Source organism: Piliocolobus tephrosceles, chromosome 20 (assembly GCF_002776525.5).
Source record: "Piliocolobus tephrosceles isolate RC106 chromosome 20, ASM277652v3, whole genome shotgun sequence".
NCBI classification, from domain to species: Eukaryota; Metazoa; Chordata; class Mammalia; order Primates; family Cercopithecidae; genus Piliocolobus; species Piliocolobus tephrosceles.
Window position 1 is genome coordinate 19,474,986 of NC_045453.1, and position 71,320 is coordinate 19,546,305.

Consider the following 71,320-nt stretch of genomic DNA (forward strand, 5'->3'; position numbering starts at 1 on the left):
TTAGGAATAAAAAACTCCATCTGCTGGGAACGCTTCCAGTAGTCAATTCTTGGCTATGATCCCATTTGATAATTGCCTCAGCAAACAGTGCCATGTTAGCCAAGGTCATATTTCCTTCCCAGAGTGGCTGATATCCAGTTACTGACTGAAGCAGGAATACAAGTGCCCAGCCTCCTCACCCCAACTTGAGACAACTTTGAGGGCCATCCCCCTTCAGAGCACTCATGCAGTTGGTCAAGGCCTCTGTCTAGGTTGCATTTCAGCTCAACATCTCCCTTCACCCTACAGTGGTCCCTCCCCTCCCCACCCCTCCCCTCCCTTTCCCTTCCCTTCCCTTCCCTTCCCTGGATGTGGATCCCAAAGGCATGCCCTAATAAATTTCCTGCACACTAGTCTCCAAATTCTGGAAAACCCAACCTACAACACAGTTTCTCAACCATTTTAATGTTATAGTATATGTCTGTACTGCTCATTAAAAAAAAAAAAAAAGGTATATAAGACAGAGTTCATATGTAGAACCAAATCACAGTGTGGGTTCTCTAGGAAACGGGGTTAGGAGTGCGTAAGATTTATTGGGAATAACACCTGTGAAAAGGAAAAGGAATAGGGAGAAGTAGGATTGGGCAGAGGGAGCCACCAGGCAGCATTCAGGCACAAAAAAGTCTCTGCCATCACAATGGAGAGCCCCGAGCAAAGCTCACCCACTGGAGGAGTCTTGCACCAGGTGGGTAGATACTTGTACCCTCATCTTGCTCAACCAGCCCCTGAGCTGAGGGCCTCCCTGAGAAGAGCATTACTTCGACTTGAAAACCAAGGCAGTCCCCAAAGGAGCTAATAATGGCTGGGCAGCAAGTCCCAGTTTGAAGGGGAATCCAAGCTGCACATATCTATGACTCCCACTAGCTAGAGGGGCTTTTTCATAGTCATCCAATCTGATATACTCGTCCCACTTAACAGGTCAACAAACAGGGTCACAATGTCTGTTCCAATACCACCCAGAGAGTCAGAGTCTGAATTATGGCCAGTTCCCAGTCCAGGGGTCCTTCCACTAGACTTCAAGCCAACTCATGTGAAGAGAAGGAAAGCATGGCTTTGAACTTCCAGTAGGCAGAGGTCATGCCTGCTCAGAGACAGCTGTCTCTCCACTGCCTGGCACATGGGTGGGAAAGAAATATGAGTTGGGTTGAATTGAATTGATGTGCAAATCCCAACATTTGGTAATCTCTCACCAGAAGGCTGGGCTGTCAGCATTCCTGGTGTTCCTCGTGCTGCACCAACCAGTAGTCATTCATACCCAAGCTCTGCTGAGCCCATGGTAACAGGAGTATGTATTTTGGAATCACCTATTCATTCATTCATTCAGCAAACATTTACTGAAATCAAACCTGTACCAGACACTGTGCTGGACACTGGGGATCTGACATGAAATGAGGCAGGCAGCATCCTTCCTTCATGCAGCTCCCCATCTAGTGGGGTACGCAGTTCAAACACCAGTCCATATGTGGTTATAAAACATAGCCACAAATCCTGTGACACCCTTTCCACTGGGAGACAGTGTCTATGCCCCTTCCTGATGAACCTAGGAGAGCTTCTGACTGCTTTGACCAACAGCATACCATGGAAATGACCCAATATGGCTTCCAGGGCATGAATAAGGCCACACAGCTTCTGCCTGATTTCTAGAACACTTGTCCTTGGAGACCCGGACTACTGCCCTGAGGCTGCCATGCTGGAGAGGTCATGAGTATCTGCTCTGGTTGACAGCTAAGCCCAGACTTCCAGCCAGCCCCATCAAGGCACAAGACACATGAGTGAAGCTGTCTTAGGCCCTCCAGATGAGCTCATCTGATGGCTGAGTGACCCTGAGTGACATTCCTCAATGCCATGGAGAACAGAAGAATCACCCAGCTGAGCCCCACTCTAATTCTTGCCCCACAAAATCATGATATATTACTGCATGATTATTGTTTAAGTTTGGGGGGTAGTTTGTCAAGCAGATGTTTAACACTGAAACTGTGTACCTGGTGGGCTCATATCACCCCTCTGAGCCTCTGAGCCTCGTGGAAAATGTAGATAATGGAAACAACTACATTATAGGTTTATGATAAGGCTCAAAGAACGAAAAGCCAGGCACTGTTAAGTGCTTTACCTGTTTATTCATTTAGCACAGGACCAGGTACCTATCAACCCCTAATTACAGGAAAGTATGATTTCTAATTGGGAAATAACATGCTATGTGAGGTATGAATAAATATATTAACTATGGTCATCAGCCCAGTTATGGAGGCTTGCTGTGTGCCAAGCACAGTACTAGGCATTTACATGAACGATCAGGTCCTGTCTGGTCCTTCAGCCCTCCCTCCCTTCCCTTCCATTGCTGGGGACTGTCCTCTTTGCAGTCTTCTTTCTGCTCCTTGAGCATAGCAAGTTCTCTGCTTTTACAAATGCTCAGTCTGCCTGGATCTCCCTGTGCACCCTTCCCAAGCTCCCGCCACCATCACCATGACTGGTTCCTTCTACTCAGTCCTCAGCTCAAATGTCACCTCCTCAGAGGGTCCCCACCCCTGACCTCTTCATCTAATGAAACGCAGCCATCCTCAAGTCCACGTCACTCACCCTGTACAAAATCCCCGAGTTATTCCTTCATAGCATGATTCGTCGTCTGAAAGTGTTTACCACTATGTTAAACTCCAGGGGAACGAGGGAGTCCCAATCGCCCCCTGCCACTCTCCCAGTGCCTGTAACATGGAGAGAAGCAATAAATATCAAAGGATGAAACACGTTCTACATCATTGGGTTTTATTGTTAGAAATACCAGTAAAAATCATGACTATTGTTCATTCAACAAGGATTAATTGAGCACCTATTGTGTACTAGGCATCATTCTGGGTGCTGTGGATACAACAGTAATCAAATCAGACACCAGGTTTGTTCTCAGAGTTTTCATTTTAGTAGCTCTGTGGTAAGATACATGTGTGAAATACACAGCATGTCACGTGGAATTTAGTGCTATGAAGAAAAATAAGGTAGGCAGTGGGAGAGAGTATGAGGGGAATCTTGGCACCAAATTCCATTCTTCCCTCCACAGAAGGGACTTTCGGTTCCCCTCCCCTCCACCTCCGCACCCTGACCCCCATACCCCGTCAACATCTCTCAGTGTGACATTTTGTTTGAGGTCTCTGCAGCTCCAAGAACAATATTGGCTTTGATGCAGGTCCCAGCAGAGAGCTCTCAGACTGGAGTGGGGTTTAGTTCCCCCTTCGTTCCCCTGGAGGGGAAAGTCAAGCAGTTTGGCCTTGCGGGGCCTTTCCTCACTATGGGGAAGGAGGCAGGCCTGGGCCTTCTTGGCTTGGAACGTTGACTAACCCTGGGTTCTGGGCCATCCCCTGGCCTCCTCCATCCTGGGCAAAGAGTTAAGGTTTACAAACACGGAGAGGCCTTTGATCGGCAGCAGACCCCCAGTGTTCTGTTTTTTGTTCCAAACCTCAGGCCAGGACCATACTCTGTTTTGCCTCCAGCAGGGGAGACAGTGGGTAGGCGGGGAGCGTGCGCGCACGTGTGTGTGTGTGTGTTTGGGGGAGTGGGAGGAATCAGAGGAAGGCTCACATGGATCCTTGATTTTCTTTCCAACAAGCAGCTAGGTTTGGAAGAGAGAATTCAATTCAATTCAAAATACCTAAGGATCACCTACTAAATCCCAGGCACCATGGTAGAAACTAGGGCTAGAACAGTGAACCAAACAGAGCTCCTTGCCCAGAGCCCAGGTTTTAGAGGGGGCCATAGACAGCAAATGAATGAGCAAGTGAATACAGAGGCTATCGGGGGCCACGATGCGCTGGAGAGGAACAAAGCTGGGCAATCGATGGGGGTGGGGTGCGGGTGCTGTGGGGGCTTCCCAGACAAAGTGGCATTTGGTAGAGACCTGAAGGAAATAAGGGAGGCAGCCATGTGGCGATCAGTGGGAAAAGTGTTTCAGGGAAAGGGAATAGCAGCTGTGAGGGCCCTAAGATGTGCGCAACGCTGGCATGTTGAAAGTACAGCAAGGAGCCCAGTGTGGCTGACCCAGGGGAATAGCGGGGAGAGGAACAGCAGAGGAGTCAGAATGGGGAGTGCTGGGGTTAGTGGGGGTGAAGTGGAGTGGTTTTCCTTTTTCTTTCTTTTTTTTTTTTAGGAGACAGAGTCTTGCTCTGTCACCCAGGCTGGAGTGCAGTGGCACAATCTCGTCTTGCTGCAACCTCCGCCTCCCAGGTTCAAGCAATTCTCCTGCCTCAGCCTCCCAAGTAGCTGGGACTACAGGCGCATGTTGCCATGCCCAGCTGATTTTTTTTTTTTTTTAGTAGAGACAAGGTTTCACCGTGTTGCCCAGGCTGGTCTCGAACTCCTGAGCTCAGGCAAAATGCCCACCTCAGCCTCCCAAAGCGTTAGGATTACAGGCATGAGCCACACAGCACCTGGCCCCCCCCGCCCTTTTTTTTTTTAAGTTTGTTTTTAACTAAAACTAAACTGTGTCATCCAGGCTGGAGTACAGTGGTGCAATCACAGTTCACTGCAGCCTTGAACTCCAAGCGATCCTTCCACCTCAGCCTCCCTAGTCGCTGGGACTACAGGCATGTACCACCTTGCCTGGCAGATCTGAACTGAGATTTAATAGAATTCCTGGGCTACGTGGAAACAGTGGGGACGAGGGCAGAAGTGGGGAGAACCACGAAGGGCAGCTGCAGGGATTCAGGCAAAATACAACATGGCCTATGCCAGGGTGGCCAGGAGGGGGAACAGAGAGTAGTTCCAAATTCATTAGCTATTTTTTTTTTTTTTTTTTTTTTTTTTTCCTGAGACAGTCTCACCCTGTCCAGGCTGGAGTGCAGTGGCGATCTTGGCTCACTGCAACCTCCACCTCCTGGGTTCAAGCGATTCTCCTGTCTCAGTCTCCCGAGTAGCTGGGATTACAGGCACCCACCACCATGCCCGGCTAATTTTTGTGTTTTTAGTAGAGACGGGGTTTCGCCATGTTGGCCAGACTGGTCTTGAACTCCTGACCTCAGGTGATCCGTCCACCTCAGCCTTCCAAAGTGCTTGGATTACAGGCATGTGCCACCGCACCTGGCCTCATTAGCTTTTTATTGAAGTACAACATAAATACTGAAAATTACACATATAAACATGCCTGCAGTTTCATGAAGTTTTACAAACTCAATCCACCCACATAACCAGCATCAAGCTCAAGAAATAGAACTTGTCCATCCCCCTAGAAGCCCCCTCCAAATCACTGCCCCTCCCCCAAGGGCAGCCACTCTCCCAACTTTGTAATTGTATTTTGAAAGTAAAGCTGGCAGGATCTGCTGCTGGATTGAACGGGGGCGAGGGGAGCTGGTGAAAGATGGGAGTCAAAAGAGACCGCAGGTTTGGGGTGAAGTTCTGGATTCCTGGGGCTGCCATTTCCTAAGATGGCAAGTTTGTGATGGGGGCAGAGACCATGGGTGAAACCAGGGGTTTGTTTTGGGACCTGTTGAGTTTTGGGATGCCTGTGAGGCCCTGGGGAAGATACACGCCATCTTATCTAAAGATTGCAAACTCAAATGCTCTCAGGGACAAGTAACAAGAGGAGTAAGACATATCTAACTCTCCTCTTACCTCTGTAAGGAGAACAATGGGACCAGTGTGATGATAAACAGTGACTCAGAGCCAAAGATCAATAGAGAGCAGTGGAGACTGGGGCAAATTGGAAAGCACAGCCCCCTCTAAAAGAAGATGTGTTAGAACAGGGGCCCCGCATGGCAAGATCTCCTGATAATGTTTCCAGAGAAGCCAGATGTCTGGATTTTTACAAATGAAACCATCCATATGTGTTTGAAATTGTTTAACACTGGCATATGTAATTGTTTAACATTGGCAACTAAAAAGCAAACATTACGTGAACCCAAGAAAACTGGCTACAGTTACAGCAACCCACTGGATCTAGATCAAATCTTCTACTTTACAGGTAGAGAAACTGAGGCCCAGGGAAGTCTAGAATTTTCCCCAAACTCACAGAGGGAGTTGGTGGCAGACTTTGGCCAGGGCTTGAGTAGGCTGGGTCTCAGTGCGGAGTTCTCATCTCCCAGGCCTTGGTAAGAAGGGGTTGGAGTTTGTCTGTCTCCTTGACTTTGATCTAAACAGAGAGGCCCCAACCTGACGGTGAAAGGCAGTAAGATGCTATGAATAAGTATGGCTTTGGGGACCTGGGGTCTGTATCTGTGTTGGTTAGGAATGCTTTTGTCTTCAAGTGATGGAAAATCTGATTTACAGTAGCTTCAGCTTTGGAGATGTTTGCCTGTGCATATAAGTCCAGAAAGCAAGGTCTGAGGTCACTAAGAACAGACTCACACTCTGCCCATCCCTCCACCTCATCATCCATCTTCCTCTCATTGACTCTTTACCATCAGGGGTGGCCTCATGGTCTCCAGACGGGTGCTGAACCTCTGGTTATTGTCATTGCATTGAAAAACAGAAATTGTTGATGGGGATGTGCTGGTGTCCAAGCAGGGAGAGAATTCTTACATCTCCTCACCTAGAAGCAAAATCTTCCACAGAAGGAATCTTCGCAGATTTGCTCTTGTATCTTTTTTTTTTTTTTTTTTTTTTGAGACTGAGTCTCGCTCTGTCGCCCAGGCTGGAGTGCAGTGGCCGGATCTCAGCTCCCTGCAAGCTCCGCCTCCCGGGTCTACACCATTCTCCTGCCTCAGCCTCCCGAGTAGCTGGGACTACAGGCGCCTGCCACCTCGCCCGGCTAGTTTTTTTGTATTTTTTTAGTAGAGACGGGGTTTCACCGAGTTAGCCAGGCTGGTCTCGATCTCCTGACCTCGTGATCCGCTGTCTCAGCCTCCCAAAGTGCTGGGATTACAGGCTTGAGCCACCGCGCCCGGCCTGCTCTTGTATCTTATTGGCCACTAAAGGGTCACATGCTGATATGGTTTGGAGGTTTGTCCCCTCCAAATCTCAGGTTGAAATGTGATCTCCAGTGTAGGAGGCTAGGCAGGTGGGAGGTACTGGATCATGGGGGCAGATTCCTCGTGAATGGCTTGCTGCCCTCTCTGTGATAATCTCTGAGTGAGCCCTGGCTCTGTTAGTTCACAAGAGAGCCATTTGTTTAAAGGAGACTGCCTCCTCCCCTTTTGTCTTGTTCCTGCTCCCACCATGTGACACTGCCAGCTCCCCCTTTGCCTTCCATGATTGGAAGCTTCCTGAGGCCCTCACCAGAAGTAGATGCTGAAGCCATGCTTGTACAGCCTGCAGAACCATGAGCCAATTAAACCTTTTTTTCCTATAAATTACCCAGCCTCAGGTGTTTCTTTACAGCAATGCAAAAGGCCTAATACACATGCCCATTCCTAATCAGGGACCAATGTGACCTTTCCTGAGGTGAAGTTATCTTGACCTAAAAATATCTATATGAATTGGGGTTCTGTCCAAAAGGAATAAGAAGGGTAGGCTGCGCGCCATGGCTCATGCTTGTAATCCCAGCACTCTGGGAGGCCAAGGCAGGCAGATCACTTGAGGTCAGGAGTTTGAGACCAGCCTGGCCAACATGTCAAAATCCTGTCTCTACTAAAAAATACAAAAATTGAGACGATCCTGGCTAACACAGTGAAACCCCGTCTCTACTAAAAGTACAAAAATTAGCCAGGCGTGGTGGCGGGCGCTTGTAGTCCCAGCTACTTGAAAGGCTAAGGCAGGAGAATGGCGTGAACCTGGGAGGTGAAGTTTGCAGTGAGCCAAGATCGCGCCATTGCACTCCAGCCTGGGCGACAGAATGAGACTCCATCTCAAAAAAAAAAAAAAAAAAACAGGGGATGGGCTCACACCTGTAATTCCACATTTTGGGAGGCAAAGGCAGGTGGATCATTTGAGGTCAGGAGTTCAAGACCAGCTTGGCCAACATGGTGATATCCCCATCTCTACTAAAAATACAAAAGTTAGCCAGGCGTGGTGGTGGGCACCTGCAATCCCAGCTACTGGGGAGGCTGAGGTGGGAGAATCGCTTGAACCTGGGAGGTGGAGGTTACGATGAGCTGAGATTGCACCACTACACTCCAGCCTGAATGACAGAGCAAGACTCTGTCTTTAAAAAAAAAAAAAAAAAAAAGAAGGAGGGTGACTTTTGGTAGGCAATAATGCTATAAAATGCGTATGGCAGATGGTATTTTGCTTCTTGCCCTCTCAGCATCTATTTCCTATTTTTCTGATGACATACTTTGATTTTCCTTCAGGTAGGCGTTCTCAGAACAGCAGCCTCAGCATCACCTAGGAGCTTGTTAGCAATGCAGATTCTCAGGCCAATCTCACACCTTTGATTCAGAAGCTTTGGAATGGCAGCCTGGCAATGTGGGAAAGTGCATCCTGTCTACCCTTAGCTTATAAGGGGAACAAATGGAGCTGTATTATAATCACCTGTTTGCTGCTCTCTAAAATTGTAGCCACCTAAATGACATCATGAGAACAATATTGCTCATTGTCGCCATGTGCCATGCACTGTGGTAGTGCTCCAAGTGCTCCACGCACCTCCTCATATGAATGCTTGTGGTGGACATGGATGTGCAATCCAGATCCCTTAAGGAAGGACTGATTGCCTCAGAGGCAGGGCGAGTGGTCAGCAGTCAGCTTCTGTGGTCAGCTCCTCCAGGGATCGCCTCACAGTAGGCAGAGTGGCCTTGTCTGAGTTCATGTCCCTTCCAGGGGTGACCCCCCAGTGACTAATGTGAGACTGCAAAGTCCTGGCCATCTCAGGCCATCTTGTGACATCTCTGAGGAGCCATTTCAGCTGCAGAGCTCCCACAGGGTTGACCAAAGCTACTGCTGGGTCTCAGCTCCAGTTCTCCCTCTGCCCTCTCCTGTGTCCTCCGTGCTGTGGATGTTGATCCCAAGGGCAGCTCAACCGCGTCTCAGTGTCTGCTTCCTAGGGATCTTGACCAGTGACAATACTCACAGCAACTCCACCATGCAGCACCATTGTGAGTCCATTTTGCAGATGAGGACACTGAGGCTCAGAGAGGTACAAGGAAGGGATCCCAGGCCATGCACCTGGTAAACAAGGAGACATGGGCTGGGAAGCCAGCATATTTGTGAATAGAGAAGTGGCATGTTCTGGCTTTAAAAGGGTCCCCTGGGCTGCTGAGTGAGGAAGAACAGAAGGGGCCAGGACAGAGGCAAGGGTGCCCCAGGCTGCGGCTGGACCTTGTCATCCCTGCAGCTTCTTCAGAAGAGCCAGACACAGCCCATGTGCTCACTAAATACCCAGTGAAGAAGTGAGTGAAGAGAGAATGGATGAAAATGTTAAGACCGGAAGGAACCAGACATCCTCACGTCTGTCTCACTCATTACATGGTGCATAATTAGCACAGTGCCTGCCACACATAGGTGCTCAGCTAAGGTGGTGCTGAGTGAATAAATGAACATGTTCAAGGAAGGGAGAGAGGGGAGGAAAGGAGGCAGGGACTTGGGAAGAAAAGATGGAAGTAGACGAAGGAAAAGGGGAGAAAAGAAGGGGAGGAAGAAAGAGGGGAAGGAGGGAGGAGGAAGAGAAGAGAGAAAGTGAAGGGAGGTTTCTTTACCTGTTCGCACCGAGAATGACAGTAACTTACGACCCCTGGTGGCAGAAAAGTGCAGTCCATTGAAATTGCGGTGCCTAGAATTAAAGAAAAGGGAAGACTCCTAGTTCCCCAACAGGTTTGGGCTGCATTTGTTTGTTTTCTACTGCTTTTAACAGAATACTTGAAACTGGGTAATTTATAAAGAAAAGGAGTTTACTCCTTACTGTTATGGAGGAATACAAGGTCAAGGGGGCACATCTGGTGGTTGCAAAGCCTTCTTGAAGGTGGGGACTCTACAGAGACCTTAGGCGGCACATGGCATCATATGATGAGGGTGCTGGGCATATTAGCTCAGGTCTCTATTCCTCTTATAAAGCCACCAGTGCCACTCTCATAATAACCCATTAATGTATTAATCCACACGTGGATTAATCCATTCATGAGGGCAGAGGCCTCAGGATCCAATCACCTCTTAAAAGCCCCATCTTTCAATACTGCTAAGTAGGGCAGTTTCCAGCACATGAGATTTGGGGAAGACATTCAAACCATAGCAGGTGCAGGCCCTTTTAAGAACATGGACTCCTCCATCAGGGTTCTGGCAGTCAGTGACAGCTGGGTTAGAACTAGGGTGAAGCAAGCGAGGTACAAATTTAAGGGGGCACCCAAAAACTCAATAATCAAGACAAATATCTTAATGGGATGGTTTTAAAAATCAAATTGGCAAACTATGGCCCATAGGCTGACTGTCTGATTTGTAAATAAAGTTTTATTGGACCCAGGGTCAGGAACATGGTGAACTCTTGTAGTTAAATCAGAGATTATGCCCTGCATGTCTTCACTAATGTAGGTGTTCCCAACCCCTCAGGTAGCACGTGGTGTGGGCATGGTCAGTTCAGCTCATCCAACAATAAGAACACAGCTTGTTTGGAGCACTCCCCTAGCTTTAAAGCAACTCTACTCTGGAACTACCTCTCTTGGCCCCATGGACTGGCCACAAAAGCACTTTTCAATGTTCCAGGAATGTGGGCCTGTGTCAAGTGTTGGTCGCATCTCAGTGTCCTATCACATTTCCCTGGCTCTGCCATCCGTTGAGTGGCCTGGGGCAGGACTAATTTCTCTGTCTCATTTGCTTTTTCTGTAAAATTGGGTTAATGCATGCAAAGAACGTAACTCTATAATAAAGTCAGCTGCTGCTGTTAAAAGCGTGGGTTTGAATCCCAGCTGTCACTTATTGTGACCCTAGGACATGATATTTCCTATTGCTGTTTCCTCTACCATAAAATGGAGATCATAATCCTCATCTGGTTGGGCTTAGGTGGGGATTCACACAAAACTGCTAGTGCTTTTGGCTCAGCACTGCAAAGCACCTGCAGCTCCCCCATGGACGTCAAGGGATCTGAAAGTGCAGAGGGTTCCTTAGCCCTTTGTGACACGGAACTAAGGAAGGAATCCACTGTTCACCTAGGAACGTTTGTTAACCCTTTATTTCCCACTGTGGGCCACGGGCTAAGCATGCAGATGGGCGATTCTCCCCCTGGGGGCATTTGTGACGTTTCTCCAGTCTCCAATATCTGCCACTCTCCCTCCGGATACTGGAAAAGATCATTACTGCTTCCTGACAGCTGTGGCTACCCCAACTACCACTGGCCACTGATACTGGAGGTAGAAAGAAATTATTTAGGCAGATATTGAGGGCAAAAGAGTCATCAGCTGAATTTCCCTTCTAACAAAAAAGCAGCCCCAGAAATCATTTCTTTTCTAACAAAGAGCAGCCTGAAAAATCCAGCTGCAAACATAGATAAGGAAGCTGGAAGCTTGCACAGGGGAATGCTGGTAGCTGTGCCAATAGAAAAGGGCTACTTGGGGGCCAGGCATGTCCAACACAGAGGCTCCACCTTCCCTTTTCTTTTAGCACGTGTACAGTAATAAAGAAATGGGCAACATGGCACAGCTCAGGCAGAGAACTCGCCTGCATAATAAAAGATGGGGGTAGGGGTGCCCAGAGATTCATACCCTATGCCAGTGGCACACCTGGGTCCAACCAGTTTTTCACACCCTGTGTAGATCAGACAGTACCTCCTCACCGGCTCATCTATATACCCCCCGGCAGATCTGCTGGATCACCGTAGATCCAGCAACCCATTTTTCCAGGACCCCTCTTGTAACAGAGAGCTATTCTCTTTCTTTCAACTACTAAATTTCTGCTCTTCAACTCACTCTTTGTGGGTCCATGTCCTTGATCTCCATGACCATGCGACAACGAACCTCGGGTGTTCCCCCAGACAAGGCTGCTTCTCCACTGCGTTCCCTGCCTCGGTGGCTGCCAGGTCCTGTGCCAAGCAGTTGGAGCATGCTCGCCACGGCTTCCACCCTGGCTGCCGTTTTCACTGGCCCAGCTGGTTTTGGTCGCCTTCTCACTTCCAGGTTTCTTGCTTCCACTCTTGCCCTCTATGGTTTTCTGCCAGCAACCAATGCAACTCTTTCAAAACAATCAGGTGTCACCCTGTTAAAAACCCTGAGTCCCATTAAGAACAAAACCCAACCTTGTAACAGGGCCCTGCAGGATCTGGCCCTGTCTCTCCCATCGCATGTTCTGCTCCTCCTCCTTGCTCACTGATGCCAGCCACACTGGCCTTGCTGTCGGGGATGTTCCTTCCTCACCAACGTCGCACACCACAGCCTGCCTGGGATATACTCCCTTCATCTCCCGTGTTTCTGGTTTTCCTTCACATCTTCACTCATCACGGTCTGAAACTGCCTTATTTTACGTTCCCCAGGAAAGTAAGCTTCATGTTCCCCTCTATTCTCCAGTGCCTGGCACATAGTGAGTACTAGTGTATTACTCACGCTACTAATAAAGACATACCCGAGACCGGGTAATTTATAAAGCAGAAGTTTAATTACTCACAGTTGAGCATGGCTGGGGATGCCTCGGGAAACTTACAATCATGGCGGATGGGGAAACAAACACATCATTCTTCACATGGCAGCAGGAAGTGCCAAACAAGCGGGAAAAGCCCCTTATAAAACCATCCGATCTCATGAGAACTCACTCACTATCACGAGAACTGCATGGAGGTAGCCGCCCCCAGGATTAAATTACCTCCCACTGGGTCTCTCCTGTGTCACGTGGGGATTACAGGAACAATTCAAGATAAGATTTGGGTGGGGACACAGTCAAACCATATCAACTAGGGCTTTGCTGATTTAATGCACATAAGCCAACCATACCCCACAAAGTAGGTACTAGCCTTATAATACATGTGAGGAAACTGAGGAATGAGGCATCTCATTCATGTTGGGAATATTAATTGAAAAACTTGTCAGCTCCTGTGGTCCTTGGAGTTCCTTGAAAATAATGTTATATGCCAATACTTATTATAGTACTGTGAAGATGCACCATATCCCATATCTCTTTTGTCAGTGGAAAGAACACAGATTTGGAGCCAAGTAAAAGTACCTTTTGCCACCTGTGACATCTAGGACAAGTTCCCACCTTTTGGGGCCAGTTTCTCCATCTATAAAATGAGGACAACGCCTAACTTAAGAGTTATTTTAGATCCAATATAAAAATTCCCAGCCCAATGCCTGACATGCAGTAAGCAGGCAATGATATTATTTTTCCTCTCTATTAGTCACAACTACCCAGGAAGGGAAGTTTTCACCATTCCTGGCCATCCACCCCACGCTGGACACTTGGGGAGTGCTGACTGTGAAGAATGAAACAAACAGGGTACTGGTCCTACTATTACAGAATGTTTGCTTCATAAGAACAGGCACTGACTGTATCATCTCTCAACACAACGGAATGAAGCTAGGAATGAGTAACAAAAACAAAACTGGAACATTCACAAATGTGTGGAAATTAACAGATTTCTAAACAATCAAGTGGTCAAAAAAGAAATCACAAGGGAAATTAGAAAATACTTTGAGATGAATGAAAACAAAAACACAAAATACCAAAACTGAGAGTGTGTGATGAAAAGTGTGCAGAGAGAAATTCACAGCTGTAAATGGCTATATTAAGAAACAAGATAGGCCAGGCGCGGTGGCTAAAGCCTGTAATCCCAGCACTTTGGGAGGCCGAGACGGGCGGATCACGAGGTCATGAGATCAAGACCATCCTGGCTAATACATTGAAACCCCGTCTCTACTAAAAAATACAAAACACTAGCCGGGCGAGGTGGCGGGTGCCTGTAGTCCCAGCTACTCGGGAGGCTGAGGCAGGAGAATGGCGTAAACCCGGGAGGCAGAGCTTCCAGTGAGCTGAGATCCAGTGAGCTGAGAGCGAGACTCCGTCTCAAAAAAAAAAAAAAAAAGAAAAAAGAAACAAGACAGTAACTATGTGAGGTGATGGGTGTTAATTAGCTCAGCTGTAGTCATCATTTCATAATGTATATCAAAACATCACACTACTTTATACTTTTTGATAAAAATAAATTTTCTTACAAAAGAACAGGCGCTATGTCTGTCTGGCTCACCATTGTACCCAATACCCAACAGGGTGCCAAGGAACATAAAAGGTACTCAAAATATGTTTGTTGATTGGAGTTTACAAGGAAGAAAGGTATTTTATTATACCTCCCTTCCCTTCCCACCCACACATAGCTTCTTCTAAGAAAAGAAATTGAGGCTGGGCAAGGTTAAAAGCTAGCTCCTGGTACCTTTGCATCCACACTCAGCTTACCTGTACCTTAAACCAGACTTCATCAAACTTCAGTCTTCACAAGTCACTTCACCATTTTTGCTCTACCTACTTATACCTGTGACAGAAATCAACTCAGCTTGCTTACGTGTATAAACTTAAAAGGAACTTCATATCAATCACTTGTCTTAGAAGGTAACCACAAAAATACAAGACAATAAAAACAAAAACAATGTTAACATGAATTTCAATTGCCTGAAAGCTGTAAGTCTGCTTTTTTAAGAGACATTGGAGTTAAGCAGATTTTTCATTTTTTGATCATGACCCTGAAAGAGAAATATATTTGACATCAAAACTCAGTACATATCCTTGTCTACATATACATGTGAAAGTTTCATAAAACAATACACTGATATTTTCTACGCTGCAATTCTATTTCATTTTTAAAAATGCTGGTTGTATCCCATTAAACTGGTTTCAAAATAAACATATCATGTACACAACAAAGAAAACACTGGGTCAGAGGGCCAGTAAGCTCAGTGAGTATCACTGAGACTTCATCCTTGTCTCACAAGGACTAAAAAGAGAGTAACATTCTCATTATGTGGTTCAACGCCACACCCATATATCTGAGACATACATGTCACAGTCTGGGAGAAGCCTGTCCTAGATTTACTTTAAATACCCAATTCTGCCTAGAACATGACTTAGACACATAGTAAGCTCTTGAGTAGAGTGAAGTGCAGATGATAATGACACCACAGGCACGATCACACACCACTTAAAAATATCTTAACACCTTTACTTAGATCTCATCTCATACTTTTAGCATGTCTTCAATTTACTTTGAAAAAAGAGCTTCACTGTGTGTGGCTGTCATACACATTTTTCTACCCAACCATGGACCTCTTTCTTCCTCTCAGGCGCACTTCATCTAATTTTTTTAGCACTGGCCTGGCCTTTTTGGAAGAGGTGGAGTAGCTCTTCAGAAAGGCTTCAAACACAGTTTCAGTGTTGGGATGGGTACTGAGGAAGGCCTTCTCCAGGACATAGAGGTCTACTCCCTTATCCTCTGGAAGTGCCGAAATGAAACTCAGCCCAAAGTCTATGAGGACAATGTTCAGCTGTTCCAGGGGGGGTTTCAGGAGCATGTTGGAGGTGGTGAGATCACCATGAATGAGGTCTTCATCGTGCATTCGAGCCAAAACCTGCCCAATTGTCTTGGCTAAGTTGGAGAGACTTTGGGGAGTTTTTTCAGTCTCCATAGTAGACTGAATATAATCTCGAACAGTCACTGAGCCTTCAATTTCTTCCATATATAAGCAGTTGGAAGCATAGTCCACAAAAAAGACAACTGGGGCAGATATTCCTGAAATCAAGACATAAGTGGTTATTGGGTTGGATTTTTTTTTTTAATGGATAAACTTAATTTTCAAAGATTAAGCCAGTTTTTCCATCTATATCTACTTATTTCAGGACAATTTAGGAATGCTACAGGAAATGGTATAACTGAATGGAATATTCCCCTGCTCATGCCCCCTGCAGGACTATACATGGGACCACCCCACAGCTAAACTGAGGAGGCCATAGCTTCCTCCTCCCTTCCAAACCACCCTTTCTCACTGAACTTCATTTGTCACACTCACTCTCTAAAAAACAAAACAAAGGCCAGGTGTGGTGGCTCATGCCTGTAATCCCAGCATTTTGGGAGGCTGAGGCGGGCGGATCACTTGAGGTCAGAAGTTCAAGACCAGCCTGGCCAACAGGGTGAAACCCCATCTCTACTAAAAATACAAAAATTAGCAGAGCGTGGTGGTATGCACCCATAGTCCCAGCTACTCGGGAGGCTGAGGCAGGAGAATAGCTCGAACTCAGGGGGTGGAGGTTGCAGTAAGCTGAGATTGCGCCACTGCAGCACTCCAGCATGGGTGACAAAGTGAGACATTGTCTCAAAATACAAAAACAAACAGTAAGGCACAGCCCAGTCAGAGCAGTTTCTACTGATGAGGACACAAACAGGAGGCCAAGCAGTGTGCTGGCTTCGAAGTTCATCTTCATAGTCAGAGAGGACAGGGTTCAAATCCCAGCTCCTTTTCTTATTAGTTGTCCAATCTAATCTTAAAATCACATTAACTTCTCTGCAGAGGCAGGTGGATCACGAGGTCAGGAGATGGAGACCATCCTGGCTAACATAGTGAAACCCCGTCTCTACCAAAAATACAAAATATTAGCCGGGCGTGGTGGCGGGCGCCTGTAGTCCCAGCTACTCTGGAGGCTGAGGCAGGCGAATGGCATGAACCCGGAAGGCGGAGCTTGCAGTGAGCCAAGATTGGCCACTGCACTCCAGCCTGGGCGACAGAGCGAGACTCCGTCTCAAAAAAAAAAAAAAAAAAAAAAAATTACATTAACTTCTCTAAGCCTCAGTTTCTGCTACTATACAAGGAACAACAGCTCCAATAAACTCAAATGAATTTTTAATGAAAGTCAACCAGGCTCAGTATACTTTTGTAGAAACTGAGAGATGTATCAGTGGGGATACAGTAATAAACAAGCCAGCTTATAATATAATCTCTGCTTAACGAAACATATCATAAGAGGCTGAAAACAGAAATATGAACACACAAATAACTTCATGAAATCTTCAGTCTCTGAAAGGGCAGCAATGTGTCTGCTTGTTGGCTACTGAATGTCCCCCCTGCTAGATCTCCCAGCACTTAACAATGTCCTGGCAGCCACAAGTACCTAAAAAATACTAATAAAAGAAAGAAAGGCAAGAAGCGTAAAAGTAAAAAGCCAGTACTTCTGAGTCAGAGGCATACGGAGCTGAGGGCCTGGACCGGCCACTTAGTAGCCGTGTAACCTCGGGCAAGTTACTTCTCTCTGACTGTCACTTTCTCATCTGAGGACAAGGTTTATGGCGCTGGCGCACAATAATGAAAAAATAAATAGGCAATTTAATGAAATCCGACACTTACTGAGCACTAGGTGCCAGGCACACATTCGAACATAATACACTGCACACATGCCTCCTCTAATGGTCACAACATCCCTATAACATGGATATTGCTACTATGTCTCTCATTTTACAGGTGAAAAAACCGAAGTCGAGAGGCTAAATAACTTGTTGAAAGGCTACATAAGAGGCAGCAGAGTTATTATTTCAACCCAGACAGCCTGGCTCCAGTGAGGCAAGTACTTGTAATTACATGTTTCTTAAAACTAATAAATGAAAAGATAATGATCGAAAATTGAAACGAGTCAAATGGGGAAATCAAGGCTCAGGGAAGTTAAACATGTTCAACGTTGAGTAATAATGACAGCGTCCAAATTTGAACCTGGCAGAACGGCCCCAGGACAAACGCTTGACGCTGCAAGGCCACGTAAGACTTAACGAATGAAGAAAGGGATGAAAGAAGAACACTTTCGAAAGGCCGGCCACGGCAGAAGGCACAGAAGGAGAAACTGAGGCAAATCGAGGCTCGGAGCGCAGGAGAGTCCCTCACCCGCCCAGGCCCCAGAGCCTCGGGGCCGCCCACGCCAGGATCCGGGCCCACCTTACCCGCGCGGCGGCAGCGGAGGAGAGCCCGCGCTTCCTGCACCGTCCGCCGCCGGCCAAGCCGCGCCTCCAGCGCCGGGTGCCGGTAGCCCTTGGGGAAGCGGTGCTTGATCACCGCCGCGCGGCCCTGGAAGCGGCCGCGGAACACGCGCGCCTCGGCGCCCTGCTTCACCAGCTCCAGGCCGCTCAAGAAGCGGCTGCTTCGCTCCCGGGCCGCGGCCAGAGCCTCAGCCTCCGGCGCGGGCTCCTCGCCATCGTCCGGGGCAGCAGCTCCGGCCGCCGCCATGACTGTGCTCGGCGCTACAGCTCCGACCGACCAGCTCTCTCAGAAAACTATCGCGATGCTTCGGCTCGCTTCGGAAATCCTGGTACTTCTTCGGTTACCCGAACGCTTCCGACCCGGACACTTCCGGCCTGTGAGTGGTCACGCTTCCCAACCTTTCGGCTCTCTGAAGCCTTGGGTTCCCTGCAGGAAGGGCTCTTGTGGCCCCGCCTTCCACCTCTTCGGCCATCTCCGTACACGTTCGGCAACTCTCGGTAAGTGGCTCTTCCCGACTCCTTGGCTCTCCGGAAATCTTCGGTGACTCCCGCAACCGGCTTTGGGAGACCACCTCCCAGTTGGTCGTCTCTTTCCGGAAAACTTCGGCTCCTCTCGAGAAAAACGTCGGACGCTCTTTGCTCACTTAAGGAGTCTCCTCCTGGTCAGGTGCACCCTCTAGTAGCGTCTTTTTGGAACACCTCTTCCCCTGACTCCTAAATTCCCCCCAAAATGTACTCATACTAGTCAGTGTCGGAAGGGTCAGACAATGAACCGTGTTTCCGACATCCTCGTAAGTGCTAGGATAACTACCATTTAGTGCATTCAGAAGAAATAAGATTAAATGATGAAAATCCTTACAAAAGAGAAAATTGAGACTCAGAGAGGGCAGTGGGGGCGGTGGGATGGGGCGGGGAGTGGGGGCTGGGGAATCCAGGAAAGTTTTCCGGAGACAGAACCTAAACTGAATTGGGAGGAATTAAACTTTTTCAGTTTCTACCTGTTTCATTACAAAGCTAATAACAAAGGCTGTAGCAAATTCTTACAATACGGAACTTTGCGCACGCACACACATATAAATAAACTGCCTATCCTCCTTGTGACACCGCTGGCCGTTAGTTTCTTTCCAGAATTTTCTTTTATTCAGTGCGCACACTCACACATCATTGTGGCCTTTTTTCCAACATAAATGACATCATACTGTGGGTTCTTTTGCAACTTGCTTTTCATTTTCCTAAACAATTTATCTCGGACTATATTCCATATCAGTACATACAGAACTACCACATCCTTCTACTTGGTCAGGCAGTTTCTTGTTGCTAAGCAGTGGTTTCCAGTTTGTTGTTTTTCAGAAAAACACTTTACTTACTATTGCCAATTTATTATAAAAGATAGTATAAAAGATAAAAATGAACAGCCAGATGAAGAGGTACATAAGGAAAATTAAAAATTGTACGTATTTATCATGAGCAACATGTTTTGAAATATGTATACATTGTGGAGTGGCTAAATCCAGCTAGTTAATGTTACCTAACATACTCATCATTTTGGGGGTGAGGACACTTAAAATCTATTATCTTAGCACATTTTTCAAGAATACAACACATTGTTATTATCTGTAGTCACCATGTTGTGCAATAGATTTCATGAATGTTTCCTCCTAACTGAAATTTTGTGTCCTTTGACCAACATCTCAAAATCCTCCCAATCTCCCTCCCCGTGTCCCAGCGCCTGGTAACCACCATTCTACTCTGCTTGCATGAGTTCAACTTTTCTTACCTTCCTCATATAAATGAGATCATGGGATATTTGTTTTTCCGTGCCTGGCTTATTTCATTTAACACAATGTCCTCCAGTTCCATCCATATTGCTGTAAATGACAGCATTCCATTCTTTTTAAAGGCTGAGTAGTAGTATTCCATTGTGTATATAAATGTACCATATTTGTATCCATTCATTTATTGATGGACACTTAGATTGAGAATTGCGAATGATGCTGCAATTAACATGGGAATGCAGACATCTCTTCAATATACTGATTTTGTTTCCTTTGGATGTGTACCCAGTAGTAGGGTTGCTGGATCATAGGGTAGTTCTATTTTTAATTTTTTGAAGAACCTCCATACTGTTTTCCATAATGTCTGTACTAATTTACATTCCTATTAATGGGGTGCAAGGGTTCCCTTTTCTTCACGTCCTTGCCAACGCTTTTTATCTTTCTTATGTTTTATAATAGCCATTCTAACAGGTCAGAGGTGATATCTCATTGTGGGGTTTAATTTGCATTTCTCTGATGATTAGTGATGTTGAGCATTTTTTAAATATACCCGTCATCCATTTTTATGCCTTCTTTTGAGAAATATTTCTTTTGATCTTTTGCCCACCTTTAATTCAGGTTTTGTCCTTTCTTACTATTGGATTGGATTCCTTATATATTTGGATATTAACCCCTTATCAGATGTGTGGTTTGCAAACATTTTCTCCCTTTCAGTAGTTTGTCTTTTCACTCTTTTTTCTTTTTTCTTGACTGGTCAGAAGCATTTTAGTTTGATGCAATTCCATTTGTCTATTTTCACTTTTGCTGCCTGTGTTTTGAGGGTCATACACAAAAAATCATTGCTCAGACCAATGCCATGGCATTTTGTCCCTGTTTTCTTATAAGAGTTTTATAGTTTTGGCTCTTACATTAGACTAAAGTCTAATCCATTTTGAGTTGAATTTTGCATATGATGTAAGATAAGGGTCTGATTTCCTTCACATGAATATCCAGTTGTCCCAACACCATTTATAGAAAAGATTGTCCTTTCTCCATTACGTGTTCTTGGCATGTTTGATGAAAATCAATTGACTATAAGTGTATGGATTTATTTCTGGGCTCTGTATTCTGTTCCATTGGTCTATGTGCCTGTTTTTATGCTGGTGGCATGCTGTTTTGATTACTATAACTTTGTAGTATATTTTGAAGTCAGGTAATGTGATGCCTCCAGCTTTGTTCTTTTTGCTCAAGATTGCTTTGACTATATGGAATCTATTATGATTCTATATAAATTCTAGAATTTTTTACTTCTACAAAAAATGTCATTGGAATGTTGATAGGAATTACATGGAATCTGTAGGACATTTTAACAACGTTACTCCTCCAGTTTTGTTTCTTTTTTTTTTTTTTTTTTTTTTTTGTCTCATAAACAGTGCTGCAGGAGCAGGCTTATCCAGCCATCTTTGCACACATGAATGAGTGTTTCTGAGGACATATTTCTACAAGTGATATCGCTGGGTTGTAGGTGACAAGTGCTTTGAAACTCGACTCCTCAGCCAAACTACCCTCCCAAAGTTTTGTGCCTATTTATGCTTCAGTCAAACTGATGTCTCATTTTCTCATATCTTCATCTTCATTGAGTTTTTCAGGTGCTGGAAAGCTCAGTCAGGGGGTGGAGTGGGAGGGTGCTCAGGTTCTAGGCAGCGAGAACAGACACAGGGTAGGGTTGGGTTGGACAAGAACCAGCAGCTCCACATGGCTGGAGCAAGTTGGCACTGGGGACAGGCGGGGAGCTGAAAGAACAAGGACAGTGGCCTGGTCCCAGAGGATTTTTCTTGCTGGAAAAGAGGTGCTGTGAGCCTGGGGTGACTGCACCAAGCATGGCCCTTTGAGGCCTTGACCTCTGGCTGCCAAATATGTAGCTGAGCTCTGGGTAGAATAGCCAAGCAGTAAAGGGGAGGGAGGCTTCTACTTTTTAGCCCTTTCTGAGCCTGAAAGAGAATCTATGGCCTCTTCCTCACTTCCCACCCATCAGCACTAGATGCCCATTCATTCATTTATTCACTAATTCATTTAGTAAATATTTATTGAGTAACTACTATAGGCCAGGCACTGTGCTAGGCCCTGAGGACAGAGCTGTAAAGAAAATAGAGAATCATTATTACAGCCTTCAAGGAATTTATATTCTAGTGGGTGGAAACCGACAATAAACAAATAAGGAAAATGTGTCGTTGACAGGGGCTAGCAGGAGATAAATCAAGCAGGGAAGGGGGATGGGAAAGATGACGTGCATCCGAGCTTGCCAGGGACAGCCCCAGTTTTTGCCTGTTACCCTGGAATAACTATCATTAGTGCCCCTGCCTTTTTTTTGAGATGGAGTCTCACTCTGTTTTCCAGGCTGGAGTGCAGTGGCATGATCTTGGCTCACTGCAACCTCAACCTCCCGGGTTCAAGTGATTCTCGGGCCTCAGCCTCCCAAGTAGCTGGGACTACAGGTGTGTGCCACCATGCCCAACTAATTTGTTTGTATTTTTAGTAGAGATGGGGTTTCACCGTGTTGGATAGACTGGTCTTGAACTCCTGACCTCAGGTGATCCGTCTGCCTCAGCCTCCCAAAATGCTAGGATTATAGGCATGAGCCACCACACCCAGCCTAGTGTCCCCTCTTTACTCTCAAAAGCATCCAATTTTGGATGATACAATATATGGTTACCCTGTGGGTAGTAGAGTGGGGTGGGAGGGAATGATTCAGTTTTATTTTATTTTTTATTTTCATTTTAATTGAGACAGGATCTTGCTCTGTTGCCCAGGCTGCAGTGCAGTGGTGCAACCTCCTGGGGCTCAAGCAGTCAATCCTCCTACCTCAGCCTCCTAAGTAGCTGGGACCATAGGAATGTGCCACCACTTGCAGCCAATTGTTATCATTTTTTGTAGACAGGGTCTCCCTATGTAGTGCAGGCTGGTTACGAACTCCTGGCCTGAAGTGATCCTCTAGCCTTGGCCTCCCTCCCAAACTTCTGGGATTACACATGTGAGCTACCATGCCCGGCCTAATTTTAAATAAAGTGGTTGAGAGGGTGTCCACGAAAAAGTGACATTTGAGCCCCGTGAATGGATTCCTGGGGGAAGATCTTTCCAGATAGGAGGGGCCCCAGAGAGGAAGTGTGCTCGACATGTTTGAGGAAGAGTGAATTATTTAACCTCTCTGTGTTTTAGTTTCCTCATCTGTAAAAGAAGATTGTAGATAATATTCACCTTGTAGGGTTTATGTTATGATTGAGTGAATAACGAGGTAAAACACATAGAACTGTGCTGGACACATGATACGCACTTCGAAATGGAAGCTATGATTATTATGGAGTATTTCGTATGATGACAATTGAAAATGGACCCCCAGGATCCAACCACTGCTCCTTGGCGGGGAAGGGGCTTCCCATTGTGTGGTGTCTTGGGGAACACAGAAACCACCTCCCACTGTAGAAGCCTCTCCTTTGCCCCATCCGTGTGTGGCTTGCAACAAGAACCCTGACTTGTACCACCACTAAGTGGAGGTGTGTTGCGGTTACTGTATTAATTAGCTAGGAAACAAAATAAACTGCTGTAACAAAGTAACCTACAAATAGTGGCTTAAATATGAGAGATTAATTCTTGCTTATGAAACAGTCCCGATCTGTTATTCTCAACTTGTTGCTTCCTCCTTTGAGTCTACTCCACTTGTTGCCCTCTCCACTCAGCAAAAAGGGTGATGACAACCAGGAAAAAGAGATCAACCAGCTAAGAACTCGGCCCAAAGTTGCACATGTCACTTCCACTCTCATCCTATTGGCCAGAACTTAGTCACATGGAAGATGCAAAGGAAGCTGGGAAGTGTATTCTTTAGCAGGGCAGCCACGAACTCAGCTAAAACCCTGCGCTATTATTACTAAAAGGAAGTAGGGGAGGAATGATACTGGGGGACCATTAATAGAGTGCAACGGTTTTGATATTTTAAACTGCAAGTAACATCAGTCAACTAATTAGCTTAATTGGCATAAACAATAAGTTCATTTATTATCTCCCAAAATTTCAAGAGGTGTGACTGGGTGTGGTGGCTCATGCTTGTAATCCCAGCACTTTGGGAGGCTGAGGCAAGTGGATCACCTGAGGTCAGGGGTTCGAGACCAGCCTGGCCAACATAGTGAAACCCCGTCTCGACTAAAAATACAAAAAAATTTGCAGAGCATGGCGGCCTGTGCCTGTAGTCTCAGCTACTAGGGAGGCTGAGGCAGGAGAATCACTTGAACCCGGGAGGCAGAGGTTGCAGTGAGCCGAGATCATACCATTGCACTCCAGCCTGGGCAACAAGAGCAAAACTCCGTCTCAAAAAAATAAATAAATAATTTCAAGAGGTGGAAGGTCCCAGCTGTCATTAGATACCAAGGACACGGGGTCTTTTCATTCTTTCCACCAGCCTCAGCCTGTTGTTTTGGTCCTTATCCTTGTCACCTTTTGATCTCAAGATGGCTACCAAAGTTCCACACATTATCCAAAGACACAAGAAGAGGGGCAGTACCTCCTGTATAGTTCTCTTGATTTGGGAGAAAAAATCCTTTGCTAAAGCCTCTCCTCTCCCCATCACACTTCCCGCAAAGGGCATTGGTCACAGTTGGCTCATGTGTCTTTGGCTTAGCTACAGAGGAAGCTGGAAAAGTGAGGATCTGGCATCTTCAGCCTTTGAAGATGGAGATGTGTTCTACAAGCAACGAGCAAGGGAGCTGGGCATAGCTATTGGAAAGGCAGCCACAAGTGGCTGGCATGCTGTGACACCACCAACATCATTTTTCTGAATTTCAGTTTAATCATCTTCAGAATGGGGATAATTAGTTCTACTTTGGCAAGTGCTTATAAAAATTAAATGAGATGTTCAACATAAGGGTGCCTGGTGGATAGCAGACACTCTTCATGTGTTCATTTTCCTTCCTTCCACCCCCCAGTCATTGGGGCGCTGTTTGAAATACCAAAGAAAAGCCCCTTTGGTCTGAGGGTTGCTATGATACCAATGCCTTGAGCTCTGCAGTCCTTAGGTTTCATTCAGACACGAGGCAGGTCGCTTTTTCAAACATAAGACCCTTTCTGTTGGCATAATGTGGTTTCTAGCACCTTTCATCAGCCCAGACTACTCAAAACCTACCCAGAACCAATTATATTTATAACTCCCAGTTTCCCAAGTTTGTGGCTTCATTATCAGAATTGTTAGTGTCCACATAGTTGTCTCTATGGTTACCAAATTCATCTGAGCCCTTGCCTTAGCAATCTTCATGAAAACATACTTACAAGACCCAGGCTTGCTATGGTCAGACTAGTTCTGGCTTCTGTGGCAGCAAACTCAATTTAAAGCCTTTCAGTGGCTCCCCCACTGCACTTAGGATAAAGCTCCGATCCTTATTCAGCCCAGGAGGTCCTGCATGATATCCCCGCATCCTCTTCCAAACTCATCTCCCATGAAACTCCCCCTTCTCCTTGGTCTCTGCTTTTTTTTCTTTTTTAAGAAACAGGGTCTCACTCTGTCACCCAGGCTGGAGTGCAGTGGCATGATCTCAGCTCACTGCAGCCTCAAACCCCCTGGTCTCAAGCGATTCTCTGGCCTCAGCCTCCTGAGTAGCTAAGACTTCAGGCATGAGCCACCACACCTAGCTAATTTTTGTATTTTTTTTTATAGAGATGGGGATCTTACTGTGTTGCCCAGGCTGGTCTCCAACTCCTAGACAACTGTAATCTCAAGAAACACCAGGAGAGGAGTGAGGTAAGGACAGGAAGGCAGCCAGTGAAAGGTGAGCCCATTTTCACTCTGGGCAACTAGAGCTGAATCCCACTGGGGAACAGAAGCCAGTGTAGATGACGCAGGCCTCAGACCCAAGGGGCAAGGGAGCTGGGTACTCAGACAGCAGTCGTTGATTGAGGGTTGTTCCCAAGAGATGTTACTTTCTCTGTGCTCCTGGCCTGCCACAGAGCAGCAGAGCAGGGGCAGAGAGAACCCAGATGCAGATGCCAGCTTGACTGTCAGCCATGTGCTCTGAAGGGCAAGGCATTCAGGGGACTGAGCACAGCACTGCCAGTGACTGCCTAATGGGGATACATTTTGCATTATTCATCGCCATGGTGGCTGCAAATGACAGAAACAAGCTTAAACACAAAAGGAAATTTATTTTAGATGCAGCTGGACCCAGGGGCTCACACGATGTGTCTGGCTGCCTCTCAACATCGCTTCCCTCTTCGATGGCTTTATCTCCAGCAGTGCTCCCAGCAGTGCTCCCCTTCTCATGATGAGCTCCACATCAACCAGCCCAGCAACCCCAGCAGAAAGGACAGACCCTTCTGTACTGGTTTCTCGTTGCTGCTGTAACAAATTCTCACACACTTAGTAGCTTAAATGTCTTTTTTTTTTTTTTTTTTTTTTTTTTTGAGACAGGGTCTCACTCTGTCACCCAGGCTGGAGTGCAGTGGCACGATCAGGGCTCACTGCAGCCTCAACTACCACCCCCCGCCCAGGCTTAAGCAATCCTCCAGCTGCAATCCACTGAGTAGCTGGGACTATAGGACTACAGGTGTGAGCCACGATGCCCTGCTAATTTTGTGTATTTTTAGTAGAGATTGGGTTTTGTCCTGTTGGCCAGGTCTCAAATTCCTGGACTCAAGCAATCTGCCCGCCTTGTCCTCCCAAAGTGTTGAGATTACAAGCATGAGCCACCATGCTCAGCCTTAAATGACATTTATTATCTTACAGTTCTAGAGATCAGATGTCTGAATTGAGTCTCATTGGGGTGAAATTGAGGTGTCAACAGGGCTGTGTTCCTTTCTGGGGGCTTTAGGGAGAGAATCTGTTTACCTGCTTTTCTAGTTTCTAAAAGCTGCCCACATTCCTTGTCTGATGGCCCCCTTTCTCTGTCTTGAAGGCCAGCAACATCTGGTCAAGTCCTTCTGTGTGAGGACATTCTGTGTTGCTATAAAGGAATACCTGAGGCTGGGTGATTATAGAGAAAAGAGGTTTATTTTGGCTCATGGTTCTGTAGGCTGTAGAAGAAGCACGACACTGCATCTGCTTCTGGTGAGGCCTCAGGAAGCTTGCAATCATGCAGAAGGTGAAAGGGGAGCATATGTGCCACATGGTGAGAGAGGGAGCAAGAGAGAAGGGAGGAGGTGCCAGGTTCTTTGAACAACCAGATCTCACATGGACTAATAGAGCAAGCACTCACTCTTGAACATGCAGAGGGCACCAAACCATTCATGAGAGATCTGCCCCCATGACCCAAATACTTCCTCTTAGGCCCCTCCTGCAACATTAGGGGTCATATTTCAACATGAGATTTGGAGGGAACACACATCCAAACCATATCACCTTCTCAGGCTGCCATCTCCCCAGCTCTCTCTCCTGCCTCCTTCTTCCACTTTTAAGGATCCTTGTGATTACATTAGGCCCACCCAGCTAATCCAGGATAATCTCTCCAAAATCTGCTGACTAGTAACTTTATTTTTTTGAGATGAAGTCTTAACTTACTCTGCTACCCAGGCCAGAGTGCACTCTGTTCACTGCAACCTCCGCCTCCCAGATTCAAGCAATTCTCCTGCCCCAACCTCCTGAGTAGCTGAGATTACAGATGTGTGCCACCATGCCTGGCTAATTTTTGTATTTTTAGTAGAGACGGGGTTTCGCCATGTTGGCCAGGGTGGTCTTGAACCCCTAACCTCAAGTGATCCACCCGCCTCAGCCTCCCGAAGTGCTGGGATTATAGGCTTGAGCCACCGCGCCCAGCCTGACTAACAACTTTAATTCTATCTGCAACCTGAATTCCCCTTTGCCATGTGGCCTGATATATTCACAGTTTCCAGAGATGAGAATAGGAACGTCTTTGTGAATTTTTATTTTGCCCGCTACACTTTTTCCCCCCGACAGTTCTAGCAAAAATCCCAGGATCAATTTTCATTGGTCTGCCTTGGGTTACATGTTTCTGAACACACCACTGTAGACAAAGCAATAGAAAAGACTGGCCAGATCTGGTCATGTGGAAAGGGGAGGTGGGGCCAGCCCCATTGGAATTCACATGGAGAGTGGAGGAAGCGTGACTCCCCAAGGGAAAATCTGAGTGGTCTTACCAGGAGAAGGGATAACGAATATCAGGCAGGCAAAAGTCCGAGATGCTCACTACAGGTCAGCAGGCCAGAATTTCCTGTTGTGGAAAGAAGCTGATACATGCTTAGAATTGTAATGTTGAATTTTAAATTAAAAGAAAATGTCAGCACTGTTCTAGGTGGTAATAAGCCTGCATCACTGCAAACCTCCAATAAATATAACCACATACATCGCCTTGTGCACGACTCCAAAGTTGTAAGAAAAATGGGTCAAGTATTACAGGAATTAAGGCTTGAGCAGGGGTAGGGAATTAGGCAAGAGTACAGGGAAAAAAAGCAAGAAGTGATGAGGAGAAATGTCAGCCTCCTCCATACACCATACTCATAGAATCCAGCTCCAGAACATTAGATTTCCCTTTATTTGAGTGTAGTGGGATAATATATTTTTAATGATGATTTTTTAAAACTACATCTTTATCCCACTACTGTTAAAACATACTAGAAATGACTTGGTCCATTTGTAGATAACAGAAAGACTCACAATCACAGTGACTCAAACAATCTTGCAGTTTATCTTTGAAGTACAGAGACAGTGGGGCCAGGCCTGAAATGGTACATCACGGAGTTAGGAACCCAGATTTCTGCTGTGGTGTTGAGATCACATGAGCCCAGGAGTTTGAGACCAGACTTGACAATGTGGCAAAGCCCCATTTCTTTTTTTTTTTTTTTTTTTTTTTTTGAGACGGAGTCTCGCTCTGTCGCCCAGGCCGGAGTGCAGTGGCCAAATCTCAGCTCACTGCAAGCTCCGCCCCCCGAGTTCACGCCATTCTCCTGCCTCAGCCTCCTGAGTAGCTGGGACTACAGGCGCCCATCACCTTGCCTGGCTAGTTTTTGGTATTTTTTTTTTTTTTAGTAGAGACAGGGTTTCACCGTGTTAGCCAGGATGGTCTCGATCTCCTGACCTTGTGATCCGCCCGTCTTGGCCTCCCAAAGTGCTGGGATTACAGGCTTGAGCCACCGCACCCGGCCGCAAAGCCCCATTTCTACAGAAAATACAAAAAAATTAGCCCGATGTGGTGGCACACGCCTATAGTCCCAGCTACATGGGAGGCTGAGGTGAGAGGATCACTTGGGCCTGGGGAGGTCAAGCCTGCAGTGAGCTGTGATTGCTCTACTGTACTCCAGCTTGGGCGACAGAGCGAGATCTTGTCTCAACAAAAAAAAAAAAGAGAAAGAAAAAAAATCCCACTCATAGCGCTTCATTTTAAGGGAGAAGACAGAGTAAACAAATGAGAGATACAATGTGTTAAGGATAATAGTTATGTTCCTTATCTTAATTGTGATGATGGTTTCACGTAATGGTGGTTTCACAGGTGTAAATGTGTGAAAATTTGTCAAACTGTACACTTTAAGTATGTGCCACTTATTGTATGTCAACTGTGCTCCTGTTAAATAAAATTTAGCCTAAAGCTGCCTCCTCACCTATTTCTAGTTCAGCCTAAAAGTTTCTCTGTACATAATGAACTATGACCTAACTAGATGTGTAAACAGACTGCAACTTACCCTTGTACCAGTCACCAAGTTTTGGCCAATCAGTGGTGGCCAACTGTTCAAACTGTGTTCAAATAAGACAAATGCCAAGGTGTAACCAATCCAATTGTTTCTGTACCTCACTTCCGTTTTCTCTATATCACTTTCCTTTTTCTGTCCATAAATCCTCTCCAACCACGTGGTAACACCTATTCTGGTTCGGGGGGCTTCCCAATTCACAAATTATCCTCTGCTGAATTAAACTCTGTTAAATTTAATTTGTCCAAAGTTTTTCTTTCAACACTTCAATAAAGCATATATATATATATATATATGAAAAAATGAAGACAAAAACCACGCTTATCCAGAAAGATACCAAAATGTAACTAGGTTTTTGTTTCTTCGAGTCTTGTTCCAAATACGTATTATTTTTAACATATGATGTTCTTTAATGTGTCATATGTTGCTATTTTAATAAACAGCTCCATTTTTGTTTTTGTCTTTAAAAAAAGATACACAGTGTATCAGATGGTGATAAGTGCAACAGAGAGAAATATGCAAAGAAGAGATATAGAGAGGGTTGGGAGGGTGTTATAAATGGTAAATGAGAAAACAGAGAAAAACAGTAGTTAAGATCTCACAGTGGCTGGGTGTGGTGGTTCACACCTGTAATCCCAGCACTTTGGGAGGCTGAGGTGGGCAGATCACTTGAGGCCAGGAATCCGAGACCAGCCTGCAACATGGCAAAACCTAGTCTCTACTAAAAATACAAAAATTGCCGGGTACAGTGGCAGGCACCTGTAATCCCAGCTACTTGGGAGGTTGAGGCATGAAAATCTCTTGAACCTGGGAGGCAGAGGCTGCAGTGAACTGAGATCGCGCCACTACACTGCACCCTAGGTGACAGAGCGAGACTTTGTCTCCAAAAAAAAAAAAAAAAAAAAAAAAAAGAAAGAAAAGGAAAGAAAAGAAAAAAGATCTCAAAGTAAGCTGGGTGTGGTTGTGACTGTAACAGATCCGTTGCTTGAAGCAGGGCAAGTCAATACACCAATACAGAGGGTTGCAGCAGAGAAAGAGTTAAAAAATCTTAGGGCAGCTGAATGAGGAGACAGAAGGAAACCTCAAATCCATCTCCTGGAGGAGTTTGAGCCTTGGGATTTTAAGGGTTTTGGAGTGGGCTGAGGTGTAGGTTGAAGAATGCAGGGTGAAGTCACAGGACAGGGAGATAAAGAAACTTCGTTCTTAGGCTGATTCAGTTCTCTGTGGAGGTCTTCAAACTGGTTGACGTCTGCTGGTCCACTGGAACTCAGGATCTGAAGAATATCTTAAGCAATTCCTAAACAAAAAGCTTTACGATGCTAAGGTCAGAAATCCTATCTATAGGAACAATGGGGATGCAAATGGCAGTATCTAGTGTCACCTGACCTTCAGTTACAAGGAAGTGGGCCAAAGGGCAGCCAAATTAATGCTTAATTATAACTATATTTCTGCCCGGAACCCAGCATGTAATTCTTGTTAACCCTATGAGGACAGTTTCATGCTGGCACATGCCTGTAGTCGTAGCTACTCAAAAGACTGAGGCAGGAGGATCACTTGAGCCAGGAGTTAGAGGCTGTAGGGCCCTATCATCATGCCTTTGAGTAGCCACTGCACTCCAGCCTGGGCAACATAGTGAGACTCCATCACAAAAAATGCAAACTAAAATCTCAAAGCAGAATCCACCTACAATACAAACTCTAAACATGCAAATTATAACTCCCTTTCTCAGCCCTAATCCAACCCTCCATCGTGCCCTCCCCTCCTCATTCCTGCTAAACTTCAGGGTTGCCGCCAGCTGAGTTTAAGCTCCATGCCCTGCTACGTGATTCACAGCTGAAGCCTCCTTTTGGGTCTTGCTGTCTTCATCCTGCCTCTTCTGATCCATCCCGACAGCACCAGGGAAGTGCAGTTGTTCCTGGTCTGTTCCTCGTTAGCTGTGTAAAAAGACAAAATCACAAGTTTAAAGATCTCAGCTGGCTTTATTTGCAATTCTAAAATCAGGCAACACTTCATTTCATCAAAGAGAATAAATGTTCCAATAAGCTGAGAAGCAGAGGTTGGCTTTATAAAGACAGAGAATGACTGAAGAAAGCAGAAACAAAGAACAAAAAGTATATTAGTTAATTTAGAGCAATAGAAAAATAACTGGTTAACAACAGATTACTTTGGGCTACCTTTTTTTGTGTAAGGATGAAAGCAGAGGGAACTTCATCATCATGCTGATTGAAGATTTAAGCTGGCTGTTTGGGAAGTGGGCTGTTAACAAACACTCCTTCGGGAAAGGTCAGATAACAACTTAGTTTAGGTTCAATGACCTGGAACTCTAGCATGGGTGACTCCATTTTGATTTTCAGTCTGTTCTGTTGGGGATGAGTACAGGAGCTTAGTCCAAAACAATGGCTGGTAAGGTTGCCAGATTTAGCAAAAACAACAAGTAGTATGCCCAGTTAAACGTGAATTTCAGATATACATCAAGTAATTTTGTACTAAAAGTATGTTCCATGTTTATCTGAAATTCACATTTAACTGGGCATCCTGTATTTTATCCTGTATTTTATCTAAATTCTGTGTCACTCCCCAAGAAATCAACTTGGGTTCTGAGGCCATCTATAAAAGGAAGTTTAGTAAAGTGGCTTTTTAAGGGAATTTTTTTTTTTTAAATCAGAGAAACTCCTTTTTCCATGATGGACCCCAAGCTAATGAACAGGCTTTTTAAATTGAGGTTCACAACACTTAGAGACAGACATTGGTGAGAAGGGCTTTTCAGCAAAGTCCTATAATCACCAAATGGGTTCTTCCCGCTCGCTGCATAGACAAAACCAGTTCACTGAGACTGCAGTATTGCAGCAGAGAAAGACTTTCATTAATGCAGAGCTAGCCAATGGGCTAGGTGGAATTATTACTCAAATAAGTCTCTGAAAACTTCAGAAGCCAGGGTTTTTTGTTTTTTTTTTGAGATGGAGTCTCGCTCTGTCGCCCAGGCTGGAGTGCAGTGGCCGGATCTCAGCTCACTGCAAGCTCCGCCTCCCGGGTTCATGCCATTCTCCTGCCTCAGCCTCCCGAGTAGCTGGGACTACAGGCGCCCACCACCTCGCCCAGCTAGTTTTTTGTATTTTTTTAGTAGAGATGGGGTTTCACCGTGTTAGCCAGGATGGTCTCAATCTCCTGACCTTGTGATCCGCCCATCTCGGCCTCCCAAAATGCTGGGATTACAGGCTTGAGCCACCACGCCCGGCCCAGAAGCCAGGGTTTTTATAAATACTTTGATGGGCAGGGGGCTAGGGATTGGGTGCTGCTGATTGGTTGGGGGGTGAAATCATCGAGATGCGGAAAATGGCCCCATGCACTGAGTCTGCCTCTAGATGGGGGCCACAGGACCAGTTGGGTCATGAATCTTTGGTCCAGGTGGGGTCAGTTGGTTGCCAGGATGTGAAAATATGAAAAATATCTCAAAAGATGAATCTTAGGTTCTACAATAGTGCTGATATCTACACGAGTAATTGGGAAAATTACAAATCTTGTGACCGCTGGCCACCTGACTCCTGAACAGTAAGGAATTATCAAAACCAAATCTGCATTTTAGCATAATTCAGGCCCATCCTATAATCCTAACCTCATGGACTTTCATTAATTTTACAAAGGTGGCTTCAGTCCCTGAGCAAGGAGGGGGTTAGTTTTAGGGAGCGATTATTATCATCCTTACTTTGAAGTTAAAATATAAACTAAACTCCTCTCATGATTGGCTTGGCCTATGCCCAGAAATAAGTGAAGACAGGTAGCCTGTGAGGTTAGAGGCAAGATGGAGTCAACCATGCTAGATTTCTCTCACTCTCTAATCTTTGCAGAGGCATTTTCAGTCCCTTAAGATCACACTGAATTAAAGTTAGATACTATCCTCACCGATTTCTCAGCTTCTGATGGTTTGGAGGAGAGATTCAAGGCTGAGGGTGATAAGCCTCCCAGTGTCCATGTAGATATAACCTAATCCCTACTTTCTCCTGGAGATGATCCATCTCCTTTTTCTAATCAAGATAACAATAATGAAACGTGTATTAGTTATTTATCACTGTGTAACAAATTACCCCTGAAATTTAGCGGCTTAAAGAAACAAACATTTATTATCTCATGTCTTCTAGGATAAAAAATTTAGTATAGCTTAGCTCTGAGCAAGAGCTTAGAATCTTGCAAGATTGAAATCAAGGTGTCAGCCAGGACTAGAGTCACCTCGAGGCTAGGCTGAGGGAAGAATCATGTCCAAGCTGACCACAAGCTTGTTGGCCAGATTTAGCTCCTTAGGGGCTGTTGATCTAAGGGCTTTAGTCCCTCACTGGCTATTGCCTGAAGGCATTAGCTATGTGATTCAATAGCTTAACACCATGTGGGCCTCTCCATTGGGAAGCTCAAAACATGGCAGCTCAAAGGCTTCATCAGAGCAAATGAGTGAGAGATCTCGAAACTGAACAACACAGAAATCACCATCATTTATAACCTAATCCAAAAATTACATCTACCACATTTGCTGTCTTCTATTCATTAGAAGTAAGTTGCTAAGTGATACTTCTAGTGACATCTAGAAGAGAAGAGGATGCCACTAGGCCACGAATTCCAGGAGGGTCTCCGTGTAATCGGACTTCTGACATGAAGGCTCAGGGATCCAGGCACCAGTGTTCCAGTGACCCAGTCTCAGAAGTTACACAGTGTCACTCTACAGGCTACTGATCAAACCAGCCACAAGCCCACTTTGATTTCAAGGGAAGGAACAACGAAATCTGGAGCCATGTTTTCAAACTGCCCCAGCTATGACTATTTTTGAAACTGTGCAAGGATCCCCTGGTCAGAGGTCTTGTGGATGCTGTTATCTTTGCTGAGATACCTGCTTGTGCCTGTAGCATGGAAGAACGCCTGTGTATCCACCTGTGCGATAGGGGTCGCTGTGACTTTGGCTGGTGAGGGTACAGCTACTGGTGCACATGTGCGAAGGTGCCTATCTGTGAACACGTATTGAGAGGCTGGATGAGGCTGCGCCCATGTGAGTGCTGGGCTTGTACATGCATTTTTGCCCGAGTGAGCATTAATGGTGGTGTTCCCAGCCTACCCCTTTCCAGAATCCCAGGCTCATAGCCAACTGCCCACCTATTTCCACATGGATGCCTGCTGAGCACCTCAAATGTCACACAGCCAAGACAGAACTCTGGATCTCCTTTCCCAGTCCCAAGCTGCCCCTCTTCAGTCTGTAAGTTCTTACTGAGTCTATATGTGATCTGCCTACTTTTGTCCAACCTCACCACTGTCACATGAGCCCAAACCAACTTCTCACCTTGCAACAGCCTCCCAGGTGGGAAGGCTGAGTATTCCGGCCCTTAACCAGTTAGAACTCCCCAGTTATCTCTCCTGCTGATGGGGGTGAAATCTACATTCCTGACCCTGGCCCACCAAAGCCCCTCCCTTAGCCCCCATCTCCCTCCTCTCTCCCTGTCTTCTCTTCTGCTCCAGACACTCTGTCTTCATTTCTGCGTTCTTTATACCCCATAAGCTCCTTCCCACCCCGGGGCCTTTGCCTTTGCTGTTCCCTCTGCGGGAAATGCCGGGTCTCTGCTCAGATATCCTCTCCTAAGATGGGCGAGCTAAAGCAACCACCTGTGCCTGCCTAACCCACCACCCTAGTTTAACTCTCTGCTTAGTCTTTATCACTAGCTGATATTTCTCAGGATCCTTTAGTTATTTCTTTTTCGTCTTCCCCTCCTAGAATGTAAACTCTTCCCCTCCCAGAAAGTAAACAGAAGACCTGTCTGTTTTGTTCTTCGGCCCATCCCAAGCGGAGCATAGTGCCTGGCATGTGGTGGTGTCCAAACCCAAGCGTGGAGTGAATGAGGGAGGAATCCATGAGAGAGTGAGCGGCTCCAGTGGGTATGCGAGAATGTCTCACTCGGTGTAGATGTGTGTGTTGTGTGTGTTGTGTGTGTGCGCACGCTGCGGAAGCCAGACAAGTGTGGACCAGTGATTGGGACACCTCTTCCCTGCAAAAAGACCAGGGGAAGACAGTGCGTGTGGGGTCTTCTACTAGGGAGGATGGCTGGCCAGTGTGTCCCCTCCAGGGGAGGGCTACCAATGAAGGGGACCCGGGAGACGGCGGGTGGGAGCCCCCGGGAGGACAGTGGGCGAGGGAGGGGATCCTTGCCAGGCCTGGGGCGGCCGGGGGCGGTCCCGGGCTTCCCTCTGTCCCGCCTCCAGGCCCCGGGGCCTGGCTGGCCGACGTGGCGTTGGCGGCGCCGCGCGCGGGCTAGCAGGGCAGGAGGGACAGAGGCGGGGGGCGGGCCGGAAAGTTTGTCCGGCAGCGGCGGCGCTGGGGACTCCGGCCCGGGGGATGCGCACCCGGCCCCCCAGCGCCCCCAGCACGCCTCAGAGTCCCGCTAACCATGGGTAAGTCCCGATCAGGCGCTGCCGGCTGGAAGTCCGATCCCTTACCGGGGTGTAGACACCGCCCCCGCGCGCCCCCAAGAGTGCGCGCCTCCTGGCTCCCCCTGCGCCGCCCCGGCCGGATGCCGCCTCTCGGATGGCCGGCCCGGGACTGCAGGCCTGCGCCGGGGGCTGGGACGGGGCTCGGTCGCGCTTCCTTCCATCGTCCTTTCTGCCCCGGAAAAAGTGGCCCCTCACTTGCTGCGGCGCCCACTCGGGCCCAGGCACTCTCCCGAGCGCCTTCATCCGATAGCCCCAGCCAAGTGCTGTTGTTCCTCGTCTGCGGATGAACAAATGGAGGCCCCGAAAGGAGCAAAGCAGTTCATGGATTCGCTGAGCGCAGTTGTGCGCCAGGCGCTGTTGTGGGCCTGGGGACGCTGTCGCGAACGAACCCTTGAACAAAACGGACGAACCCTCTCCTCTGGACGTGATTCTGCAGAGAGGGGACAGAGAAGGAGATTCTAATACAGCATTGGGGTGGGACGAGTTGGGAATGGCTTTGTTACCACTCGGGACTACGGCTGTATTTTTCTCTCTGCATTCAGAAGCCTCCAAGGGTCAGTCATTGATTCTTGAGTGAGCACTTACTATGTGCCAGACATTGGTGTAGGGGTTGGAGATTCAGCAATGAACGAAATAGACAATTATCCTCTCTCTCATGGAGCTGGTATTCTGGTTGAGCAGCTGGGTAAACACGTTTATGAATAACTTCAGAGAGAGATAAGGTGCTGTGGAACCCACAAAATGGGGTGGCGTGAAGGCCAAGGGCGTGGGTTCCTTAGGTGGGTGGTCAAGGTGGGTTTTCTGGAGTAGGACGTTTTGGAGCTGAGACCTTCCTCAGAAGCGGGTCTTGCTGAGATCTGGAGAAAGAGCTTCCAGGTGGCAGCAGCGGTGCAAAGGCCCTCGGGCAGGAATGAGCTTGAGTGGCCCAGGCCAGTATGGCCAGAACACAGCGGGCAGGGCACTGAGGTCAGAGGGATGGCAGAGAGGTGTGCAGGGCTTTGTAGGCCATGGTGAAAAGTTCAGATTTTATTGCAAATGCCACGGGAAGTTGGAAAAGGGTTTTAAGCTGGAGCGGGGGCATAACCTGAATTGCCTTCTTTTTTTCTTCTTCTTCTTTTTTTTGAGATGATTGCTCTGTCACCAGGCTGGAGTACAGTGGCATGATCCCAGCTCACTGCAACCTCCAGCTCCCTGATTCAAGCAATTCTCCTGCCTCAGCCTCCCGAGTAGCTGGGATTACAGGCACACACCACCACACCCAGCTAATTTTTGTATTTTTAGTAGAGAAGGGGTTTCACTATATTGGCCAGGATGGTCTCGATCTGCTGACCTCGTGATCCAGCTGCCTTGGCCTCCCAAAGTGCTGGGATTACAGGCGTGAGCCACCGCACCCAGCCCTGAATTATCTTTTCAAACCTTGCTCTGAGTCGTTCTGTGGGATAACACTGGCTATGATGTAGGTAAGCCTAGGAGGTGGGCATTATTATCCCATTTGTAGATGGGGAAGCCCAGAGATGTGAGGTGAGTTCCCCAAGGTCACACAGCTATGGAGAGGAGAAGCTGGGAAGGAACCCCAGCATTCTGGCTCCAGTCTGCATTCCTAACCACTGTGCCACGTGGTCTGTCATGGTGGATTGATGGCAAAACTGGTGACCAGTTCTGGCTCTGACTGGAGAGTCCATCCTCTTAACCCCCACATCACAGTGCCCCAGAGCCTGAGAAAAAACTGAGGCCCAGGGAGGTCAAAGTCTTCTTAAGGACACTCAGCTTAGCCCTAGCCCCTTGCTCCTGCACCTCCTGTTCCTGCTAAGTCAACCCAACAGCCATATACTGAGTGTCTTCTATGGGCAGAGCGAGGGCTGGGTGTTGGTGCTGGGAGAGGCACAAGTCACAGCTGCTGGTCTCTGTCCTCCCCAGAATTCTTACACTGCCCACTTCACAACAGGGACCAGAGATTGGATTCTCTTTATAGCCTTTGGGGGCAGAACTGTGTTCTAGCCCCAATTCCTCTCACTTTGTTCCACCGTTCCACTTTGACCTGGAAGAGTCTGCCAACTTCTCTGGTCACGCTCAAATACCCTTATCACAGGGCAGCCGTGAGAATGATGTGAAAAAATGAACTTACAGTGCTCAGCTCATCACCTATATCTGGTAAATGGTGAGTGAATGTGAGTTTTTATTTTATATTGCACCCAATGTTGGGATTCTGGAGTCAGACTGCCCAAGTTCAAGTTCCTGCTATGTCACTTACAAACTGTGTCACCTTGGGCAAATGTCTTCACCTCTCAGTGTGGTTGTTATTTCTGTAAAATGGGAATGACAATAGTGGTTGTTATAGGATTGACTAGAGATTAAGCCAGCTGGTACAGACACAGCCCCTTAGGAGAGTGACTGGCTATAGTGGGTGCTCCAAGTATCAGCTGGGACATTTGGAAGCCAGCCTTCTGCAAGAGGATATTCATACAGTTCAATTTCACTTCTGGCTTCTCCCTGGAGCTTCAGGGAAAGCCACAGCAGGTCTCTGGTGCAGGGGGACACAGTGCTCTGTGACTTCTGGTTGAGACAGTGCTGTAGTGTCACCAACAGGAGGCCTGGGACTTGCGGCTGGAGATACTTGCATCCCAAACCTGGGTTCTTCCCCCTCCCACTGCCCCCGACTCTCTCTCTGGGAAGCTCTGCCCTCCACAGTGAGGGGCTTAGAGGATTAAGGGATTTCCTCCAGTGTGGGACATCTTCACATACAGCCTATGTTTAGACACATAATTAATAGAAAGGATGCACACTTGCTAAACTTAGGTCAAGCCATCTTAATTTGTTCTCCTTAATTTTTTTCTTTTCTTTTCTTTTCTTTCTTTCTTTTCTTTCTTTCCTTCCTTCCCTTCCCCTCCCTTCCTTTCTCCTTCCTTCCTTCCTTCCTTCCCTCCCTTCCCTTCCTTTCTCCTTCCTTCCTTCCTTCCTTCCCTCCCTTCCCTTCCTTTCTCCTTCCTTCCTTCCTTCCCTTCCCTTCCTTTCCTTTCTCCTTCCTTCCTTCCTTCCTTCCTTCCTTCCTTCCTTCCTTCCTTCTTTCCTTCCTTCCTTCCATCCTTTTTGACAAAGTCTGGCTCTATCATCCAGGCTAGAGTGCAGTCTTGCAGTCTGGGCTTACTGCAACCTCCACCTCCCAGGCTCAAGCTATCCTCCTACCTCAGCCTCCTGAGGAGCTGGAATTACAGGCCCCCGCCACTACACCTGGCTAATTTTTGTATTTTTTGGTAGACATGCAGTTTCACCATATTACCCAGGCTGGTCTTGAACTCATGAACTCAAGCGATCCTCTTGCCTTAGCCTCCCAAAGTATTGGGATTATAGGCATGAGCCACCATGCTCAGCCTAAGCCATCTTAATTTGAGGACCAGGCTTTACTCTGCTTCCTGTCCATGGCCACTTCCAGGCCCTGGACCTTTCAGATGTTCATGAGCCAAGATCCTTTCTCTCTGGATTTCCTATGTCCTCACAGTTCATTTGTTTTTTCATTCATTCAATCATTCATTTGTTTAACAAATGTTGATTGAGTGCTGAGTAACTGTCCTTGGCATCAGGGAGACAGTTGAGAAGAAACAAACCACTCCTGTTCCCTTGAGGCTGACTTTCAGATGAGGGAGACCAAAAAATATGTAAACTATATAGTTATTTTGGATGATGAGAAGTGTCACGCAGAAAAAACAAGTGGAGAAGGGGATACAAAGTGATAGATGCTACGGGGAGGTTGAATTTTACGTAGAAGGCCAGGGACAGCCTCACCAAGAAAGGGATGTTTCAGCAAAGGTCAGAAGGGAGGAGGGAAGGAACCGTTGTCGTGTAGGGAAAGAACTTCCCAGGCAGAGAGGTTGGCGGGTACCAAGCTTTGAGTTGGGACGTGCTTGGAGTGAGAGTAACAGCAAGAAACCAGTGTGGCTGGAGCCCAGTGAGAGAGGGCGGATCCTGCAGAGCCTTGAAGGCCACAGTGAGGACATTGGCTTTTCTTAGAGTGAAATAGGAGCCTTGGAGGGCTCTGAGTGGAAGAGTGATGAGGCCTGACTTAGGTTTTCCCAGGATCCTTCTGGCTGCTGTGTAGATTTAGTTTAGGTTCAGAAGTATCTGACACAGCCCCAGAAATGCCATGAGGTGAAATAGCCCTGGTCCCCTATCCAGTCATTTGTTCATTCAGCAGAAACTTCATTGAGTTCCTCTTGGGTGTCAGGGCAGGGCTGGGGCCCCGGAGGCTCAGGACGAGTCAGTCTTAGTTGAATATGGAAGACTCATAAAGGAACTTGCAGTGTGACCAAGCAAAGGGAGTGCAGTGGAGAGTTGAGGAAGATGCATGGGAATTGTTCAGGGACTCCCTCAAACTTTTCCAATGAAAGGCGCTAAGCAGACATTACTGTCTGCTGATATGAAGGGTACTTGGGTACTGAGATTAAAAAAAAAATGACAGGACAACCTTCAGAAAATCGAGAAATTGGTGATGAGTATTTATGGGTCACTGAAGTCTGTGGCTTCAGGTACAGTTGGATCTAGGGGCTCATACCGTATTGTCAGGAATCCTTCATGGGGAAGATGGCCCCCAGTGGCTCCAGGCAGGTAAACCACCAGCTTGGCACCCCCGGTGAGCAAACACACTCCGGCCGACTCTCACTGGGCCAGGTTCCCCCACGTGGTAGTCACCTCTGCCTAGGGCCCAGGAATCTGCTGATTGGTTGGATCTGGATCATGGACACCACCCTGGGGCTGGGCACTGAGGGTGGAGGTGGGGGCGGTCATCTCCACCCAAACCAGGAGACTGTGAGACAAGGAAAAGGGGTGGCTCCCTGCAACGGAAGATGAGGAGTGGATGCCAAATAACAGATGTGTATACCAGGAGGCTCCTTGGGGAGGTGGCACAGGACCTGGGACTGAAGAGGGAGAGTAGAGGAACAAACGGACCCTTTCCTTGGGGAACAAGGACAGTGCATGTAGGAGGCCCAGCACGTGTGGAGGTGGAGCAACATGAAAGCGTACAGTATGTGCCAGCAGCAAACGTGTCGGCAAGGTGTGTGTGGGGGGCTGTAGTGACAGGGTCTGGGAGGAGGTGAAGTGACCGAGGAGTTAGTTAGGCCAGCCCATGAAGGGCCTTTGCTGTCATGCTAAGGTGGTGGGACTGACTCAGGTGATGGGAACCATGGAAAGGGAATGTTCTTCCTTGTCTTCCTGATGGCCCCGACTATATCTACAGTCGCATGCCACAGTATCATTTCACCATGCTTTATCCCTTGGGGTTTTCCTGAGCGCTCTTTCCCCTCTACCTCTGCCCCCTGCACCCCAGTTGCCTCCCACCCCACCTATCTCTGATTGACTCTTCTTGCTGGAAGGTCAGCGCAGCAGAGCTCTTAAGGACATGGGTTTGGGAGGCAGGCAGGTCAGCATTTCCATCCTGATCCTGTTGCTTCCTAGCTGTGAGAACACTGTGAGCCTTAACCTCCACGTCTGTGGATGGAATAATTGCAGCAGTCTCACCTAGGGTTGTTATGAGGATGAATTGAGGGAAGGAACATAAAGTCTTTGCACAGAGGAGGTCTCCAAACATGATACCTGTTATTATTACTATTTTATTTCACATTTGTTTGTTTGTTTTTATTGTCCATTAGTTTTATTGTCCATTGCAACTGAACCTGCACTGATGTGTTTTCCATTGGAACCTGTGGGTGGAAGCTGTGAACCCTTTGGCTGGGTTCCCTTTTGCTGCAAGAGGAACCCAGGAAATGGCAAACAAATGGCAAACAAATCCTGGGCTTTCACCTCAATTGCTTCACATGGCCTGGAAAGACCTTCCTTTCTGAGAGAAAACCTCAGGAATGAGGGAGGAGGGGCAAAGGGGGTGAAGACAGAGCAGGATCTGAGCAACATCTTCCAGGATGTTTACTAGTGGTGAGGAACAGGAAGGACAGGCCAGCCAGGGAATGGCAAGGGCTTGTTTCCTTGGAGGGTGGGAGTGGCAGGGGAGAGGGATGAGCAGAAGTGGAGGTGGGGAATGATTCCTTCACCCATGGAACTCCTCCCTCTGCACAAAAATTGCCCAACAAAGCTAAGAAGGGACCGAACCAAGAGAACAGAGTGAAATCACATTGCACCAAGGTTTTATAATGGAGCAGTCAAGAATAGGGACTGTGGACCCAGACAGCCTGGCTTTCATTCTAGCCACAGCCGCTTACAGCATTTTTCGTTTTTTTATTTTAGAGTCAGGGTCTCCGTCTGTCACCCAGGTTGGAGTGCAGTGTCATGATCATAGCTCACTGTAACCTCAAACTCCTGGGCTCAAGCGATCGTCACACCTCAACCGCTAGAGTAACTGGGACTACAGGCACCCACCACCATGCCTGGCTAATTTTTAAATTTTTTGTAGAGATAGGATCTTGCTATGTTGTCCGGGTTGGACTTACTACTTTTGACCTTAGGTGAGTTGCTTCACCCCTCTGATGATCGCTTTATTCGTTTGTAAATAATACAAGAGCCTACCTCATAATGTTGGGGTGATAACTTTTTTTTTTTTTTGAGACAGGGTCTTGCTCTGTTGTCCAGGCTGGAGTGTAGTGGCATGATCTCGGCTCACTGCAACCTCCACCTTCCCGGATTCAAGTGATTCTCCCTCCTCAGGCTCCCGAGTAGCTGGGATTATGGGTGCGGTGCGTGCCATACGCCCGGCTAATTTTTGTATTTTTAGTTGAGATGGGGTCTCACCGTGTTGGCCAGGCTGGTCTTGAACTCCTGGCCTCACGTGATCCGCCCGCCTCAGCCTCCCAAAGTGTTGGGATTACAGGCGTGAGCCACTGCACCTGGCCATAAATGTGTTTTTAAACTCAAAGCAATGTCTGGTCCAGAGAAACTCTCCATACATCTGGCTATAATATTGCAGATGTTCTTGTCAGTTCCAGGGTGGGAGTGCATAACACAGATACTGCTGGATTATTCTAGATGCTTCCAGAAATATATAAATTTAAGTGTGTGAATTAAAAATTAAGAGTAATCTGTACAGTTGTGCTGCCAATAGGGTAGCCACCATCCATATGTGGTTATTTTTATATGTACATTAATTGAAATAAAATAAAAAATTCAGGCTGGGCATGGTGGCTCATACCTGTAAGTAATCTCAGCATTTTGGGAGGCTGAGGCAGGCAGATCACCTGAGGTCAGGAGTTCGAGACCAGCCTGGCCAACATGGTGAAACCCTGTCTCTACTAAAAATGTAAAAATTAGCTGGGGATAGTGGTACATGCCTGTAGTCCCAGCTACTCGGGAGACTGAGGCAGGAGAATTGCTTGAACCCAGGAGACAGAGGTTGCAGTGAGCCAAGATTACACCACTGTGCTCCAGCCTGGGCAACAGAGTAAGACTGTCTTAAAAAAAAAAAAAAAAGAAAAAGAAAAGAAATTAGTTTCTGCATCCCATTAGCCACATTTCAAGGGCTCATTTTCCACATGTGGTTGGTTAGTGACTACCATATTGCACAGCATAGGTATAGAAATTTCTGTCATTGCAGAAAATGCTGTCAGGTAGTGCTGCTCTAAGAAGAAAGGAAAGCATAGAAAGTGTAACACTCAAATCAGTGGGGGAAAAAATGGAAAAAAAAAAAAAAAACCCACCCCATAAATGATCCATCAAAAGCAGAACTGGAGGTAAAAAGAAATATCCTGATAGCCCAGTAATTAGAAGACAAAAAAGTAAATGGCAGAAGCAATTTCATTTGTATCAGTCATTGCAATAAATGTGAATCAGTTCACCTTTTATTTATTTATTTATTTGTCTATCTTTATTTATTGAGATGGAGTCTTGCTCTGTCGCCCAGGCTGGAGTGCAGTGGTGCAATCTCAGTTCACTACAACCTCCGCCTCCTGGGTTCAATTGATTCTCCCACCTCAGCCTCCTTGGTAGCTGGGATTAGAGGCACCCGCCACCACGCCTGGCTAATTTTTGTATTTTTAGTAGAGATGGGTTTTGCCATGTTGGCCAGGCTGTTCTCGAACTCCTGACCACAGGTGATCCACCTGCCTTGGCCTTCCAAAGTGCTGGGATTATAGGCGTGAGCCACCACACGCGGCCGAGTTCACCTTTTAAAAGAAAAAACTCAGATTGCACCTGAAATCATCCAGCTCTATACTGCTTTCACAAAGGACACACGATAAATGGTTACAGATCTAACCTGTTGGGTTAAAGTGGGGACACAACCAAACCATATCAGAAGGGGAGCAGGAGATGATACCAAGTTTGTGTTTTCTTAATCAAGTCTGGCATTGCGCAGGACTGTTACAGGTGGTAACAGCAATCATGGTACTTCTCCTCGAACACACTTCCTGGGCCTCCTTTCTCTACTGAAGGCTTCCAAGAGCCAGTTCTTACAGGTGAGGAAACGAGTTCAAAGAGAAGAAGCAGCTTGCTCGGGGTGTCACAGAGCAAGTGGCAGTGCTGAGACTGGAACTCAGGCCTTTTCAGTCCTAGTCCTCATTGCTTTCCACTGTGCTAAGTTGTCAACACAGCAGATCATATAACAACTTAGAGGAACAGCATCCATTGTTTCATTTTATCTTCCCACCAGCTCGGAAAGCAAACAAGGTGGATATTATTGTCCCCATTATACACATGAGCAAACTGAGACTGAGAGATTAGAAGTACCTCGGCTCAAGTGCAGCTGAGAGGGGCACAGAGTGAGGTGAGGTATGTTCAGACACACAAGAGAGAAGCTTCAGAATGTCTTTAATAACCAGAACTCTCGGATAACTGGAATCATGAGGAGTAGAAGGGGAAAAGAAGCAAATGGCAAGAAAACAAATCTACCAAAAACAAAACAAAAGAAGACAAAAAGCCTCTCACATTCTCACATTCAGCCAAGGGTTTTCTACCTTCTTCATTAGTTTGTTCATTCATAAAATAGGAACACTGAAGCACTCATTTCTTTGGATTTAGGAAGAATTTTTCAGAATTATTATTTATGAGCTCCTCCTTTATTACCCTTTTCATTTTTCATCTTTAGCCAATGGTCCATTTGGATATAAATTAAACTAATCTAGGACTAAAAACCTCACATTGTAAGATATGGAAGTCAGAATTATTGTGCAGTTTGGTGTTTCCTAAGTAATGAAGTAGTTGGGGCATGGCGTGCTTTCCTGATTCTCACAAACTGACCCTTGAGCTCACTCATCATGTACTCAGGAATCTTTATTCCATCTTAAAGGAGAAAAATGTTTGGATGCTTTATTTATTGGTATTTTTAACACATAGATGTTGCAACATCTTTCATTAATTTTTCAGAAGCCCTTTGGAAGAGACTGATCTAGTAACATTTTATAGATGGGCAAAGAAAGACTCATTCGAGTTATCTATTGCTGTTTAACAAACACTCCAAGACTTAGTATCTTCTAATAAAAATCATTTTATTATATCTACTAGTTATCTGGGTTGAATGGGTTCAGCTGGGTGGTTCTTCTGCAGCTGTGGTTGGAATCATCTGGAGGCCCCTGTCTGTTGCCTAAGGGTCTCTCCACATGGTTTCTCCATGTGACAGTGTAGCCAGATTTCTTACATAGTGGCTTGGGGCTCCCCCAAAAACATAAAACATGGAAATTGTTCAAGATTTAGACCCAGGACTGAACAGTGTCACTGTAGCTGTATTCTGGTGGTTAAAACTAGTCACAGAGCTACTCAAATTCAGTGTGAGAGGGAACCACATAAGGGCATAATGCCAGGAGGTGTGACTCATCGGGAGCCATCTTTAGAGACCAGCTCCCACAGCCCAGAAAGGGTAAGTGACTGGCCTAGTGTCACACAGCAAGTTAGTTGCCAAAATAGAAAAGAACCTTGTTTTGCAAATATCTAAAGTATTGTCCTGTCCTCACTACTATATATATGTAAAAATGACTTTGGAGCCCTACAAATCCCTCAATTAGAAAAAAGAGAGAGAGAGAGAGAGATTGCACGTTTTTCCATGAGTCTGGAAATTCTGTTGCTCAGTATACTAATTGGGAGCTTTTAAGTTATAATTTGTAGAAACCAGACTAAAAGAACAAAGAATGTTTGTTGGCTCATGTAACAAGAGCCCAACGGATTGAGTAAGCTTCAGGCACTGCTAGATCCATGGGTTCATGCAATAATATTGGAATCTATTTCTTGCTATCTTTTGGCTCTGTTCTCATCTGTGTTGGTTTCATTTTCATAAAGGCCTTCTGCATATCATGACCAATGACTATTTTGTTTCTGTAGCTTGGAATTCTCAAAAAATTTAGTTCTTTTTTCCTGTCTATGCATAGCAATTCCCTGAGACCCACTTGCTCATCCCTATGTGTGGGTGGAGAGTACTTGTGACTGGTAAACCCATCAGTGGGGGAAGGGGCTCCTTCTCAAAGGAAAAGATTCCAGGCAGACAGAAGAAGTAACAAATGTTTACTATACCCAGAGCCTTATATTCCTTGAAGATTTGTTTCCATATGGAAGCAGTTGAAAACTGGTACCTGTGGGTTAAACTCTGAGATGTGTTTTGTCTGACTCAAAGAATATTTTAATATGTTCTTGAAACAGCATTTAAAAATCAGAAAATAGTTTATAAAAATCTGGATTTATAGTTTCTCTTTAAAAAAAAAAAAAAAAAAACAAATCTGGCAGTTCTTGACCTTCCTGTTTTCTAATTTCCTTACCTGTTACATGGAGATATTAATAATACCTAACTCGTGAGGTTGCTGTTCCATGGTGAACAGGTCTATGCAAATCTATCTCTGAAGGCTGAGGAAGCTGAGAGGCCAAAAAAGGAGGCCGACAAATCCAGTCTTGCAGAAGGAAATTTCACAGGGACATACAAACAGGAGCCGTATCTCAGGTAGCCACAAGACCGTGGATTCCCATACCTGCCCTCCAGAAAGTATTCTTAATATATCAAGCTTTTAGCATAAAACATGTGCAGCTGATCATGTCTTCACACTTTCTTGCCAAGACTTGTGACCACTGGAGAGGCTGGATAAGCATCTTTATGAAGGGTTATCTTCATAAAGATACTACAGGTATTTTAAAAGATCTTACTGTAGAACAGCTTGGTATGTGGGGCCCAAATATCCATCATCATGGTGGTTTCGCTTCAAGATGCCCTCACTCTGGCCATGCAACAGGGTGTTTTCCTACAGCTGTGAGGATTACATGAAATGATGCGTTTAAAGTGTCTTACATTATGCCTGGCACGAGGGGATCAGTCATGAAACGGCAGTTACCCTTCTCATAATTTGCTAGAGATTATACAATCTGGTGTGTTAACAATACCTGGAGCTGTGTTGTGACTTTAGATGAGGCATGAACTCTCCAGTTTGCTGCAATTCCCACCATTCTTTGTTGTCTTGCATGCAGCCCGTGTTCCTCATTGATTTTAACTGGCAGCTCCCTGCTATATAGCATTTCTTCTTAGTTTTCATTAGCACTCTCACCTGGACCCTTGTACTACCCTTCCAACCTGGGGTTACTCTTGCTCTCTGGTTTCACTGCTAGGAATAGAAACTGGAAGTAGCATAGTTTCACTAAGTCAGAAATTGTTGGGATTTTCGTCTTAGCACATAAAAATATATGGAGATTGACAATCCATTGTTGATATGGTAGGCTTACTGTCACCAAGGACCCATTCTTCTTCTATATTTCTGTCCTACTATGTCGGTGTGTAGCTTGCATCCTCATGGTTACCACCAACCATGTTCCAAGATGGCTGCTGAAGCTCCAGTCATCACACTTGCATTCCAGGCAAGAGGTAAGGGAGCTAGAAAAAAGGGCAAAAAAGACTCTAGCCAGCTGTCTCCCTCCTCACCCTCTTCTTGGAGAGCTTTTCTCAATGTCCCACCAAAAAAACTCCCTCTTCCGTCTTAGTAGCCACCCATAGCTGTGAGAAAGGTGGGAAATGTAGTCTTTTAGCTGGATAGAGTCCTGATACCAAAGAAAAAGGGGTGAATGGACATTGATTGGGCCACACTCACCTCATTTAGCATCTCCATACAACAGCAAGAGCAATATTTTAAAAATTAAAAATAGATGACCTATTTGTTTCCTGTTGGGACTCATAAAAAATGTAAAATAAAAGTAGATCACCTCATTCCTGGCTGAAGCCATGAAAGGCACTGAGAATGACATTCCTCATTGTCCTCTTGACCTGCAAAGTCCCACATGGTCTGGCCCCCGCCTACTTCTCCTGCCTCATCATTTCCCATCACTCTCACTCACTGGACTTCAGCCTTTGGCCTCCTGGCTGATTACCTCAGTGATTAAGGGTCCTCACTTTAGCCACATCATCTCTATAACTTACTTGTTATGTGACCATGAGAAAGTTTCTTAACTTCTCTGCACTTTGGAGGATGATAGTAATGATATGTTATAGGGTTGCTGTAACAATTAAATGAGAAAATACATATAAAGCTCTTAAAACAGATTCTGGCATTTAGTAAGGACCATATAGGTACTAACCATTAATATCCATAGTTGTTCAAACACCAAGAACTGTCCTACCTCAGGGCCTCTGTACTTTTTGTTCACTCTGTCTAGAATGTTCTTCTCCCAGATTTTCCTAGGACTTTCACTCTCACGTCACTCAGATCTCTCCTCAAATTTTTGCTCTTCAGAGAGGCCTTAAAATAGTACTACTCCATCAATCTTTTTATTTTTTTTATTTTTTATTTTTTTGAGATGGAGTCCGCTCTGTTGCCCAGGCTGGAGTGCAGTGGCGGGATCTCAGCTCACTGCAAGCTCCGCCTCCCGAGTTTACGCCATTCTCCTGCCTCAGCCTCCCAAGTAGCTGGGACTACAGGTGCCCACCACCATGCCCGGCTAGTTTTTTGTATTTTTTAGTAGGGACGGGGTTTCACCGTGTTAGCCAGGATGCTCTCGATCTCCTGACCTCGTGATCCGCCCGTCTCAGCCTCCCAAAGTGCTGGGATTACAGGCTTGAGCCACTGCACCTGGCCTACTCCATCAATCTTAATTCTCTTTCCCTGCTTCATTTTTTATGACATCTTCACCACCCGAAATTATATACTTATTTATTATCTTCCTATTTCTTCTAGAACATTAGATCCTGGACAACACAGCTATATTCCAGTCCTAAGAGCACTTCCTGGCATGTTGTAGATGCCAGATAAACAAATTTGGATGGATGGATGGATGGATGTGTGGATGAGTATATAAAAGGATGAAATACAGAGATGGGTGGATAAATGGATAGATAGATAGATCAATAAATTGATGGATAGTTGAGTGAATTAAGGGATAGATAAATGGACATACAGATGGATGAATATTTGGATGGATGAAGTAGATGGATGGATGGAGGATGCATAGATGGATGGATGGGTGGTTGAATAGATGGAGTGGATGGAAGAATGGATGGATGGTTGAATGGATGTTGAACAGATGGTATAGGATGGTGGTTGGATGAATGGATGGATGGATGGATGGATGGATGGATGGATGGATGAATGGATGGTTATATAGATGGAGTGGATGGATGGATGGTTGAATAGATGGAGTGGATGGATGGTTGAATAGATGGAGTGGATGGAAGGATGGTTGAATAGATGGAGTGGATGGATGGATGAATGGATGGTTGGATGGATGGATGGATGGATGGATGGATGGATGGATGAATAGATGGAGTGGATGGATGGAGTGGATGGATGGATGGATGGATCAGTGGATGGTTGAATGGGTGGTTGAACAGATGGAGTAAATGGATGGATGGAGGAGGAATGGATGGATGGTTGAATTGATGGAGTGGATGGATGGACGGATGGATGGATGGATGGATGAATGGATGGATGGATGGTTTGAATGGATGGTTGAATAGATGGAGTAGATGGATGGATAGATGGAGGTGTTGATAGATGGAGGGAAGGTTGAATGGACTGATGGTATGACAAGGAACCATTCTAACTCTGTCCCTGTCACTTTTATTTTTTAGGCCGCCCCCCACCTCTACTGCCCTTGTGTGCTTCTGTGTCTTTGCTGGGTGGCCTGACCTTTGGTTATGAACTGGCAGTCATATCAGGTGCCCTGCTGCCACTGCAGCTTGACTTTGGGCTAAGCTGCTTGGAGCAGGAGTTCCTGGTGGGCAGCCTGCTTCTGGGAGCTCTCCTTGCCTCCCTGGTTGGTGGCTTCCTCATTGACTGCTATGGCAGGAAGCAAGCCATCCTCGGGAGCAACTTGGTGCTGCTGGCAGGCAGCCTGACCCTGGGCCTGGCTGGTTCCCTGACCTGGCTGGTCCTGGGCCGCTCTGTGGTTGGCTTCGCCATTTCCCTCTCCTCCATGGCCTGCTGTATCTATGTGTCAGAGCTTGTGGGGCCACGGCAGCGGGGAGTGCTGGTGTCCCTCTATGAGGCAGGAATCACCGTGGGCATCCTGCTCTCCTATGCCCTCAACTATGCACTGGCTGATACCCCCTGGGGATGGAGGCACATGTTCGGCTGGGCCACCGCACCTGCTCTCCTGCAGTCCCTCAGCCTCCTCTTCCTCCCTGCTGGTGCAGATGAGACTACAGCACACAAGGACCTCATCCCACTCCAGGGAGGTGAGGCCCCCAAGCTGGGCCTGGGGAGGCCACGGTACTCCTTTCTGGACCTCTTCAGGGCACGAGATAACATGCGAGGCCGGACCACAGTGGGCCTGGGGCTGGTGCTCTTCCAGCAACTAACAGGGCAGCCCAACGTGCTGTGCTATGCCTCCACCATCTTCGGCTCCGTCGGCTTCCATGGGGGATCCTCAGCCGTGCTGGCCTCTGTGGGGCTTGGCGCAGTGAAGGTGGCAGCTACCCTGACCGCCATGGGGCTGGTGGACCGTGCAGGCCGCAGGGCTCTGTTGCTAGCTGGCTGTGCCTTCATGGCCCTGTCCGTCAGTGGCATAGGCCTCGTCAGCTTTGCCGTGCCCATGGACTCAGGCCCAAGCTGCCTGGCTGTGCCCAATGCCACTGGGCAGACGGGCCTCCCTGGAGACTCTGGCCTGCTGCGGGACTCCTCTCTACCTCCCATGCCAAGGAACAATGAGGACCAAAGGGAGCCAATCTTGTCCACTGTTAAGAAAACCAAGCCCCATCCCAGATCTGGAGACCCCTCAGCGCCTCCTCAGCCGGCCCTGAGCTCTGCCCTCCCTGGGCCCCCTCTGCCCACCCAGGGACATGCACTGCTGCGCTGGACCGCGCTACTCTGCCTGATGGTCTTTGTCAGCGCCTTTTCCTTTGGGTTTGGGCCAGGTAAGTGGAGTTTTCTTGCAGGTGACTCTGGAGCCTCCTAGCCCTCCTAGGGGGAAGTTTGGGGACTTCCCACCCTGACTACCTGGCAGGGTGTCAGCGGGGCACTAGAAGTGGGTTGACCATGAAGCTTCAGGGCCCCTCACTTACTAGCAGTTGCTCCTCCCAGGGCCAGTGCCTAATTTTATGTTTGTAATTTGTATTCCTTAAAAGGCTCCCCAAGTCATTTGAGCTTCAGGTCCCTTAAAGCCTGGATAGCTCACAACTGGAAGGAATTTAATGAATAGGGTAAAAAACCAATCATCCCAGTTCGTCCAAGGCTGTTCCCATCTCAGCATTGAAAGTCTCATGTCTCAGAAAACCTCTCAGTCTTCAGCAAACTGAGACCCTACTGGGATTCTTACAGAGGTATGGGGGTGGGAGTTTGGTATCAGGAGCCTGACACTGCAAAATCCCATTGTTGAGAGGCTGCGTGTTTGACCTGATGGCACCAGGCCCCAGGTCCCACCACAGCCCAGGAGCCCTCCTGCTCTCCCACCCTAGTGACCTGGCTTGTTCTCAGCGAGATCTACCCTGTGGAGATACGAGGAAGAGCCTTCGCCTTCTGCAACAGCTTCAACTGGGCAGCCAATCTCTTCATCAGCCTCTCCTTCCTTGATCTCATTGGTGAGTCCTTCCCAGAAAAGTCCATTTTTTTTCTGTGGCCCAAGCTCCCTACTCTAAAGCAGACATTTTTGGATTTTCCTATGTATTAGCTGCAGAACCATTATTCTGTGCAGAAACATCACCAAGTGTCCAAAACGACAACCAGGACCCTCATACACGCTGTAAAACTCCCCCAGCCAGCTAACGGGTGATAGTCTACACCCAGTACTGCAGAGACGTCATCTGAGGTCAACCAGCAGGTGTAAGAGTAGCAATGTTTATTTGCTCCAAACTGGCTTAAACTGGTTCATGACACCTGTTTTTCTTGGCTTTTCTTTTCTTTGGAAGTTTTTCTTGGCTTTTATTTTCTTTTTAATTTTTTTTGAGACAGAGTCTTGTCTCAGCCAAGCTGGAGTGCAGTAGTGCAACCTCAGCTCACTGCAACCTCCACCTCCCAGGTTCAAACTATTCTCCTGCCTCAGCCTCCCGAGTAGCTGGGACTACAGGCACCCGCCACCATGCCCGGCTCATTTTTGTATTTTTCATACAGACAGTGTTCTACCAGGTTGGCCAGGCTGGTCTCGAACTCCTGACCTCAAGTGATCCACCCGCCTTGGCCTCCCAAAGTGCTGGAATTATAGGCATGAGTCACCGTGTCTGGCCTGGAAGTTTTTCTCAAATCAAGTTTGGGTGACATCATCTCTTCCTCCCTAGCACTGAAACCCAGTCTGCGGTGTGGTGGGATGGGGTGGAAATTATGTGGGCCCAGAACACCAGGGAATGACTCTGAAATGCTGAGATGCTCATGGCTCCAGACCCTGGTCTTCAGTGGGTATTGCTCATCTGGGCCAGAGTATACAGGCTCCTTCACTGTGGGCCCCAAGGCACAGTTCTTAGGGTTCAGTTATTTTCCTATTCCCTATGGCCAAGAGTTTCCTTCTCAAAGGTGCAGCCAACTTGGGAGGCTGGGGGGCAGTGCTGTGGGAAACCCCAGTGGAAGAACCCCCGCATCATGGCTGTCTTCCACCTCCAGTCTTAGGGAATCCAGGCTTCTCTCTGCAGCCTCAGTCTTCAAGCATTTTCCTTTGTGTGGAGTAAATGAGTAAGAGAGGAGAAAGAAGGAGAGAAACAAGGAAGGGAGGAAGGAAGGGAAGGAGGGAGAAAGGAAGGAAGGAATTTACTGGAATTGTATCATATATCGTCCCCATTGCACATATGGGAAAATACATCCTTACCCCATCCAGCCAGGGAGTCAAAAGACTACAGTCGGCCCCACTGACTTCCAGGCTATTGCTCGCCCTGCTGGCAATAGGTCCAGCTGGTCATGGGAGGCTGTCTAAAGGAGATATGGATATGGCTGTCAGAGGTGAGAATGGCTTCCAAAACATAATTTTTCTTCTGCCTTGACAAAGACCCTTCCTCCATAGCCTCTTCTCTGTCTTGGGCTGGATGACATCAAAGGACTCAGGGTCATTCCCATCTTGGCTGCTGGCTCTGAGACCCACCAGAGGCTCTAGGAAGGAGGCCGACTCCGGGACTGAACTGTGACTTTTGTCCTCTCTCCCAAACCAGTCACAGGCCAAACTGGCTAAAAGTCAATTCTCTGAATGAGTGATTCACTGAATGACCAATTCATGGAATTTCTGGGTGTTATTTTTTGTTGTTGTTTGTTTTTTTTTTTTTTTGTCTTTTCTTATTTTTGAGACAGGGTCTCACTCTGTCGCCCTGAGTGCAGGGCAGAGTGCAGTGGCATGATCTCGGCTCACTGTAGCCTTAACCTCCGGGGCTCAGCCTCCCGAGTAGTTGGGGCTACAGGTGTGTGCTGTCACGCCCAGCTAATTTTTTTATTTTATATTTTTAGTAGAGACAGGGTTTCACCATGTTGCCCAGGCTGGTCTTGAACTCTTGAGCTCAAGTGATCCTCCCACTTCAGCCTCCCAAAGTGCTGATATTACAGGCGTGAGCCACTGTGCAGAGCCCAATTCATGGAATTTCTAAGGATTTTTTTTTTTTTTAAACTGAGATTTGCCAAGCTGTGTCTATGCAGCTGTTTGGCAACTCAGCTGGATCCACGATCCTTCAGGCCAGGCTTTTGGAGCCCAGGCACACTCCACGGGATAGTGCTCTGATGTGGGTGAGGGGTCTTTCCCACAAACACAAGTTGCCTTGTCTCTGTGCTTGTGGACTTGCATCCTGGCTCATCCCCGCCTTTGAGACAATCAGTGAGATTTCCGCTTTAACGTACTTCACTGACAGCTTATTGGTCATTCTGCAAATTGACCATTGGGAACATCTGCTTTGAGTGAACTGACTTTCCATGCCTGACCTAGAACCCGCCAGTTGGCCCAGGCTGCGGGGCCAGAGTGCCTGGCCCCAGGCCTACACACCCGCCCTTTTTCCAGGCACCATCGGCTTGTCCTGGACCTTCCTGCTGTACGGACTGACCGCTGTCCTCGGCCTGGGCTTCATCTATTTATTTGTTCCTGAAACAAAAGGCCAGTCATTGGCAGAGATAGACCAGCAGTTCCAGAAGAGACGGTAGGAAGCTGACAGGGTGGGTTTGGGGGAAGAGCTGTATCACACCCCAAGCACATGGCTTCAGGATTTTCATCTTTGTGCTTTCCCTTTGCAAGCGGGCATTCCTCCTGTCTTCCTGGGCACTAGGAGTTTTGTCCAGTCACACAAAGCTGTTTTCCTTGAGTTGTTCTGTGTCTCCCTACAGTGCCTTTTCATTTGACTTTAAGACCCAGCTCACAGGGATTTAAAAATCATTTGATTATGGAATACGGGAGGCTAGAAGAGTAGAATCTTAAAACCATAAACTATCTTAGAGTCACAGGACCTTGGAGAAGCAAAATATTATAACTATGGCCTTTAAATATTGCATGCAAAACATTTGTGGGCTTCATGCCTTCATTCTGCGGCTATTTATTAAGTCGTTACTATGTGCCAGACAGTGTTCAGAGCCTTAGGAAACTTGCAGAGATTAAGGAAGACAAAGTTCCTGTCCTCAAGGAGCTTCCATTTGATGGGGGAGGGAAGACAACACATGCATAAACAAGAGCATTTTAGTTGGTGATGGGTGATTAGGAGAAAATGAAACAGAGCAAAATATGTTGAGAGGGCCAGGTTGACACAGGGGGAACAAAGAAGAAAGGGGTTGTGGCTGAAGTAGAGTGGGTGGTCAGGGAGGGAAGTCCTCTCAGAGGAGGTGGAATTTAAGTCAGTGAGAAGGAGGCACCCATGTAACGATGAGGGGAGGAGCATTAGGCAGAAGGAACAGCAAGTGCAAAGGCCCTGAGGTGGGCATGTATCTGGCATGTGCGAGGAAAAACAAGGAAGCCAGCGTGCCTGGAACAGAGGGAGGGAAGAGCGTGCAGGGTCAAACAGGCTAGATGGGTAGGAGCTAGATCACATCAGGTCTTCAGGTCATTAAGGGGAGTTCAGAATCTTGGCATCATGAGACTGTTCAAATAAAAGAAGAGTGGAATGGGAGCTTCGGAAGGAACTTCAAAGTGCTACAATCCTAAGCATCCTTGGCAAATGTCCCCAGTTACCTCTTGTAAGTAGGTGATAGTCACCAGCTCCTGACCGCCCATTCTGTTTCTGGGAAGTCATACAAAGTTTTAAAAAAACATTTTAATATTGACTAGCATCCCTGCACCGGCTTCTAAGCCCCACCCCAATTTGGCTCATGATGTAAGAACCCGTAATCAGTCCTCCCCACTCCAGAATGTCCTCTCCTGCTTTGTTGAGTGGCACCTTCTGCAGTTTCGGCAGGCCCCTCAGCTGTATTAGTTAGGATCGATTTCGCTGCTTGAAGTTGTTCAAATGTCAGTTGGGGGTCCAGGGTTGGGTGGAAGCTGTGTGCCATGAGGTCATGCAGGGTCCCAGGCTCCTTCTTTTTTGTTGCCGTGCCACCTCTTCCATATCGCCTTTCTTGTATGGCCTAAGGAGGTGCAACCCCCCATACCTGCCAGAGGATGGGGGAGGGGAAGGGGTGGGCATAGTCCTCAGGGTCACTTCCGCCCACATGCCTTTGCATAGAACTTGGCTACACCTGTGTGCAGGGGAGGCCAAGAAATGTGGTTTTCAATCTGGGCAGCCATGTGCCCAGCTGATAATCAAGGGTTCTGTTACTAGACAGCTGCCTGGCATCTCTGCCACACTGGTTTTCTTGGGAGAAGATTCCAAATCCATCCTCTGGGATAAAAAGCAAAGGAGGCAGAAAGGCAGGTGGGAGCCAGCTTTGGGGTAAGGCAGGATGTGACTGCAGCTGTGGGGTGTCAGGCTGGTCCTGGGGTTACATGGGGGAACAAGGGCCAGCCCTTGGGGACTGGAGGCTGGGTCTGCTATGACTCTGGAGAAGACAGGAAGTTAGGGGTCTTCGTGGAGTCCGAGGCAGGTCTGTGTTTTGTCGTCTCTGTCCCTAGAGTTCAGGGGGCTCTTGATATCAGAGGCCACAGAGAGAGAGAGAAACTCAACTTTGGGAACACAGGACCAGAGCATGTCCAGGGATTTTGACAACAGGAACTAATGGGATAGTCTTTTCAGCAGCAACTATTTTCACTCTGTGTCCTCCATACAAAAGGCATGGTCCCAGGAGAAAGTCTGATTGGCCGAGGCTGGTTTATGTGCCCACCTCCTAACCTCTAACTTAGCCAGGATAGGGTAGAGATCCTTGATTGACAGTCCAGTCAAGCCACATGCCACAGAGTAGACTAGTTTCCCCAAAATGAGAGGCAGATGCCGGTAGAGCTGTCACGCACTGCTGTAGGGCTGACTTCTTCTGCATCCCTATGCCTCAGATGTGCTTGTTGGAAATGGGGACCTACATCTTATAGATCCAGTTTCTCTACCTGCTTTATGTGTCCTACCTACCAGTTTCTCTACCTACTAATGTGTCCCACATTAGTAACACAAGGGGCTCAAATCATCTTACATCAATCAATGGCAATTGGTTGCCGAAATGTTGTTTATTTTGCTTTCTGTCAAGTTATTTCTGTTCAAAAGAGACCTTTACCAATCCCTCAGGGGATATAACAACAACAACAACAACAACAAAACTTTCAAAAATTCCTGTTTTATCCCAGTTTCTCAGGAATCGATTCATTCAACTTTCAGCAAATTATTTTGAAGTGCCAGGCACTGTAGTAGGCTCTGGGGACAGACCCATGACTGAGAGAGACCCTGTCTCTGGACTTAGAAGGAAGTTACATTTTAATGTATAGGAGAGAAGTAGGCTACAAAACTCAAAAATGCATAAATAAGATAATTCAGAATTTTTATATTATGAAGAAAATAAGGCACGTTAACCTACCAGAGAGTGAACAGCAGATTTGGGAGATGGATGCAGTGTCTTTAGCTAGGGTGCAAATAGCTATGCGTGCATTTGTGTTACAAGTGTATCAAGAATTTTCAACAAGCACGGTGATATTTTTGTGTATTGGTTTCACTCACTGCCCTGTTCCCAGGGCCTAGAGCAGTGCCTGGCACTGTCATCTTTAACCATGTCTCTGGCTGAATGAATGATGCTCAACGAAGGCCGCTCTGAGCTGAGACTGGAATTATGAGAAAAAGTCAGCGGTTTCAAGAGCTGGAAGAAATGTTCAAGTGGAAGGAACAATTTCAAGAGCTGGAAGAAATGTTCTAGGTGGAGGGAACAGCAAGAGCAAAGGCCCTGAAGTGGAAACAAGTTAGGGGTTTTGAAGGGAGAGACAGGACACCCAAGTGGCCAGGGTGTGATGAGCAAATGGGACTGGAGGGGTTGGTGTCGGGGAGGGCGGCCATGGTGAGAAGATGGGATGTTAGGCTGAGCATGATGATGGTTTCCTTCTGAGCAGGTGTATTAGTCCATTCTCGCATAGATATGAAGAAATACTGGGTAATTTATAAAGAAAAGAGGTGTAATTGGCTCACGGTTCTGCACTCTGTACAGGAAGAATGATGCTGGTGTCTGCTCAACTTCTGGGGAGGCTTCAGGAAACTTACAATCATGGCAGAAGGTGAAGGGCAGTCAGCACATCTTACATGGCGGCAGCAGGGGGTGGCGGGAGCAGGGGATGGCGCTACAAACTTTTAAATGACCAGATTTCATGAGAACTCACTTACCATCTCAAGGACACTACCAAAAGGGATGGTGTTAAACCATTCACGATAAACTGCCCCCATGATCCAATCACCTCCCATCACGCCCCACTTCCAACACTGGGAATTACAATTGAACATGAGATTTTGGTGGGGACACAGATCCAAACCATATCAGTGGGGAGTGACAGATTTTTGCGTTTAGAAAGGTCACTGTGGATGTAATGGTGACAAGGGGTTATAGGAGGCCAGGGAAGACCCTGGGAGACCAGGGAGGAGCTGCTGGGGGTCCAGGTGAGAGAAGGTGGACATTTGTAGTAAGGCAGGAAGCAGGAAGGGTCATTGTAGGAGTGAAGGTGGGATTGGGGGGTGGGAACTCCAGTGGAAGGTCCACCCCCCAGGGACGGCCCCAGGCCTTGCCACCCCGTGATCCCACACATTCTCTGTTTGACAGGTTTGCCCCAAGCTTTGGCCACAGGCAGAACTCCACTGGCATCCAGTACAGCCGCATTGAGGTCTCTGCAGCCTCCTGAGGAATCCGTCTGCCTGGAAATTCTGGAACCATGGCTTTGGCAGACTGTCTCCAGCATCCTGCTTCCTAGGCCCCAGAGCACAAGTTCCAGCTGGTCATTTGGGAGTGGCCCCTGCCCCCAAAGGTGGTCTGTTTTTGCTGGGGTAAAAAGGATGAAAGTCTGAGAATGCCCAACTCTGAGGGTTTCTGAGGATCTAGCTTCATGCCTCAGTTTCCCCATTGACTTGCACATCTCCGCAGTATTTATAAGAAGAATATTCTATGAAGTCTTTGTTACACCATGGACTTTCTCAAAGAATCTCAAGGGTACCAATCCTGGCAGGAAGTCTCTCCCAATATCACCCCGAAATCCAAATGAGGATATCATCTTCTCTAACCTCTTTTTTCAACTGGCATTTTGGGGAGAGGGAAATCTCTTTTTTTACTCTTATTTTTTTTGAGGCAGAGTCTCACCCTGTCGCCCAGGCTGACATGATCTCGGTTCACTGCAACCTCCACCTCCTGGGTTCAAGCAATTCTTGTGCTTCAGCCTCCCAAGCAGCTGGGACTACAGGCGCCCGCCACCACGCCCAGCTAATTTTTTGTATTTTTAGTAGAGATGGGGTTTCGCCATGTTGGCCAGGCTGGTCTCGAACTCCTGAGCTCAAGTGATCCGCCCGCCTTGGCCTCCCAAAGTGCTCGGATTATAGGCCTTTTGACTCTTTTATCTGAGTTTTATTCGACCCCTCTAATTCTCTTACCCAGAATATTATCCTTTGCCAGCAACTCTGACTAGTTGATAGGAGGCTTCAGCTCTAGTCCTTGGTCTGCTGGTATCATTGCTGTATGAATGACCATGGGCCTCAGTTTCCCCACTTGTATAATGGGAAGCCTGGACCAGGTCATTCTTAAGATTTCTACTGACTCCAGTGAGCTGGAATTCTAAATGCTGGTCCAGGAGCTGTCTCCAGGATGGCACAGGATGGCTTTGCAGAAAGGAGATAGGTTTGGAGGCCAACAAACCTGCTTGTCAATATTGCCTTTGCCTCTTGGCAGCATTTGAACCTGGGTAAAAAACAACTCCCTGAACCCTCCGTTTTCTCATCTGCAGAATGGGGATAATTATGTCTCAGGGGTGTATTTAGACCCTGTTTCCCTTCAGGAGGGTCCCTAGCTGGTCCAAGAACTGGGAAATTTCTACTCATCCTCCGTTACCCAGGTCCCTCCTCTGGACCCAGTAAAGGGTCAGGGTGAATCAGACAGGGGACTGAGCAAGTAGCTAAGACTGGAGATCATTAAAGAAAGGACTGACAAGAAGCTCCCAGATGCTGGGGAGAATGAAGAGCTAAAATAGGTCCTAGGTGCTGGATGCTTTGTCATTCATGCCTGCACACATGGATGCTGGCAGAGCCCCCGAGGGCTCTGGTCCCTCGAGTTCTCCTGTCTTCTCCATTCTAGATGCTTCCGGTGGTATGCTGGAGCTGGCTTTGCCGGCTTGTGAGAGCTGATTGCTACACTTTCAGGATTTTTGCAAGTGTAAACACAGCCACTATAAAAAATTAAATGACTTAAATGTATAATTCAATAAATTATATTAAAACAAATACTCAAAACTCATTACCTAATTTTACTACATATTACTATTATCTGTGCTCTTGAGGCTACTTATATATAGTAACTCTTACAGAGACCTAGGGGAGATACCGTATGTTTCTTCCTGAGTCCCCACTCAATGACGTCACGTTAGGTTGTCTTTGGTTGGTTAACTGGCTGTGGGGAGTGTTTCTGGATCACAGAGATTAGAGAGGACTATACATCAGGGCTTGATTTATTGTTTTGTTGGTTTTCTAGACTTCAGAACATGCTGGATTAAATGTCAGTAATGCACATTAAACTTTAAAGTATGTCTTGTTTATAGCCAATACAGTGTGAATAGCACCAAAATGTGGAGAAACTGTTCTTCCAGTAGTCAGACACTATTATCCATTTCAGCTGACAGCTTCTCGAATCATTGAAGAAACTGGAGTTCTGACGTTCATCTTCATTGTTTTACTTTTGTCTTTCTCACTAGTGTAAACAAAAATTTCAACCAGCATTCCTGCCAAACTTATATCCATTCTTCAACATCTCACTGTAGAGTAATCAGGGATTTTTATTCGTAGTCTAACTTTGTCAAATCATGGCTAAATCGCTGTAATAGTTGGTTTTGGATACAAGAGCTTGGCAAAAAAAATTAGCAAAAGATTCTGTAAGGATTAATTGGCTATATGGAGTTCAGGGTAAAGAGTGTTTCCAACAAAGAATATTTACAATAAAGAGTTTATTATTATTTGTAAATTGTGTGCAACAAACATATCCTTTATCTCTGTAAAATTTATACACAAAAAAATTAACAAAAGATTCTGGAAGAATTAATTGGCTGTATGGAATTTAGGATACAGTATTTACAATAAAGAGTATTTACAATAAAGAGTTTATTATTATTTGTAAATTGTGTGCAACAAACATATCTTTATCTTAGTAATATTTATGCACACACACATACACACACATTTCTTCCCTGGAGAGCTGTTGTTAGACATTTACCAGCACACTACTGCTTAGAGCTGTGCTTGTGGCCCCTTCAGATCTCTTCTCTCTCTAAGGATGCATAAACCTCACTCAATTCTCCTTTTCTCTCCTATCAGCCTGGAAGAATGCGCTCCTAGTCCTAGGGTGAATTCTCGCCTTTCTTGCTCCAGGTTATAAACTTGGGGTTCAGGTAGGGAACATAAATGAGTGAGCCTTCCCGGTTGATGCCACTTTTCAAAATTATAAGTAACAAAATCCAATGTGAGTATTATAAGTAAAAGGGAAATTTGTTGACTGACACAGAGTCCAGTCACAGGCTTCAGGCATGGCTGGATCTAGGGGTTCAAGCAATATCACCAGGAATCTGCCCGTTTCCAAGCACTGCCTCTGCTTTTTGCTGTGGCACCTTTTTTAAAGGTAGGCCCTTTCCACAAGTGACAAAGATATCTCTCTCAGCTTCAGGCTGACATCCTCCTGGCTTAGCAGCCCTAAAGGAAAGAGACTCCCAGATGCTGACTTACATTACCCCAGACTGAGTCAAATGCCATCTCTGAGCCCATCAAGGTGACCTTGCTTGACCAGGTTTTGGTTACGTATCCACCCCAAGAGCACACATTAAGGATCAGCTTCTGTACCCTGGTCCTGGACTGTGAGCAGGGCTGGAGGGCTGCCAGTACTACCTCCACATTCACCTGGCACCAGTGCTCCCCTGCCCTTGACAAACCTTATCTTTGATCCCAAAGAGAAGGATCAGAAAAAGATGTGGCTCCACTTCCTGCTTGGGCCCCTAAGCCAACGTGTTCACGGCCACTTTCCCTGTGCCCTGCCTCCCAGGACTGGCCAGGCAGGAGGTGAAACCAGGGCTGCAGAGAACCCGAACAGGCAGGTGATGAAACCGGGGCTGCAGAGAACGCGGAGAAGCAGGAGGAGAGAAGGTGGAGGCGTCTGTTGGGCGCCACTGCCAATGGAGGCCACAGGGCTGAAGTTTCCTGCCCACTTGCCCAAGGCAGGAAGCACCATGGAGCCCAAGGGTGAAGTGACAGATACGGCAACACAATGATGAGATGTGGGCCTGAAGGAAATTTCTCTAAAATATCGATAACAACAAACAAGTTTAAAGTGAACATGGATAGGCTGGGTGCGGTTGCTCACGCCTGTTATCCCAGCACTTTGGGAGGCTAAGGCGGGCAGATCACTTGAAGTCAGGAGTTCAAGACCACCTGTCCAACATGGTGAAACCTCATCTCTACTAAAAATACAAAAATTGGCCAGGCGCGGTGGCTCAAGCCTGTAATCCCAGCACTTTGGGAGGCCGAGACGGGCGGATCACAAGGTCAGGAGATCGAGACCATCCTGGCTAACGCGGTGAAACCCCGTCTCTACTAAAAAATACAAAAAACTAGCCGGGCGATTTGGCGGGCGCCTGTAGTCCCAGCTACTCGGGAGGCTGAGGCAGGAGAATGGCGTAAACCTAGGAGGCGGAGCTTGCAGTGAGCTGAGATCCGGCCACTGCACTCCAGCCTGGGCGGCAGAGCGAGACTCCGTCTCAAAAAAAAAAAAAAAAAAAAAAAAAAAAAAAAAAAAAAAAAATTAGCCAAGTATAGTGGCATGCACCTATAATCCCAGCTACTCTGGACGCTGAGGCAGGACAATTGCTTGAACCCGGGAGGCAGAGATTGCAGTGAACCAATATCACGCCATGGCACTCCAGCCTGGGCAACTGAGCAAGACTCTACCCCAATAAATAAAATATAATAATAAAGTGAACATGCCTAAAGATTAAATTACCTTTTTTTTGTCACTATAGAAAAGAACCTTATGAAATTGTTACAAGAGAAGCTGCAGCCAAAAATGGAGTAACACAAGCGTAATAGAGGTGGATCAGGTCGGTGATGATGATGATGATGGTAATGATTTGTTATTTATTCTGATTTTCAGGTGTTCATGGCACTTGCCAATTCTTAACATTTCCAATTTGCAGGGATTCCTTTTCTCACTTTAAATAAATATCCATGTCCATACTTAATTTTATATGTGTAGTGTGTTTTTTTTTAAAAGAAGTCCTTAACATTGAATCGGCCTGGATAAGCCCCTTGCTGGCCAGAGAGGCGCTAGGACAGAGGATGGGAGGTCAGCTGCAAACTGAGAGTCCTCCTGTCCCTGAAGCCTCAGCCTGAGTTCTCCCCCTTGTCCTCCCTTCCTCCCTCCACTGGCCAGAGCCAAATCCAGCTGAAAGAGCCAAATCTTGGAGCTCAAAAGGGGTTAGTCACAGGGCAGGCTTTATTGAAAACTCCTGTGGCCTCACATTTTGGGCAGGAGGTTTCCTCCAAAACCTCATCAGGTGGAAATGTCAGGGCACCTGAATCGATTTTTCTGCATAGGAGAGACTATTATTTTTTCCTACATCTCAACCGCTCCTAGGATTCAGGATCAACTAGGATTAACTGGAAAGCCCCGAATATGTGTTTGTAATGCCACCTTCTCAATTAGCTGCCCTCTTTAGGAGTGGAATGTAGGGAATGCCAGAAGCATTCAAAATCTATTTCTAGGTTGATTAATGTATATGGTTAAAAGGCATGGGTGAAGCAAAAAAGACCATCAAGGCTGTTTAGACCACACGTTCATCTAATACTTGACTCCCTGTATTACCTAGAGAACTTTTCGACAGAAACGGAAACCAAGCAGGCTTAAGTTACCAGGGAACCCACTCGTTCTGGACTAAAAACGTCATAGTTAGTCCTGGTTTCAGACAGGCTCAGCTTGATCCAGGACTAGGATGATGATATTTCCTTTTGTCCCTGTTCTCAGTTTTTTTCTATCACAAAATCGCTCTTCTTCCAGCAGCAACTCTGGCTACGCCCTTCCAGGTTCACATAGAGGGGGAGACAGGGTTTCCTTCTCCATCAAGCCCCAGCACATATGTTCTAGCATCCCACTGGCTCTCTGTGGGTTAAAGGTGCCTCTGCAGACCCAGCCATGGGGAGCAGGGCGCTGGGAGATGCCGACAGGCTTAACCCGAGCTGCTGGAAGTGGGGCTTGTACTGGCTTCCTAGGCCTGCATTCACAAAGCAACACATGCTGGGTGGCTTAACATAACAGAGGTTTATTCTCATACCGTTCTGGACCTGAGAAGTCTGAAATCGAGGCGTCAGCAGCTCCCTCTGAGGACTCCAGGGAAGAATCCTTCCTCACCTCTTCCAGTTTCTGGTGGTTGCCTGCAGTTCTTGGCATTCCCTGGCTGGCAGTTGCCTCAGTCCAAATCTCTGCCTCCACCCTCACGTGGCCTTCCTCCCACTGTGTGTCTCCTCTGTGTCTCTGTGTTACATTTCACTCTTCTTATAAAGACCCAAGTCATTGGATGGAGGGCCCACCCGAATCCAGTGTGACTTGATTACATCTGCCAAGATCTTATTTCCAAATAAAGTCATATTCACAGGGGCCAGGTAGACATGAAGTTTATGACACTGTTCAACCCAGTACAGGGGACACCCCAGACCCTATGACCGAGTGGGAAAAAGTGGACACCATAAAGGCAAGTTGGCAAGAGAAGAGGAAAGAGGTGCTGGAAATCACTCCGCACATTTCCTGTGGCCGCACTGCATCGTGTGTCCAGCTCCGTCTGCACACACCCCCAGATGGGGGAATCACTTCCGAGCCAGGCAGGCTCTCGCTCCTGCCGGTGCCCTGCAGTGTGGCCCTGCCCTCGTGTTCACCAGGGGTTTTATTTGTGGTCTTGGTCATGACTTGATCGAGGATCATGGGGTTCTCAGGCACAAAACTAAACTGCCAGAGGAGCTACAGGAGGGAGGGATGGCGGTGCAGATGGAGTGCGTAGAGAGGGGGTGACCTGGACAAGAGGAAGGGTTCAGAAGGTGCAGTCAGGAGACCCGGGTTTGATTCTGCCGCAGCTACGCAGTTTTGTGATCTCGGGCAGGTGATTTAACCTGTCTGAGCCTCAGTTTTCTCAACTGTAAAATGTGGGCGGCAGCAGCCCCCAACCCAAAGGGCTGCCGGGCAGATTCACTGAGATACTGGGTAGGAAAGCTCTTTCGCAGCTGCGAAGGGCAGTGCGACCACAGGGCGGGGATCCACCAAACCCTTTCCCCCAGAAGCGGGCAGGGCTTCTTGCCCCGCCCAGGGCTGTCCCCAGCTCCCGCTGTCCCAGGGCCAGGCTCAGTTTCCATATTTGTTCATTTTACTTTCCAGCTTAAATCTTTTTTTGATCTATGGCAGAGGAGGAGGAGGATGGCATTTTGACACGAGACACAACATTTTCAGACACCCCCTGAAAGCGTTTCCAGACCCTCACATGCTGGGACCCATCCAAGGATAGAAAATGATTTATCGTGGATGGTTTGGCACGCGTTTTGGAGTTTTTCCTCCTTATGAAATGTTTAACTGGAAAAGCTGACATTCTGCTTTTAACTGGTTCTCATGAGATGAGAAAAATTCCCAGGTAGATTATATTAAGTTGAAAGTCTCCTATTCTAAATGGAATTAAATAACAAATAAAATTCAGTTCTTAAAAATGATTCTGAATTTTTAAGAATTCAGAATTCTTTTGAAGGGTGGCACACCAAAACATTATTACACATTTCCAAATTATAGTAAACTCTAATTTATTTAGTTTTGCTTTGTATTCAAATTGTATTAAAATCAAAACATTTGTTGACCCAATTTAGGTCTTCCGAGATTATCTAGTTAACATACTCTCTCTTAATAGTCACATGAATTCTTTTTTGTTAAGCTATTTGCATCTTTAGTAACTGTTTTTGCATATTAAATCACATTTTTCATTGTGTGTGTGTGTGCGCGTGTGTGTGTGTGTTTCCATTGAATTTGGCACACTATGAAGTGATTTGGGACTGATGCCATCCTGCCTCTCCTGGTTTGACAGGTTAGGTTGCTGGTTACTGAGATATGATCCCCAAAGCTTCCTCTGTAGCGTAATAAATATTACATGGATCCTTAAGCTGATCAATATAATTTAAATACCTACGCAATAAAGAGACTAAAAACATAAAACCTCCAAGTTACCTCTTGATGATGAATAACATGCCTTGTTTGTTTTTTGGTTAGGTTGATAGAAGCTCACATGACTATAGACTCTCTGATGTCACACAGTGTTAGGGATGCCAGAAGTAACTATAAAGTGGGTATTTGTCTTTTTGACTTTTCAAAAGCCGAAGCTAGACCTAATGCCAAACAGTGATTACTGTCTGATACTATTGTTATAGGACCAACAGATTCATATACCCACTGTGTGGTAACAGACCCATTACACCAAAACAGCAGGGATGAAGCAGAGAAAGAGTTTAAAGATCACAGAGACATCTTGAGCCCAGGTCCTAGGATGAAAAACGTGGAATAGACCCGAACCCTACCTGTAGCCTGAACCAGGGCTGCTCCAGCCAACTCATATCTCAGAAAGTGTCCCGACCCGCAGGACAGTCGAACAGGCCCTGGAAAGGGGAGTGGGAATGGAGGAGACAAGAAAACACGAGAAATGCAGACAAGACAAATAGCCTGATCAAGTCTCGTTTAATGGTGGCAGTGCAATGCCTTATATAGGCTGGCAGAGGAAGAGGTTGGGCCAGGGCGGTGACGGAGGGCCGGATTTTCTCAAATTACAATTGCGCATGCGCCATGGGTTTGTAATTTTCCCCGGCGCGGGATCGCGCCTGCGCAGTAGGCTGCATATCTTCCTGGGCGGGAAAAATGTTTGCGCGGGCGCAGGAAAGGTTGGCGCGCGCGGGAACAGTTTAGGTGCACACGGGAAAAGCTTTAGGCGCGCGCCGGAAAGGTTTGTAATGAAGAACCCGGAAATGTGCCATCTTGTCTCCGCTTTGTGGAGATCAAGCAACAGAGGTCAGCTAATTCCGGGCCTCACGGCTCCGGACAAGAAAGTGAGAAAAGGAACACTAATTAAGAGCCTGGGAGGCCAGGTGCAGTGGCTCATGCCTGTAATCTCAGCACTTTGGGAGGCCGAGATGGACAGATCACTTGAGGCCAGGAGTTCAAGACCAGCCTGGCTAACAAGATGAAACCCCATCTTAACTAAAAATACAAAAATTAGTGGGGTGTGATGGCACACACCTGTAGTCACATGTACTTGGAAGGCTGAGGCACGAGACTCTCTCGAACCTGGGAGGCAGAGGTTACAGTGAATTGAGATCATGCCACTGTGCTCTAGCCTAAGCAACAGAGTAAGACTCTGTCTCAAAAAAAAAAAAAAAAAAAAAAAAAAAAAAAAAAAAGCCTGGGGTTGTTTGTTATGCAGCAGATGCTAACTAATACAGAATCCAACAAGGTAGAAAGTGGTTTTACCTGGTCCGTTGAGTATACCCTTGCCATGCCTGAAAGCCCCAAATTTTAAAAAATAATAATAACAATCCACTTTTTATATTCAAAAATGAAAAATCTTAAAACATATAAAGAAAGATAAAATCACCTATGACCTATCACATAGACATAATTATTAACAACATTTTTGTATATATCCATGTAATCTCTTTTCTCTGATGACAGATCAAGTTACTTACAGAGGAAGATCGTGAAAAGGCAATCCTATCCTTTCAATTGTTCAGATCAAAAACTTCGGAGGGGCCAGATACAGTGGCTCACACCTGTAATTTCAGCACTTTGGGAAGCCAAGGTGGAGGGACTGCCCAAGGCCGGGAGTTAGAGTCCAGCCTGGAGAACATAGTGAGACTCTGTCTCTACAAAAAAAAAAAAAAAAAAAAAAAAAAAAAAAAAAAAAAAAAAAAAAATTAGCCAGGCATGGTGGTGCACACCTGTGATCCCAGCTACTTGGAAGGCTGAGGCAGGAGGATTGCTTGAGCCCAGGAGTCCAAGGCAGCAGCGAGTTATGATTGTACCACTGCATTCCAGCCTAGATGACAGAGAGAGACCCTGTCTTCAAAAAAATAAGCAAAACTAAAACAAACCATCAACAACAATCCTTGCAGTCACCCCAACTCCTCTTTTGCACTCCCACATCCAATCTGTTAGCAAATCCTACAGGCTCTGCATCTCCTTCATCACCATCATCATCATCACTCCCTAGATTAAGGCTGCCACCACTTTCTAACAGGTCTCCTTACTTTGCTCCTTGCCCCCTATCTTCCATGCAGCAGCCATGAGGGGCTTTTAAAACCTAAGTCAGTTCATATGACTCTTCTGAGATGGTCTCCCCATGGCTCCCCCTCTTACTCAGAGGGTTCCTTATCAGAACCTCTCAGGCCCCCAATGAACTGCCCAACCTTTTCCTCCAATCTCATCTTCTCCCATTATCCTCCTTGCTCAGTTAGCCTAGCCTTTCCCAGTCCCTCCAACACACCAACCACACCCTGCCTTGCGTCCTTACCTCTTTCTGTGTCGTTGGTTAGGAATGTGCACACTCCTCATACTTGTATGGCTTGCTCTTTTCCATCAAGAGTTATTCAAGAGTTATCTGCTCAGGAAGGCTTTTCCTGGCTACGCCAGCTAAAATGTCACACTCACATGAGCTCATACACATGCGCACACTTAACATGTACACACACACCCCTGCACATGCATGCACACACGCATACTGCACATTCCTTCCTCCTTGCTTTACTGCTTCTCCTTGACCCTTTACCATCATCTAACATATGATACAGCTATGTTGTTTGTTCATTTAATGTCTATATCCCTTGCTACATATTCATTCCCCAAGGGCAAGGCATTTTGCCTGTTTTGTTTACTGCTGTAGTCCCGGTATCTAGAAAAGTGCTTGGCACATAAGTGGACAATTAATATTTGTCGAATAAATGAATGAATGAGTGAATGTAAAGTTCCTGGAATGTTGCAGATGTACAATAATAATAAAGTGTAATCATTAGCACCAAACAGGTAAAAGAAGGATTTTCTTCCTTTTTCATTGTAGATGCTGTAAAAAGTTGATAGAATTGAAAAATGGAGTTTAAATATATTACATAAAGTCATAAAGGCCACTGGTAGAAGAATTAGTAATAATCTAACTAATAAAAACAAGGAGGTGAAAGGAATAAGGGGCAGTGGAGCGAATGTATATGAACAAAATTCCTCATCCCTAAAAATTGATCATTTATACAATACTCTACATCTATTTCTTAAAGCAGAGGCCTCAATGATTTGGACATTGGCCTTCAAATTTTTTTAGTTGTTACAGACATTGCTTTTAAAAAATTTTAGTTAGTTGCCAACCTTTGAAATTTGGAATATTTCTCAGAGAACTTGGTATTTCTGGCTTCTCTTGAAAAAGATCTGGTTACAATGGATCTGCATTCTGCAATCGAGCCACCAGGTGGCGCAGAGTCACAGCAACTCCCTTTCCATGCCACTTGAACCCTTCTGATTGCTACAGATTGCCAGTGATTTTCACTCCTGGCATAAATGTTTCATAGAAACAGTCTCTGGACCGGGCGCAGTGGCTCACACCTGTAGTCCTAGCACTTTGGGAGGCCAAGGCGGGTGGATCACCTGAGGTCGGGAGTTCGAGACCAGCCTGGCCAATGTGGTAAAACCCTGTCTCTACTAAAAACACAAAAATCAGCAGGGTGTGGTGGTGGGCGCCTGTAATCCCAGGAGGCTGAGGCAGGAGAATCGCTTGAATTCGGGAGGTGGAGGTTGAAGTGAGCCAAGGTCGTGCCGTTGCACTCCAGCCTAGGCGATAGAGTGACTCTGTCTCAAAAAAAAAAAAAAAAAGAAAGAAAGAAAGAAGAAGGAAGGAAGGAAGGAAGGAAGGAAGGAAGGAAGGAAGGAAGGAAGGGAGGGAGGGAGGGAAAAGAAAACAGCCTGAAAAATAGAAAGCAAGATTTCTGACAGTAGCAATCTCAAGGCAGTTGGAAGAACAGGAAAGACTAGCTCCCCACTTAGAACCTTCTGTACTGTCTATGTGTTTCTGTGCATTCTCATTCATGTCTTGCTTCTGTAATGAAAGGGCTATGACAGTGAAAAAAAAATTTAAAAAATTTTTTAGTACTTTGGAAAACACTGAAAACTATGATAAAAACTGCCCATGTCCTACCAGTTACTAACATTTTAGCGTATATTCATTCATCTACTCTTTTGTCTATGACGATAAATCAAGCTAGTTAGAAATGAGGACAGGTATTGGGATATATAGATATTCTCACATCATTGAGACCACACAGTATACAAAACGCATTTACTTTTTGAGATTACCAAGCATTTCACATGAGGCTGAGTTCACAAACATATTGTCTTTGCCAAAGTTACAAACAGTATCCACGATGTCTCCCAGGGTCTGGCTTTTTCTTTACTTCTGAACGTGTAGAAAAATGAATTATGTGCCTACCGAGACAACATTCCAGTTTTCCTGGCAAAGGCTAATTCTGCCGATGGAAACAGAGTGTTTTCATTTTCTTTCTTTCTTTCTGCTCACCATTCTATGCTTTTCTGGTTTCTCTGTGTGCATATTTTCCCCCTGAATTTGACATTATGAAGTTGCTAAGTTCTTCCAGATTTAAGGTGCTATGCCATCTTAAATCTCTGGATTTGACAGGCTGGGCCAGTGGTTACTGAGATATGATCCAAGAAGCTTTCTCTGGGGCCATCTGTCAATCAGATGTCAGCTCATAAGGAGGAAGAACTTGGCTGCTGGCCTGCACTTGGATACCAGAGTTGGTTGCCTTTTCCTTGAATTGTGTCTGCACAGTGCTGGGCACCCAGTAAGTTCTCACTGCATCCCTGATGGGTAAAAGCTGATCAGGTAGCTCTTGGACGGAGATATAAAATGTTTGCCTCATGTCAGCTCTTCTTGATCTTTTTAAGCCATGTCTTCCGATCTAAACAGTGTTTAAAACTTTCTCCCATTGTAGCACCTATGGCCTTACTAACTTCTCTGATCCTATTGTGGGTGAATTTTTGAAGACAATTATAATCCGGCCTGCATGTCAACACCTGAAATTTCTAGTTTTCCAGTGTCACCCATTCTAAAACCCGATTCGAAGACTCTTCCATGCAATGTAGGAAACCAAAAACTACCACCACCACGCCCTGTCATCGCTGTATCTTTGAGGTCATTTATCCGGCTTTCGTGTCTGGTACGTTGAAAGAGTGGAAGTTGGGAGTTAGAGGGGTACAAGTAGCAACTTGATTTTACCTCCCACTGCCCATTCAAACAAACCTGGCGGGATAGTTCTTTACCTGCCCTGCATAATCCGTTGGGCAGATCCCTTAGTCCTTCTCCACACCCTTAGATCATGACAAATAATGATGTGGTGATGATGATAATAATAAAATGTCTCCAAGTCACTTCCGAGTGTAGCAACAGTCTAAATGAAGTCATTAAAATATTGAATCATGTCAAAACTCTTAATTTCATTCCTATGAAACCTCTCTCCTCCTCCACTCTCATTTCTTCTCCTCCCCAGACCCCTTGGGCTCTGAAGAGGTGAGGGGCAGGGACGTTTTACTTGGCTGGTGTTGTGATGATGTGACCTTGTGCTTTCTGGGCTTAGAGGGCCAATTCCTTCTTTCCTTAGCTTGTGTGTCCCAGGGGAGGGATGGTCGTTCTTGGCAATTCTCCCACAGGCAACCTTCTA

The 71,320-nt window shown here is 46.5% G+C and overlaps 2 protein-coding genes across 2 annotated transcripts; one reads left to right on the forward strand and one right to left on the reverse strand.

Annotated features, from left to right (window-relative positions):
- Positions 1–14,521: 14,521 nt before the first annotated feature.
- On the reverse strand, positions 14,522–18,243 carry TP53RK (TP53 regulating kinase). Its single transcript, XM_023197055.1, has 2 exons — positions 17,771–18,243; positions 14,522–15,580 (listed from the first exon to the last, which is right to left on the reverse strand). The coding sequence occupies exons 1-2, from the start codon at positions 18,051–18,053 to the stop codon at positions 15,102–15,104; spliced, it is 762 nt and encodes a 253-aa protein (XP_023052823.1). The 5' UTR covers positions 18,054–18,243; the 3' UTR covers positions 14,522–15,101.
- SLC2A10 (solute carrier family 2 member 10) lies at positions 18,052–60,648 on the forward strand. The gene is made up of 5 exons (XM_023197054.1): positions 18,052–18,304; positions 49,655–50,938; positions 51,479–51,601; positions 53,983–54,118; positions 58,122–60,648. Exons 1-5 carry the CDS (start codon positions 18,052–18,054, stop codon positions 58,198–58,200), a joined length of 1,875 nt encoding a protein of 624 aa, XP_023052822.1. The 3' UTR covers positions 58,201–60,648.
- The last annotated feature ends 10,672 nt before the right edge of the window (positions 60,649–71,320 follow it).

Coding starts and splice junctions, on each gene's coding strand:
- SLC2A10 (XM_023197054.1), top strand. CDS start 18,052: ATGACTGTGCTCGGCGCTACAGCTCCGACCGACCAGCTCTCTCAGAAA. Junction 18,305..49,654: donor TACACGTTCGGCAACTCTCG/GTAAGTGGCTCT, acceptor TTTATTTTTTAG/GCCGCCCCCCACCTCTACTG. Junction 54,119..58,121: donor CAGCAGTTCCAGAAGAGACG/GTAGGAAGCTGA, acceptor TCTGTTTGACAG/GTTTGCCCCAAGCTTTGGCC.
- TP53RK (XM_023197055.1), bottom strand. CDS start 18,053: ATGGCGGCGGCCGGAGCTGCTGCCCCGGACGATGGCGAGGAGCCCGCG. Junction 15,581..17,770: donor CCTCCGCTGCCGCCGCGCGG/GTAAGGTGGGCC, acceptor TCTTGATTTCAG/GAATATCTGCCCCAGTTGTC.